We start from the raw sequence: 72,089 nt of genomic DNA on the forward strand, positions 1-72,089 counted from the left end.
CATAAAAATCTATTATAGGTAAAAAAATTATCAAGCTTTTTCTTGACAATATCTATCAATATCATTGATTGTCGAAGGATAATATATTAGATATGAAAACTCAATTTGTATCAAGATTTTGGAAAATTCTTTTTAAGATTCTAAAGATAGACATAAAGCTTTTTTTGGCCTTTCATCTTCAAAATGATAGATAGATAAAGTGTGTAAATCAAGTTTTGGAGTAATACTTAAGTTGTACTATTAATTATGAATAAGACGATTGGATAATCTTCTTGCCATTAGCAGAGTTTGCTTTTAATAATATGATGCATTCTTCTATGTAAAAAATACCTTTTGTTACCAATTATAGTTACCATCTATGACTTGATACTTTTGACTTTTCAAAAGTTGATAATCATGTGGGGAAGATTTAGCAAATTATTTATCTAAGCTACATGCAACAATGAAGGTGCAATTAAAGGAAGCTCAAGAACAACAAAAGTTCAACACGGATGCCTATCAAAAGAAATAAACACAATTCAATGTAAGTAACAAGGTATGGTTACTTTGTTATAATATCAAGACTACTTGTTCTTGTGATAAATTAGACTATTGCATGCTTGGACTTTTTCCTATTTGTGAACAAATCAATCTAATTACTTATCAATTATATCTATTGGATTCAATAAAAATCCATCCTATCTTCCACGTATCTCTTTTTGAACCATATAGGATTATGAATATACTAAAAAAAAGATAAGCTTTACTTCTTTTTATAGAAGTAGATAATAATGAAGAGTTTGAAGTAGAAGAAGTTCTAGACTCAAGGCAGTACGAAAATAAATTAGAATATCTTATCTATTGGTGCAGATATGATACTAATAAATGTACATAAAATCCAACAAAGAATCTTATAAATGTAGTAAAGATGGTGGAAGCTTTTCATCAATAACATCCATCAAAATCAAAATGAAGGATAACAAATCTTTTCTATAAATGAAACACAATTCAAAAAAATTTGCATTCTACCTTTTATCTTTGTTTGCAGTTTTGATATAATTGTGAAGTCAAGGAGATGAAGAACTAAAAACCAAAGGACTCAAATCAAGAGCCATTATTTGGTCACTTATTAGATGAGACATTGTAATTATCACAACCTATAAGATGACATAATAGAGATGAAGACCTTCAACAATAACATGTTCTTTTTCAAATGGATGGCGAGGTATAACACATTTGGTATCATGACCTAGAAAGAGATTTTCAATATTTGGTGATTTTATTGGAGGTAGGCATGATTCTTGATGGTATTGAAAATATTTTGTTTGAAAAAAATTACAAAGATTTTAATAATGATCAAATCACAAGATAGTCTTCTCACTCTAGAATGAGATATTATTGATGGCTGAGAGGACCTATCAATTACCTTTAAAGGTCACAAAGATTAGAATATATGATAAATATAATTTTTTGTATCTTAGACTTCTTCAATATATAATCACTACTCCTTGTAGAACTCATCTCTAGAAAGGGGAATAATGTCACAGATATATATCTATTGTAATTGTTATCTAAGTAGGTAGAATTAAATAAAAGTAGATTAATTTCATAATACTTTCTAGAAAAGCTTTGTAGAAGCTTCTTAGACATTGTTTTGACTTTACATATATTTGTAGTTGATTGATAGATTAAAAACTTAGTCAATAAGCTATCCATATATCACATGTGTTGGTAGCTTATGAAATAAGCTAATTATATAATAGCCATATAAATAACTTGCCTTGCAAGTCAAAATATGTGTCATGTAAAGTCAACATGTTTTTGAAGATTCTATAGAATATTGCCACATAGATCTTAAATAGATAGTATTTATAGATGCAAGAATGAAGCCTTCTATACTCTTATCAACTCTTTTTTTGCTTTTAATCTAGATTCAAGAGTCTTTAATTTTCTTATCTTTTGGCAATAGCTATTCTAATTTCTTTTTAATATATATACTATTTTATTTCTATTTTTTTACTTTTTTTTTATACATTTTTTCAAGTTTATGCATCTCTTCCTAATTCATCTCCTTCATAGATTGTTAATTAAAAGTTGCATCTTTTTCTTTTGATATAAGATAAAAACATCTAAAAAGGGTGTTTAACAAACCTTGTTGTTTTTTGGGCCAATAAATGATCTTAAAATCAAATCTTGATAAAAACATGCTTCAACAAGCATGGCAACAATTCAAAACACATGTCAACATGAAGTACTTAAGGTTCTTGTGATCTATATATATAGTGATTGGATTTTATATATCTTTTAGATAATGATGCTATTCTTGAAATAAATCCATGATTACAAGAAATTCTATGTTGTGGATTTCATAATTAATCTTGGCTACTAAAATATTTTTGGAATAGAAAGCTATCAAGTGAAACTTATTATTTGCTTCTATTTATAATAAAACAGAATCTATAGTAAAGTTTTATACATCTATTTTTATAAAGAATATCTTAAAATAGTTGATACAATATGAAATTGGTGTAAAAATAAATATTATCTTCAAGGCTTCAAAAGATGCTTTAACTTCATTATTCTATTCATATTTGTCTCTACATATTAGATGTATAAGAAGAGTTCCAACTTAAAAAAAGTTCTTAATAAAGAGCTTATAATAATTAGAATATCTCAAAAAAAATTACACATCTCTAATTATTTTTAAAATCTTTCAATCCATAATAGTTTGGATCTTCTTTGGATCCATCATAAGACTATTGTTTGAAATAATGTATCTTAAGAAGTCAACTTGAGTAGTGTAAAATACACACTTTTTCATCTTGATATATAATCATACATCTCTTAGTTTTTTAACACAGCAAACATGAATTTCATGCTCTTTTCTATTCTTCAAATAGATTAAAATTTTGTCTAAATAACAAACAATAAAATCATCAAGAAATTCATGAGGACATAATTTATTAGATATTGAAAAGTAATTAGTGCATTTTTGAATCTAAAAGGCATGATATTATATTCAAAATATCCATATCTGGTTCAAAATATAATTTTTCATTCATCTCTTTTTTTAATGCATATTAGATTTTATGCTCCTTGTAGATCTATTTTTATATAGATATTTATTTGATTTAGTTGATTAAAAGGTCTTAAAATTAAAAATAGAGGATATCTATTTATGATGGTAATTTTATTGAGTCTTTAATAGTCTATATATATTTGTAAAGTTCTACTTTTTTTTTATAAATAAGATAGTAGATTCAATTAGAAATTTAAAATAGCATATAAAGTTCTTAGCCAAATTTTCATCAATGTATTCATTGAGTGTAGCCAACTTATTATGTGATAGGCTGTAAATTGATCCAAATGGTGGTTGAGCTTCTTCTTGAAGATTAATAGAAAAATCACAAAGATGATGCTTTAGAAGAATATCTACATTTTTTTTTTTCAAAAACATCTTGATAATCTTGGTATTAGCTTAGAATGCCACTTAAAATCTTTTTTCCATCAATAATATGTGGCACATATAACAAAAGTTGACATTATATTTACAGCATAAATGAAAGCTCTTGCACCTACTAATAATGGTTTGGATATATTGGTCTTATGGATTTCTATTTGGTTAGTAGAATCTTCATCTAAACTATGGAAAAAATGAAGGTTATAAGAAATTTAGTCTATTTAAGGCTTATAATTTTATAGCCATAATAATCCTAAAATAATTGAATTAAAAAGAGATGTAATCACATTAAGTATTACTAAACTATTATGACCACTAGTTGCTATATCTAAAATAATAGTTTCATGTGTAACATCTCTAAAAGACAAGAAATGATCATCTATTATTTTTACATGCATAGGTTTGGTTTTCTTAACTAAAAATATTTCCTGATTTTTGACAAAGTCTTTGTCTATAAAATAAGGCAAGGTTCTAGAATTTAATAAGTTTGAGACTTTGTGATTTTTTGATCCTAAAAAAACTTCTATTATAAAATAAGGTGAAGAATTTGAGTAGAGAATAGGACCTTTCATTGGTGTTATATAAGATTTTCATTGCACAGTTCTATTGTAGCTAAAAAAAACTTATTTTCCAACACCTTGTCTTTTTTGGCAACCATGATCTTCATTTTGTGATTATGTTGCTTCTTTGGGAATGTTGAATAGTATGCTTGAGTTCTCTACAATATAGACACAAACCTTCTTCAAGACAAAAAGTCTTTTCTTGCTGAGTAAGAGGTTTAAAACATTTTTTGTCAATTTGCTTAGGCTTCGGCTTAAACAAGTAAGATTCCAAAATTTAAAAGGTATTGCTATGGCTTAATTTGTACTTCTTCAATAAAATCTTTTTTCTTATCATCTTTCCAAGAATTGATTGTTGAATGCAATGGCTTGTATAATAAATTACTCCAATAAATCATCTCTTGATATTGTCAACAATAAATCTTTGACATTATCTTTCAATCCATATTGAAATTGATTAATGAAGGTTTTGTCATTCCAATCCATATCATAAGTAAGATTTTGGAACTCAACAATATATGAGGTAGTTGAAGCTGATTTTTGTCATAGTAATATGAGCTTATTCTTTGCTATCTTTTTATAATCACTTTTTTTAAATATAACCATAAATACTTTTAAGAATGAATTCAAATCATAGAGTAGTTGTGAATCTTTTTTTATCAAAAGAACAACCAAGAAAGAGTATTAGATAGAATTGCACCTATGAATTCAACTTGAATAAATCCATTAGGATATTAAAAAGCTTGTAATCTTAAATAGAACTTAACTTATTACAAAAATCTTTGAAATTTTGAACTTTTTCCATCAAACTTTTTAGGTCTACTTTATCCAATTTAGATTTTTTTTATATGTATCTCACAAGCTACTCAGAGTATAGTACATATTTAACTTATTGAGCAAGTTTCTAATCTACCAATCAACTAAAAACACGTGTAAAGTCAAAATTATGTCTTTGAAGCTTTTAAAAAACTTCTTTAGAAGATATTATGAAATTAATCTATATTTGTCTACTCCTACTTAATCATATAGATAATTATTAGAATAAATATATATATGTCTATGATATATACTTCCAAAAATACTAATTTAAAAAAGTAATATAGGTTAAATATATAAGATCATATATTATATTACTTATGTGTGATGCATCTAAAGATGGTTAGAATTTAATAACTTAACAAGAAGAAATTGTTGCTAAAAGATCAACATCTAAATTAAATATAGAGGGCAGCCAACATTCAAGAGGTTTAGGAGCTTTTTCTTTTGATTGGTGAATTTAATTTTTTTTAAAATTTTGTAAGCTTGTTAATTACTTGTAGATTAAAATATGGATAAAATTTAAATTGAAAATAATAGTTTGGTTAGTATTTCTTTTGTAATTTCTTTTAGAACTCTTTTAGATTTGATTAAAGATGAATTAGCATTTTGAAGATTTAATTAAATTTTGTCTAGGATTCTATTAGAGTTGTTAAGACTTTCTTATTATAAATTCTATTTTATCTTGTACAACCAATTACCTAGTTCATTCTTAGTACACTTAATAGTATACAATACCACAATAGAACAAGAAAGACAAAGAAGAGACTAAGATCCACACTTATACAAGAGAGAGAATAAGAGGAATTAGGACCTACTCCAAGACAAGAAAAAAAAGGATTTGGATGAGCTAATCAAAAGCTTTAGAAATGTATATAGACATAATGGATGTATGTATAACAACTTGAATTGTACTTGTAGTCTAAGCCATATATATATATATATATATATCTATATTTATATATATATATATATATATATATATATATATATATCTATATTTATATATATATATTTATATATATATATATATATTTATTATACAATTATATATTCTTTTATATAATAATTTTTATTCTTATATATTTTTATTTATACAAATAAATATATTATATGTGAATTGAGTATATATAATAATATTTGTATCTTATTTTTAATTTGTTCTAATAATAAGTTGAAAAACAATTATTATTAAGAAACTTAATGAAAGACGTGCAAACATTATTTATGGATAAAATTTATGTATTTTTTTTGTATACTTTTATTTTTCAATGTAGAACATAAAATATTTATTTTTAAAACTTATAATCCAATATATAAAAAATCAAGTATAATTTTTTAATTAAAGAAGTTTCACATAATTTATAATAATAAATTCTATAAAATTTTAAAATTTTAAAAAGAAATTAAAATATTGTATCTAAACAAAATTCATAAAATTAATGGAATTTCTTTGTCTTATTACAAGTATAATCTTAATATTAATCAAAAAATATATGATGTTAAAAATATATATACTTATGAAAAAAAATCACTAGATTGATATTCTAAATTATAAATATATTTTAAAATAAGATTATTTTTTATTTTTTATTTTTTACACAAAATTATTTTGAGAGCTTATGTATAGTAATAGTATATTATATGTATAAAAAATATAAAATAGTGCTTATATTTTTTGAGACATTGATATTTTTTTACAAAGTTAATTAGATGTTTCAAGTAATAAATATTGAACATAATAATTTAGTAAACATTGGTTGTATGCAAATACATAAAAAATTAAAAATTAGAAATGTATCCAATATTACGATCATTTTAAAAAAAATTATATTTATTTTGTAAATTAAAAATTTGTGTGTATCTTGAAAAATCATTACAATATTTATTTATTTTTCAAACGAATTTGTTTAAATTTCCTTTAGGCTCTTTTTATGCAAGATAAGTATTTTTTTTTTTTTTTTTTTTTTTTTTTTGTGAAGTCATCAAATTATAGTTTTATAGTATTAAACTAAAATAGTCACTCATTTTCAGATTTGTCTCGTATTTTCTAAAAATCTATAATACAAAAATATCAAAAATATATTTCTTAAAAGCTATAAAAGTTTAGATCATTTAAAATTATTAAAAGACTAAAATTGCTTCAACAAAATAGATAGACTTGTATGTAAAGCAAGTTTATAACTATTAAATGCAATGAACTAGAATTCATACTAGAAGCTAGTTCTCGTAGAACAAATAATCAATTATTACCAAAGTTTACAAGTAATTAATTCTTAGAACAATTGATAGTGTTTCTTGACTCTTGAAGTCTTGTAAATAACATACTTTAAGAATAACTCATGATTCATATATATACATAAGTTGACCAATGATTAATAAAATTTGACTAAGTTCAATATGGTATCAAATTAGGATTAATATTCTATTAGTGATTATTACTCCTAAGATAGTTTCTTTTATTTTCATAGATATTAATAAATATCTTTTGTGAAGTTCTAATTTCAAAAAGAACCAGTAGTACTTCTATTTCTATATAAATTAGTCAATATGTCAAGTAAACAATTATCTTTGATAATTGTCAATGGGAGGAATAAATTAGAAGGATTGATGAATTACAATGTATAGAAACTAAAGATAAAGGTATTATTGAAGAGAGAGAATATCTAATAGAAAGAAAGATAGAGCCAATTTTATTTCTAATTATAGTAGAGATATCAATATTTACAACAAAAGAATTTAAAATCTATAAGCTTAAGACTCATGTCTTAATTGTGATGGCAATAAAAGATGAATTTATAAAAATAGTCTCTAAAACTAAATACCCTTTAGATACCTAGTAAATTGTATAGAATATATTTGAAGTTAATAACTCCTCTCAAATACTATTTTTATCAACTTATTTACATAATATATAAATGATAAAAGATAGTTTGATTGAAAAATATTTACAAATTACTAGAAATTTGAATAACAATCTAAAGATTATAAGTTATAAGATGGAAGGTGAAACATTGGTACAACTTACTTTGAATAGACTTTCTTTCAGCTATGAAAGAATAATTTGGAGTCTAACTGTCTTAGATAAATTGCCAACTTTTATAATTATAAGTTTGAAATTCTTAAATGAGTCACACCACCTTGAATTGTATAAAAATTGATTAGGAAACAAAGAATCTTTGGTAGTAAAATTTCAACACAATCAAAATTATTCACAATATTATAATCTTAATTATAAAAAAATACACACCAATTGACATGGAGACTATAGCTTACATAGTTGCGATAGTTATTTGACAAAAATATAGATTTATAAAAGCAATTATGGATTCTAAAGAGGGTTATTATATAATAGACAATACAAAGTCTTTTAGTGCATCATATGCAAATTATTAGACTCTCTTACTTGGCTACATGACAACAAATATATAATACACAGAAAAAAATAATGTCAATCTATTAACAAATAAAGATCATAAGATATCCAATATGGCTAAGGAAGTTTATATTGCATTTACAAAAATCTCATATGAAATTGATAAGAATCAACTATGATATCTTAATTTTGAAGCAACACAATATATAATAGAAAATAAGAAAATTTTAGATTCATATAAGTAAAAAAAAAAACAAGGCATTTTAACAATGACTTGAGAAAAAAAACATTCTATAGAAGCAATTGGTAGTACCAAAATTTTTACTAATGATAAAAAAATAAAACTTAGCAAGATTCTTTAAGGACCTAATTTTTTTTTTAAATGATATTAATAGGTTTCTTGGAAAAAATTCAAAAAATTAATTATATTTTCTAACCATCAATATTGAATCATGAATAAAAATAATAAATTGATATTAACAAGGAAATAAGATCAAAAGAATGAATTATACATAATCAATAATTTTTTTTCAACACAAGCTCACACTACTCTATAAACCACCAAAAGAAAAATTATCAACAATTCAAAGTAGGTTGAACTATGGTATTATAGACTTGAGCATTTTAACTATGATAGCTTTTGCCATTTCTTACCAAATGATAAAGTCAAAGGTATTTTCTAATTCAAATTCATGAAAAAAATATGCAAAAAATATTTAGCAAAAAATAATTTTTTAAATAATTTTCAATAAAATCAACTATTAACTCTGTTGTAATACGTGAAGTCTTGCTTAAGAATGCTCCGGACACCTGGCTGTGGAAGGAAGAATGGAAATTATAATAATAAAATCCTAATTCTAATAGAATACTAACAATGCTCTAATTAGATTAGAATAATGCTAAGTAAGCTTAATCAAATTCAAAAAAACCTCAAAGAAATTTCAAACAAATAATAAGAATTCTTAAAGAAATATTAAAAGGATCACAAATATCACTCAAATACATCTCAATTCAATCTTAATTTAATTCTAGTTAAAATCCTATTGAACTTCATTCAAACTTTAGGCAAAAACTAATTGAATCTTAAATCCTAATAAAATCCTAAATCCTAAATCAAACCCTAAACAAACCTTAAATCAAACTCCAACCAAATCTTAAACCAAATCTTAACCAAACTCTAAACCAAACTCTGAACCCTAAATCAAATCCTAACCAAACTTTGAATCCTAAATCAAACCCTAATCAAACCCTAATCAAAATCTTAAACCCTAAACCAAATCCTAATCCAAACCCTAAATCCTAAATCCAATCCTAATCAAACCCTAAACTCTAAATTAAACCTTAACCAAATCCTAAATCCTAAATAAAATCCTAACCAAATCCTAAACCAAATCCTAATCCAAATTCTAAACCCTAAACCAAACCCTAATCAAATCCTAAACTCTAAATCAAACCCTAATCCAAACCCTAAATCCCAAACCAAATCCTAATCAAACCCTAAACCAAATTCTAATAATTCTTATAATAAATTTAAACCTCAATAACTAATAAATAAACCGTTGATCTTAAATCAAATTTTGTATACTTCTAAAAAAATTAGTTAAAAACAAGCAAAAAAAATTGATAAGAATCGGAGTTACCAAATTGACGATAACTTCAAAAATATGCTTGGGTATTGGCCGGCCTCTTTCTCCAATCTTAATGCCAATCTTCCAGAGCTAATATCTCTCCTTTGCACTATTCGATTAATCTCAAAATTCTCATACACATAGAAAAATAAGTTCAATATCTTCTTATGCAAGTTTTACTCCAATCCAACTAATAGATTGCAAGAAATCTCAAAAATCCCCACTAGACCTAAAATTCTACTTTCTGAGACCTTGACCTACTTAAACCTCAATATCCCTCAATTCAACCGTTAGATCAAGCTCAAATTCACGACACATATCAAAAAAAACTACAACCATAAACCCACAAAATTTCATCCGTAGATTTATTACAAAACTCTTGAAATCACCCAAAACGTAAATCCTATTTTATTTCATAAAATCCAAGTCATCCGAAACAAACCTTGATTTTGCAAAGCTCTTACAAAGTCATATCAACTCTAAATCACTCAAAATCAATGCTCATAGAAAGCTTATTCAGTCTGCTATCAAATCTCACTCTCTGAACTCCAAAAGAACCCTAGAGTCGTCGTCGAGACTCAGTTTTGTGCCCTAGGGTTTGATTTCGATTCTAGTTCATAACCGGCCTTCTCTAGGTATTAATATCTAGTTTTTCTAAATAAATTTTTTCTAGAATTTACTCTTAACTTCCTTTTAAAGATGCCTATATCATTTATTTTTCCAATATACTTTGATTTGCCTTACTTATGGTGCTACAAAGTAAGTAGAAGTCACCTTTCTAGAAGGCAGCATTGGTACCTTTTAATTTTTCTACCCCTTTGACTATTAACTATATTTCTAAGATAATTTTTTCTAATACTTTGAACTAAGATCTCCTAAATTATAATAATCTCCATACTCTTTTACATATTAATCGTGTTACATCAGGACAATGCAATAAGAGTTTTATAATTATTGCATGCTGATTAAATTGGATCAATAAAAACTTCCCTACTTAATGGTTCATGATATTGTGCAATATTCACTAATGATTTTTTAAAGAGGTCATGGATGTTTTTATATATAAAAAATCAAAAAAACTATAAGTATTCAATTGTCTAAAATAACTTTTGGAGATTAAAATTAGACAAAAAATTGAAAGATTATAAATAAACCATGGTAGAGACTTCATATCATTTGAATTTTAAAATTATTATAAGAAAAATGGTATGAAGAGGCAACTAACTCAATTTCATATTCCAATACAAAATGACATGGTGAAAAGATGAAATAGAAGTGTTTTTAAGAGAGCATGATATATGCTTGCAAAATACAACCTTCTGAGCTACTTGTGGTACAAAGTAATCAACACTGCTAATTTTCTAATAAACAAAAGTTCTACTATAGTCAATTATGAAGTTATTCTATATAAAAAATACTACCAAATTAAATCCAATGTAAGTTTTCTAAAAGTTTTTGGATGTCTTTCATTTATTCATGTATTCATAATAAATAGTAAAAAAATTAAAAAAGTAAGTCAAAAAATTATTTATTCATAGACTTTCATGAACAAATAAAAGCATATTTATTATTTGATCTTTTAACTCATAAGGTCATACTATCAAAAAATATAGTATGCAACAAAACCAAAGTTGAATATCACTACATTCTAAAAACAAATGTGGAATTAAATGAAGCAACTTTGTTGCTAATAAGAAATATTGATCACATCAAAAACTAAGACCATTATCAATTTGATCACTATAACTTGTCAATATTTGAAGAAGAGTCACAATCCACCAAAACCTCATCCTACAAAGATAATAGAATAGAGCCCAATACATCACTAATTTATAAATTTGAACATTATTAATATCCTATTTAAGATCAAAGACCTAGTATAAGATTCAAGAATTATCCAACTTTTTTAGCAAAATACTTCAAAGCACAAATATTTGAATAGGTTTTTGAACACAAGAATTGGAAACAAACTATATAAGATTAATTAGATTCCATCAAAAAGAGTAGAACCTACAAATTTTTTGACTTTTAAATATCAAGGACATCAATCTTGAAGAAAAGAATCCTTAATACACTCTTGTGTCACTGAAGAGAACTAAAAAGTCACTCAAAGATTATATAATATTGAACTAGAATGGCTATTGCCAAAAACAAGAAGAATGGAAAGTCTTAAAATAAGACTAAAAACTAAAAAGGCATTGATAAGAATGAAGAAGGCTTTATTATTACCTCCACATATACTCTTAACTAGAATGATATCCTATAGGACCTCCAAAATGTGTTGACTTTAGAAGACATGTATCTTAATTTGTAAATCAAGTTTTTTATATGTGCACCACATAATTAGCTTATTTTGCAAGCTATCAAAATGTGGTCAATTTATTGACCAAGTTTCTAACCTATCAATCAACTACAAATACATATAAAGTCAAAATAGCATCTATGTAGCTTTTAAGAAGCTACTCTAGAAGATATTATGAAATTAATTTATTTTTATCTATTTTTACCTACTTCTATCTAATCATATAGATATTTATTAGAATACGTATATATATGAGTGACATTATTCTCTCTTCTAGGAACAAGTTCCATGATGAGTAGTCATCATATTTTAATGAAATCCAAGATCTGGCAAAATATATTTGTTACATACTTTGGTCTTTGTTCTCTTTGAAGATAGTTGATAGGTCATCTCAGCCATCAATAGTGTCTCATATCAGGGTAGAAAGACTATCATATTATTTGATTATCGTTGAGGCCTTCATAACTTCTTTTAAATAAAATATTTGATTTTATGTGAGGAATTGTTCCTATCTCTAATAAAATCACCAAATATCAAGAGTCTCTTCTAAGATCGTGATACCAAACATGTTATATCTTGCCATCTATTCAAAGAAGGACATGTCATTCTTGAGGATCTTTATTTTGATTACGTCGTCTTGAAAGTTGTGACAATTGTAATACCTCCTTTGATAAATTAATAAATAAAGGCTTTTGAATTAAATCTATAAGTTGTTGGTTTTCTATCTCCTTAGAGTTATAAATACACAAAGCTACAAAGAAAGATAGAAGGTAGAATATTATCTTCTTTCAATCTTATTTCTTTTATAGGAAAGATTTGCTATTCTTTATCTTAATTTTGATGGATGTTGTTGATGAAAAGCGTCAACTCTCTTTGTTGCATTTTCAAAATTCTTTGATAGCTCCCATGTGCATTCACTAATATCATATCCATGCCAATAAACAAGATATTATAATCTATTTTAGTGTCGCCTTGAATCTAAGACTTTTTCTACTTCAAACTCTTGATTATTTTCTACTTCTGTAGGAAGAAGTAGCATTTGTCTTCTTTCTAAGATATTCATTGTCTTATATGGCTTAAAATAAGATATGTGAAATATGGAGTAGATCTTCATAGACTTTAATAGATATAATTGATAAGCAATACAATTGACTTATTCACTAATAAGAAAAGGTTTAAGCCTACAATAGTCCAACTTATTACAATGACGAGTAGTCTTGATATTGCGATGAATTAATTATATCTTGTCACCTACATTGAATTATGGTTGTTTCTTATGATAGGTATCTATATTAATCTTCTATTGTACTTGAATTTCCTTGAACTATGCCTTCATTGTTGCATATAGCTTTGATAATCAATTTGTTAAATCTTATGTTGTTGAATTATTAACTTTTAAAAAGTCAAAAGTATCAAGTCATGGATAATAACCATAGTTGGCAAAGAAAGGTATTTGTTGAGTGGAAGAATGTATTAAATTATTATATGTAAACTCTGCCAATAATAAAAGAGTTATCAAATCATCTTGATGATAGTTGATGGTACACCTCAAGTACTGCTCCAAAACTTCATTTATCATTTTTTTTTGCTCATTAGTTTGAAGATGAAAAGCTAAAGTGAGCTTTATATCTACCTTTAAAATCTTAAAAAGAATTCTTTAAAATCTTGTATAAATTGAGTCTTCCTATTTGATATAATATCTTTAGATAATCCATGATAGCAATAGATGTTGTTAAGAAAAAGCTTAGAAATTTCTTGACCTATGATAGATTTTATATATGGCACAAAATATACTATATTGCTAAAATAAACTACTACTATGAATGTAGAATCATACAAATCTGAGATTAGAAGATCTATGATAAAATCCATAGAAACAAAAGTCCATGGTTGTTCTAAAATAGGTAATGGCTATAGAAGTCCATAAGATTGATAGCGAGGAGTTTTGGATCTTGAACAAACATCATATGATTGTACAAAGTCTTTAACTACCTTCTATATTTGAAGCCATGAAAAATCTATCAAAATTAGGTCCAAAGTCTTGTTGTATCCAAAATGTCTGGTTGCTAGAAAGTCATGATAAGTTTGAAGAATACGTAATTATACATCATCTTGTTAAATGTATAATTATCTCTTAAAATAGAATAGGTTATTTATAAATTTAAACTTGAAAGTATCATGAGACTTAGAAGAATTATTCTTAATATCATATATAAAAAGATTAGAAGACATACTTGATTGAATTTGCTTGAAAAAAGTTGAATCAATAATTAATGTTGATATTATTGCTTAAAGGTGAAAATGCTTTGGCTTCATGAAAAAAATTCTTTGTTGATCAAAAAATGTATCTCTTTCTTTTGTTACAAGATAAAAATATCTAAAAACGGCATTCAGTAAATCTTGTTCTTTTTTGGATCAATAAGTGATCTTAAAATCAATTGTTGATAAAGACATGTTTCAACGAATTTAGCAACAATTCAAAATACATGCTGACATGAAATAGCCGAGGTATTTATGATTTGTATACATGGTAATTAAACTCAAAGAATCTTCTAAATAATGACGCCATTCTTAAAATGAATCCTTAATTACAAAAAAATCTTTGTTGTAGATTTTATAATTAATCTCAGTTATTGAAAAAAAATTAGAATAAAAAGCTACTAGATAGAATTTGTCACCTACTCCCATTTGTGATAATACTGCACCCAAGGTAAAGTCTCATATATTTGTTTCCATAAAAAATACCTTAGAGAAGTCAACAAAATCCATCAGAAGACCTTTGTTAGAAATGATGTATTTTAGAAAGTCAACTTGAATAGTATGGAATACTTACTTTTTTAACTTGGTATATAATGCTCCATTTCTAAGTTTTAGTAACACATGACAAACATGAATTTCATATTCTTCTATGTTCTTAGAATAAATTAAAATGTTGTCCAAATAATAGATGATAAAATCATTAAAAAACTTACAAAAAATATCATTCATTAGATGTTAAAAAGTAGTTGATGTATTTATAAGACCAAAATGCATGACATTATATTCAAAATATCCATACTAGGTTCAAAATGTAGTTTCCATTCAGCTCCTTCTTTAATGCATACCAGATTATGTGCTCTTCATAGATTTATTTTTATATAGATCTTTGCTTGATTGAATTGGACAAGAAGTTCTAAAATCAAAGATAGAGGATACCTATTCTTGATGCTGAACTTGTTAAGTCCTTGATAGTCTATACATATCTGCAAAGATCCAACTTTTTTCTTCATAAATAAGATAAGAGCCTTAGTTGGAGATTTAAAATGGCGTATGAAATTTTTAGCAAAGTTCTCATCAATATGCTCCTTTAGTGCAACCAATTTGTTTTATAATAACCTATAGATTGATCCAAATGGTGGTTGAGCTCCTTCATGAAGATTGAAGGAACAATCATAAAGATGATGTTTTGGAAGAATATTTTTATTTTTCTTTTAAAAAACATCCTAAAAATCTTGATATTAACTAAGAATATTACTTGACGTCTTTTCACCATTAAAAATGGACATGGCATATATAACAAAATATAACTCTTTTTTTGCAATATGTATGAAAGATCTCGTACTTAGTAGTAAGGATTTGGATGTACTAGACTTATATTTTTCTACTTGACTAACAAGATTTTGGATTAAATTATTAAAAAAATTAAGATTATATGAAATATAATCTATTTAAGGATTATACTTTTTTAATTAAGATAATCTTAAAATAATTGGATTAGATGGAGATCTTATTATATTAAATATTACTATATTATTATGATCTTTAATTGCTACATTTAAAGAAATAGTCTCATGTGTAATATTTCTAAAAGATAGCAAATGATCATCTATGACTTCTACATATACAAATTTAGTTTTTTTTACTAATAATATCTTTTATATTTTAACAAAATATTTATCTATAAAATAAAATGAGGCTCTTTAATCTAACAAAGTTAATGCTCTGTGATTTTTTGGCTCTAAATAAACTTCTATTATAAAACAAGGTGAAAGGACTGAGGAGAGAAAATAAACTTTACTAGCAATTATACAAGATTTTATCCGCACGGTCCCTATTATAGTTGGAAAAACTCATTTTTTGACACATTGTCTTCTTTGGCAACCATGCTTTTCATATTGTGGTTGCATTGTTTCTTTGGATAATATTGAGTAGTATATTCAACTTCTCTACAATATAAGCATAAGCCTACTTGATGTTGTTGAATCTTTTTCTACTTCATGAGGAGTTTAAAACACACGATATCAATTTGTATTAGCTTTGGCTTTGATGAATAAGTTTTTGAAAACTTGAAAGCTGCCATTATTATTTAACTTATTTTTTTCTAGTCAAGTCTTTGTTCTTGATGTCTTTCAAATAATTAATTGCGGCATGTAATGGCTTGAGCATTAAATTGTTTCAAAGATTTTGCCTTTGGTATTGTTAATAACAAATCTTTGACATCATCCTTTAATTTATATCAAAATTGATTGATAAAGGCTTTGTCATTTCAATTCACATTGTGAGCAGGGTTTTGGAATTGAGCAACATATATGATGACTGACTGTGATCTTTGTTGTAAAGATAAGAACTTGATTTTTATTACTCTATTTTGATCACTTTTCCAAATAAAGCTGTAAACACTTTTAGGAAAGAATTCAAATTATAAAGGAGTTATGAATCTTTTTCTATTCAAAGTACAAACCAAGAAGAGCACTTTTTGAACAGCACAACAATAGAAGTGGGATAATCCACTTACTTCTATAACAAGATAGAAAAAATAAGTTAGCACTCTTGTCAAACTGTCAAGGATATGAATCTTGAAGAAAGAAATCCTTAATACACTCTTGTATCACTAAAGAAAACTAGAAAGTCACTTAAAGATGATATAATATTAAACTAGAATGGCTATTGCCTAAAACAAGAAGAATAGAAAGTCTTAAAATAAGACTAAGGACTAGAAAGATATTGACAAGAAAGGTATTGACAAGAGTGAAGAAGGCTTCACTCTTGCCTCCCTATATACTCTAAACTAGAAGCTATATGGCAATGTCCTATAGGACCTTCAATACGTGAAGACTTTGCAAGACATATATCTTAACTTGCAAGGCAATTTTTCTATATGTACACCACATAGTTAGTTTATTCTTCAAGCTACCAACATGTGGTTAACTTGTTGACCAAGTTTCTAATCTATCAACCAATTACAAACACATGTAAAGTCAAAGTGGCGTCTATAAAGCTTCTAAAAAGCTTCTCTATAAGATATTATGAAATTAATCTATTTTTATTTATTTTTACCTTCTTCTACCTCATCATATAGGTATTTATTAGAATATATACATATATCCATGATAACTAAAAAGAAAGAATGTTATTACTTCAAAATGGATTTTTAAGATCAAACTAAGAAAAAATGACAAGCTTAATAAATTGAAAGCAAAATTAGTTATAAAGAAATTCAAACAAATTCAAGGAGTGGATTGTTTTGACACTTATGCTCTAATTGTCAAATAGAGCACTATCAAACCAATCTTTATATTTGTAGCACAAAGAAACTAGAGCTTATAAAAATTAAACATAAAAATTGTATTTTTAAATAGAATGTTAGACAAAAAATGTATATTTGTACCAATCTCAATCTAGATTTGTACCAATCTCAATCTAGAATTGCATGTGGTAAGTAATCAACATTCTTCCTACACCAACCTCAATCTAGATTTAAGTTATTCTTTCAAATAATCCTCTCCATAGCCTCGATCTTTGAAGCTCTTGAATCTGGCTCCCTTGAATCCAATTGCAAGAGTCTTGCATTCATCCCATGATTCATAGATTCTTGGTCGAAACCCTATGCGGACCGTGTAAAAACTTTGAAATCTTACACAAACAGATACAGATCTAGACACGTCAAGAGTTCAATCTTTTATCAATTCAGAGGGAGCTTCCTCAACTTAATCTCTCACCGAAAATATATATAAATTCTCCAATAAACTCGCAGCAGAAGAGAAGATACCCACACAGGCTTGACTCATCGCCACTACAATCATCCATAAACCTAATAGAAACAACTCCCAATGCAGCAAATGTCAACAAAATTCAATCAATGTAAAACCAACAAACAAAGAATGATAGCAAAAGACTGCTTACCACATGCAATTCTTCAATTTCTTGCTACCAACAATCCATTGTTACCAAATACAATGAGTTCCAGTGTGAGAGGGAGTGTTGAATGAAGGGCACTAGAACTCACACTGGAAGCTAGTTATAGCAGAGTAAATAACCGTTTATCACCAAAGTTTGCGGGTGAGTAATTCTCAAACAAAGGATAGTGCCGCTTGACCCTTTGAGTCTAGTAAACGACATATCATAAGAATGACTCATGATTCTTACATGTACTTAATTTGACCAGTGATCAATGAAATTATCTCGACTTAGTTCAACAACAACTACTAAAAAACTTGTGATTTTGCAGTGGTGGGAAGACCCACTCCGGAGATATGTTAGGCGTAAATGTCACCACCACTGATACATATCTCCGCCGATGGCTAAAAACTCTTCCGCCATCTGGACGCTGCAATCTAAAGCAATTTTTCAAGTTTTTTGTGATGAGAGACCCACTGCAAGAACGTCTATCTACGAACAACGCTGGTCCAACTGAACCAGCGCCGATGAGCACTTCTGCTGGTAAGAGTGATAGTTCCGTTGTTCCGACTCTTGGCTTCACGACCAGACTGCCCTGATTTTGCGACCTCTCTCGCAGCATCTAAACCAAACCAGGTGTCAAGAACTTGAGTGCATTCAGAGATGAGCCACACCATCGAAGCTGGCATTGTCATCCGTGCAGAGAGACATACCCAACATCCTTTTTCTTAACTGAATGTAGTACAATCTCACTATGGATACCCTCAACAGAATCAACTGTAACAGTGACATCACGCATTTCCACGACTGCTTCAGAGGGACCACAGCCGCTAGCACCATTTGTCTCGTTGGACTCTCTCAATACACATCCAATTTTGACAGGCCTGCTGAAACTCTCTGTTACCCAGAGCCTCCTTCGCTAATCCAAAGCTACCACAAGGTGTAGACAAATATGTCTCCTCTAAGGATGCATTAGAAGCTGCTCCTGCAACAAATAGAGAATGGATGGAAGCCATTTGGTTCTCCAAGGAATAAACGGAACTCCACACTTCATTGTCTTCTTCTACGTGAATTCCTGTCATGCGCCGCTGCGGGTACATGCCTTGAACAAAGGCAAGCAAGTGAAGCCACGCTCTCGAGAGTTCAGATTTCCTTTCCGCTACATACTTTGCCGCCTCGAAATGATTCATCACATATCTTATGTCCTCTAGAATTCGATAGTACATGCGTTTGACCAACAGACCCTTACTTCCCTGAAATAAGATTAAATATAGCACAAAAACAATTTCAGGAATGACCATGCCTATTTGTCTACTCGAGTATCTCTAAACCATTTGTAACTACACTTCTCGATATTCGGACTAACGTTACGCAACCACTCCGATCCTGAAACAACTTCCAAGAAGCTCGATTTGAGAGATTACAAGGACCATGCCATATGATTATTAAAAATAATCAGTGAACATTTCCATGGGTAGCACCAGGGATCACATAGAAATCAAATATTCCCACTAGAGAAACTTCTTAGTGGATTAACAATCAATATTGTGACATCTCTCAGCAGATAGAGCTCCAAATGAATCTTCATTTCGTAAACTGAAGAAGGAAAAAGCTTACCAAAAGTCGACCATCCTCTCCCGCACAAGCAAGGAAGAACTCTTTCAAAGTGCCAAGCAGCATCTCTAGAAGTCTGGACTCAATGACCAGTTTCGGTGTAAGTGTTGGAATTGTAAAAATCTGTACAGAAAAGCTATTAAGAATGGCATGTTCGCTATACTTGTTCGCTGACGTGATTCCAATTGCTGCACTTTCTGCTGCAGCAGAATCCTCAAAAAATTTAGGATAGTGAGAAACGAAAACTTTCGCAAATGACAGTTTAAAATTGCTGTTTCCAAGAATCTTGTATAATAACTCGTGCAAAGATGCGCTAACAGGCTTCGGTAAGAAATGCTTTGTGTTCATCAAAGTGTCAAGTATCCCTGATGCATTTTTACCCATAAGATCTGCTATGAATGCCAGCATAGTTTCATCGTGACTACAAAACTCCATTAATAGCTCAATGCAGACCACCGAAAGTTGCGATGCCACTTTTTCCTCCACTTTCAGATTTTTCCATATTTTTTACTTTCCTTTCGTCACTGCATCTTTGGAAAGGCTTTTGTGGCTCGAAGCTAGTGCCTAGGTCGACGGGTTTTTTAGGTTTTGAGCATTGGCTCAGAGAAATAACTTCAGCCTTCACACATGGTCGGGTAGTGGTCAGTGGGTGCCCTTGGTTCTTTGCGTCGATGACCTCGATGCACTCGGCAACAACTTCACGCCAGCAGACTTGGTTGATTCGCCAACTACTAGTGCACTTCGCATTGAGGGACGACGCCGACGTCTAGAAGTAACTGGGAATGGAACACTTCTGAGCACCCTTCCGTCTGTTCACTCAATTGTGAAGTTTTCCCTGTATCATTCTTTGTGGACGAGGAATGGAACAGTGTAACCTTGATCTTCATGCAGGCATTAGTCATCTTCCGGAAATGCGGCCTTCTCCCCAAGAACACGTTTAGAATCTCGAGGCTTCTCTGACACGGATTGGGCTAGGGATGGAGAAATTCGCCGTTTCCCTGGCGGTGCATTTTTCAAGTCAGTTTAATTCCAATATCATGGAGATTCAACAGACATCCTTCTGTATGCACATTTTCCACGGAGTCTGAGTACGGCACTCTCATGAAATTCACAAAGCAGATCTCGTTTGGTGACGTGCTTCTCGAGCCCTGCTTGGTTAGCACATCACCCACCGTCCTCTTTGTGGATAGCCGAAGTGAACCCGATATTACGGTAGCGATGAACCTCGCATTTCAAAATTAAGATATTAGAGAAATCGAGATTGAAGACTGCCGCGATAGCCTGGATGCTCTTCTGATACCATTCTCACAACTTAAACTTGGCATACGTGATGTTTTAAATAATCAATCTTCATACCCGACATCGGGGTACACTTCATAGTTATTCTGATCACGAGTCTCAACCAACACGAGAATCTGTCCCCGCACTGGGCAGGCCTTGATGTTCCTCTAATCTGAGGGAATAAGGCAGTCTTGATTAGATGAGTTGTCACTTACGTAGATGGTTGAAATTTACTTCTGAATACTGATCTAGATCGGTATACATGATGCAGTAATTACACCACCCGCCTAACTCGGAAGTTAAGATCAGACAACTAGCAAATATGAACGAGCTGCTAGGGTTCCATCTGGCTGGGTCAACCCTGGCGAGGTTCGAAACCATCTGCTTTGGGTATATCTGTTATCTAATCCAGTGCATCCTTTACTCTGCACTATCAGTGTACGAGTAAATGCCTGCAGGGAATAGCCCATACGAGGATAAAACATTGGCTTCCCGAAGAAGCATTTCTTATCCCTGTTCGTGCGCTTATCTGCGAATCGCACAATAGAATGATTCCGGCGTACAGAATGCCCGTTGCCATGGAGCAAAAATCAATCATTAGGTCCCTTGTAGGGCAGCGCAGGATAGATTCTAGAAACACAACCTTCCGCGACTCGAGAAATCATTCCAATTCACAAAGGAGCGGTGCAGTCGCTTCGGCACAGTAACCAATGCGCTGTGTGCAGTTGAAACGTTCACCCAAAATGGAGTCGGAGAATGTAGCCGTGGCAAGGTGGCGAGCTGAACGCGTGCCGTCTGGCAGAAGTCGGGAGGAAGAGTGGCCCATTGGCGCACTCCGTGTTATGTTCCATCCGGCGCCAGAATGGCATTCATAAAAATATACAACAAAAACAGAAACATGTCCCAAACATTCAACTAGGGAGGAGGTGCCAGGAATTTGAGACACCCCAGATATAGCCAGCTCCAGAACCTCCGCAGCCTGAGGGTCTGCGATTCGGCGAGGAGATCAGCGAAGGGTTTGGGGGGGAGGAATTGCTGGGTCAGTGGACAAGAGGCTGCCCCGCAATTGCAGTAACAAGACAAGTTCAACAGCCAGCACCGTCACGAGTCATGGCGTCAACCCGGTGCCAGTCCCGCCGAACCAAACGTACCCCGGGAACTGGCAGCAGAACATGGAGCACCTTTCAAGCCCCAGTGCAAGGAACGATCATCCAGTAGCAGTGTAACACAAAGTTGGCGAGAACGTAGAGGTCGCAACTTCGAGGGTAGGCAGCGAGTGTAAGATGCTAGCAGCCAACACCACCACCATCACAACAACAAAAACCCAGCACAACAGGCGTTGATTTTCTTCCTGGCTTGGCATTGCCTTGCGTTCCATGCTGTGCCCGGGATTCCATACCGCCGCGTCCAAGATCGCTTGCGTCGATGCCATGACAACGCTTCCAAAATGAATTTCGCTATAGTAACGTCATTCACTGCGCACCCACTCGCGACCCCATCTCAAAGCTTCGCGATGGTGGCGGAGATCTAGAGCCCAAGGGCGGCTCTTGGCACTCCCTCAGCTTAGCTCAAATTATTTGCGCTTCTAGCGCACATTTTCACATACTTTTGTCATAAAAAACACCTCCATTGAAAAAAAAAAGTTAAAAGAAAAGAAAAAAAAAACACACACACACACACACACACACTATAATAAAATTTGTTTATAACAACTAAATTTATTAATAACAACTGTCTTGTTGATGGAAAAGAAGCTTCTGGGTAGTGCATTCCAGAAGCACTTTTGAACATGCTTCTCATGTCGAAGTTCCTTTTTGCAAAGTGGGGAATGATGGAAGCTTATCTTAGGTCTTGACTTATGTGACGTACACAAATGGTGTTCAAACTAAAATAAGCGAATAGATTAATGTATACGATGGAGGTGAGGTTCAATGATAGATAAGATTTTTTTGTTTATTTTTTTTCCTTGGCCTGGGAGGGATGTTGTTTTGTGTCAATAAACCAAGTATGGCATAAGCATATGAAAGCATGAGGTGGGGTTTCAGGTGAGAATGATAATTGTAAGACGGAATATTATTTTATTTACTATTTTAATGATTTCGTGTTGGCCATTGATTAGTTTTAGAATTATTTTCTGTACCGAAATGTGGCATCTCGTTTAAGGAATTAGTTTTAGTTTCTGAAAATATCACATTAAATCCAGCTTCAGCTTTATAAAATAAAGACCTGAAGTTTTTGCATTTGTATTCCTGAATCTCACAAGTACAACAAACATCCATAAATTATCTAATACCAAAATACAACAGATATGTAGTCTGTCAAATAGGAGTTGAACAGATATATATATATATATATATATGCACACATACAAATATTTTTTGCATTATTCAACATAAGATAAGAAGTATTAATTTGCAATACTAATGTACGTTTAGCTAGTTTTATATTTTCTTAAATGAAAATAATGTACAGCGTCTAGATTCATAACTTTTGAAACAATTTAAATATTGTTATTGTGGCTCTTTTTTCCATTCATAAATTGGTAAAGTACTGTTCTTGTCTTTGTTGAAAACTATAATATATTTGTATGAGATTTTAGCATTTTTTTTTTTTTAAAACAACATAGTAACACATAATTACATACACGCATTATTACAAGTACTCACATAATAACAACCACTCAAGAAGTCACAGATAGAGTAGCATGAGGAAGCCTATATTTAAATAGGATTTGGGAAGAAAGAGCAAGATTCTTTCTTTTTGAAATCTTTATTTAATATAATAATCAAGAATTTTGATGTATATCCGAAATATAAAAAGAAGCATATGTATATACTAGAAATTCTTTCCTTTGTATGGAAGCAAAAGAAAAGAAAAGAAATAAAAATAAAAATAAAAATGCACTAAATACTTAATTGAACAAGGAAAAAAAATGTACTATTATTTTTATGGCCATGTGATACTAATAATACCATCTTTATAGGAAGTTTATTTAATGCAATCCTCTCCTACCTATCTTGAACTCAATTATATTTTCAAATTATTAAAAATATATATATATAGATATATATATAGATATATATATATATAGATATATATATATATATATAGATATATATATTGATATTTTAAACTCTACTAATTTCTTCTATTTGGCTTGTGGTTTTGAATGCTGTCGAAAAGCAACAGAAGCTTGAAGTTGACAAGTTTATCTTCCACTCCTTATAAGAAAAAGAATAACAATAATATGTTTATATATATATATATATATATATAATTATTGTTCTTGATAGGCATGGGAGTCTAAAATATATATATATATATATATATATACATATGTATAGTTTTATTATTGTTATATGTACTAACATATATCAATTTTATTAATATTACTACTATATATATATGTTTATATATAAAATTAAAAAATTCCAAAAAAACAAAAAAACAAAACAAAAACCTTGTTTTGCTTTAGAAATTAAATATGACTTTTTAGTATGTGATTGTGATTAGGTAAGAAATTGTATAAAAAGGTTGTTACAAAAGGCAATAGAGACATGTTTCTACTTCGAAATATAATAATGTCATTGTCAACTACTCAGATTCTCTACACGTAAATATCTTTTTAGTAGGATTCATTTGATCTTGTAGTTATTAAGACTCATTAGAATAATTTTTTTTGCTAGAATTGTTTTTTATTGAAAAAAGATGGGTTAGATGTAGTGGATGTATACAAATTTTATTGTTTAGCGAGCAAACCCAAATCCATGTTTATTTGTTTTATTGTAAAACCAGAGTTTATGTAGAATAATATTAGAGTTATTATAGACTTAAATGCTTAAACTACAGCATGTTTTAAATTACCATGCAAGTGTTTTTTAAATTTCTAAAAAGTATCAGAAAGCTTCTAAATCTAAATACATCTCTATGTATTTGTTGCTTAACAGAAGGGAGTTATCATCTATAAATTTGATTAATCAAATCTTAAAGGTGCTAGACTGCAAGTAGTAGCTTAATAACTAATTTTACTCTATGAATTTGAAATCAATATAAATGTCTTTTAATTTTAATAGTTTATATAGTTCTTATAATAAATGACAATGAACTTCTTTATTCTATTGTTGTATTGCATTGCGGATATTTTCACTAAGATGTGGTCACAAATAAATAGATGTTTCACAGTCTATCAAAATAAGAAAATTCATTTAGTTAGAAAAGCATGTGCTTTGAAGTTCAATATATATATATATATATATATATATATATATATTTTTAATATATGTATATTAATTCAACACTTTTCAATGCTAAAAAAAAGAGCTTAAATTAAATTAGAAGACTAACTATCAACCGCACATGACTTTAATCTCATTATTGGGAATTGAAGAAATTTTTGTTTACTTCCGTCTCTGAATTGATAAAAGTTGATGACTCATTTTTGTAACAAATATTGCTGAAGAATCTTTAAGATTGATAGTTTTTACTTTATATTTCACTTTTATTTGGCTATGAGCATACTCATTGGCTAGTCTACAAGAAGTTGTACATATTTCTTTAATCTTTTGTGAAATTTTATTAATTCATTTTACGACTAAAATAAAAACATATATAAAAATTAAAGTATAATATATATATATATATATATATAGTATGCTTCTATTCATAACCAACCAAGAAAAGCACTGAAAAAAAAATTATTGGCTTTTTATGAAAAGATTTAATTTTTTATTTTTTATGACCAAAATTTTCCAAAGAAGGTGGCAAATAATTCGTTACTGTTTCTTTTATAAACCTATTTATTATATTTTTCCTGTTTTATGTGTTTCTATTATTTGAATAAAAAATATGCTTTATTTTATAATTTTAAAGGATAAACATGTAGCTGAATTGGAAATAGATATCAATCAACTGTAGTATGGTTTGGTCCTCTTTGCAAAGATTAAAACAGGGATTGTCTATGCATGAACAAATAACTTGTTAGATTGAGGTTTTAGAAAACATACATTTTTTTCAACCTTTTATATTTTCAATTTGTGAACTATATATATAAATAATCTTAAAGAGTTATATTACAAGAGGTCAATCTTGCCTTATTCTTTGTAAAATTGGACATGATTTAATGATGATATTGTTGATACAATCTTTTGTCTGTAAAAGAAGTTTATTTATTGCTATGAAGTTGGCAAGAAATCCCATAGAAGTGCATAGGGTTTTAAATGAAAAAGTACTTCAAGCAAAATTTAACAAAAGTTATATGGCAGATGGAGGATTATAACTCTAAATCATTTCTAAACTATATTGCTACAACCTTCTTGGTGACTTTTGGATCTCAAAAGCAAGTTGTATTTACTAAAAGAAATAAATATTGGAAATAAATCATAGGCTTAGGTTTGGTAGGAGGTGATTAGAGATCAAATAAATGCCTTTGATCATTCATAAGGTAACACTATTTTAGTCAAAGATATCTGAGTTTACATTGAATTTGTTGCAGTAATCAGAAACTCATGCACCATTTCTTATGCTTTTTCAAAAGAACTTAAGATAGAAACCTGTTTTTGATTAGTTGCATGATTTTGAAAACATTCAAAGAATATAGTTTCACTTGTGGTGATCATTTTACAACTTGATAATTTGTTTGTGTGTGATTAGTTTTGCTTCAGTTTCCTCTAAGGGTCTATGGGAAGTTTCAGGCATTATTCTTTATATATATATATATAGATGTAATTTTTCTCTTGAGTTGGTTTTGTTATCTTGCATTGTTGGATGCTTAAATTGCTGTTATGTGTTTGTTGTGTTCTTAAAACGACTTTAATGGTAGCCTTAAGCATTATATTTTTCAAATTAATCATGTGTTTGATATCAGGTATTTGATTAATGGAAATGTTAAAATTATTATTTTCTTGGTGCTAACATATACATTAGAATTACATTAAGTATGAAGACCTCCACTCTTGCATTGTGATTTCTATTCTAACTGCCACACAATTTTGAATTCTTGGATAAATAAAATGGTGAACCTTGATTCTAATGCAAAGACGAGTTTTTTGGAACTTGTGATATTTTCATTGTAATATAGTCTAAAAGGATTTGGAGTCCTAATGAGATGATTTAGCATAAGATGTTTTAAGTTTAGATCAATAATTTTATATTTTTACTTTTTGCGTAAAAATCTGATTTTAATTTCTCAAGACAAAGCATAACTTCAGAAAGATGGTTGGATACATAGACTATCTTTCTTTCTTTTCAAAAAAGTATTATGCTACTTCTTATTAAGAATAATTACAACATATTTTCCTTGTCCAAATTGATTGTACAATGAAGTTGTTGATTTTCAATAATTTAGGGATTAGAACTTTTATTGAACTACTTAATTGATAAAAATAAAAAAGTAAAAAAGTGTAAGCCAAACTGAGGTTTTTCTTCCTGTTGCTTGCAACCCACAACCTTTGTTCCTAAAAGTGATTTGCATCGAATAGATTGTAATATTCTTTACCATTGTGTGATGTTTTTGGCTCTTGTATTACTATTCTTCTGTATCATTATTGTCATTGTTTCTTCATCTTCAAATTTAAGCATCTCACATTTCAATGAGAAAATCTGAAAATTTCCTTATTACTTGCCTTTCAAAATTTTCAAAGATAGACATTTAAATTATAAGCAAACAAGAGTGGCCAATTTGGTGATATATATATATATATATATATATATATTATTGTTGGATGTTGTTGCATCTATGCTCTTGAAGAATAAAAATCTTCGATATTTACTGTTCACTCCTTTAAAATAAATTATATCTCCTATTTTTGTTTACTCAAAGTCAATTCTTTCTCTTTTATTAAATTAGACATCAGCTCAGATTTCCTCCCACTGAAACTTTTATGTACAAAAAATAATAATCTGTGTAATAAAAACAAAGAATTGTATTGGTTATTTAATTAATGATATTCACATATTGCATTCATTATTTGAAATCTTATATTGTATGGTATTCAGGACCTATTAAGGTAGTATTCTATCTTCGTTTTTCAATAATTATTTTGATTGAAAAATCAATTTATGTGACATCATTTTTACATTCATGTTTAATATTTGTCTAAATAATCTAAGAAATGTTTTTGGCTCCTCCTAAACTTATAGTTCGAGGACTAAATCTTTCGATCATATGTTTGATATCTAAAATGCTAACGTTGGATTTTGAATGGGATAGGAATCAAAATAATTTGTTCAGTCTTTTTCCTTAAATTTTACCGTTTAGGTAGCTTGCCTCCACATTTTGTTAAAGAAAGTGTTAATTTTTGCCTAATTTGTGAGGTGGATAAATGGCCTCTTTCAAAACATGCAACCACTATTCTCTTTTCTAACTACTCTATTTCTTACAATGGTTGCATCCAACACTACCCCAATACTTCAATCCTTAGAATGTTGTAGCAATTGATCAACTTTGTGGGGCTCTTGCCTTTTTTTCTTTTTCTTTTTTTGCATTTCCTCACTTGCTTCCTTTTTCAATTATTATTTGTCATTTATTATTTTGTATGGGCATGTTATTGTTTAACATTCTTTTGGGGCTCAGAGTGACATCTTTTTCTCCATATACCAAGTGCCTTGGAAGGAGACCCATTCTATTTATAGCAACAAAATGTGATCTCGGCCATGCCCCCAAGGGAATTGCTTACCATCATTCCCATTGATGCAGGAGAAAGCCCATGATCACTTTATTATATATACATATACACAAAACAAAACCATGTAAAAAAAAATTAAAAAAAAAAAGGAAGAAAGAAGTAAGAAGAATGCTCTTTTTACATGTTGTAGACATTTTTTTGTAAGAATATTGAACACTACAAAATAATATTTACTATATATACTATTGCTTATTACCAAATCTTTATACCATCCCAAGCTCCTATTTAAACAAAACCTTGAGCTAAGGGAGAAAAGGGGAGAGGGGTGTTGGATTCCATGTCATGTAGATCTTATAGAATGGATGTTGAAAGAATCACAATGCAAAAGAGGGATATCAAAAAATCAATAAAAAGGGACCGGAAGTTAGTATGGCTCTTTGGCAAAGCCCTCCATGACAAACCCCGAAGTCATTTTACAAGGAGAAATGTAAGGAATGAAAAGGATTCGTTTTATTTTGTATTGGGTCCCATCAATATCAAGCTCAGTAATATCGGAATCCCGAGAGACCCCACAAAATATACATGAGCGGATTTTTATTGTCAATGCCAAGTTAAAATGAAGTTGATGCTTTTTGCATCCTACAAGGATGACCATTCTTTTGAGGCATTCTATTAGTTATTTATATTTGTATATTTTATTTATTTTTAATGTACTAGTGATTGCTTTGCTTTGTGCAACTCTTTCCAAGTTCAAAAAGATGTGGTATTTGTCCATTATGTTGATGTGTAATTCTTTGATTGGTTGGACTTTGCTGGCATCTTTATTCATGTTTCATTCTGTGTTTTCTTTTTATTACTATTCTTGAACCAAGAGAATATGCAACATTATTTACAGATCTAAACTAAGCCTGCTTATGGTTGGTAGCAAATATATATATGCCCACAAAATATGTAACTAGAAGTGATCATAGATTGAGGAAGTGAAACTCCATTCCAATAATGCTCAGACGTGTTTTGTTTTGTTTTGTTTTTAAGTCAAATTCTCACTCATTGGTTAAATCATGCAAACTGTTCATTGTCATTACTATCATCGTCATCATTATATTTATTAAGCATTGCTATTAGTTTAATTTTGATAGTATTAGTTATTTCCACTTAGATAGAATAATTACAATCTCTTTTGACATGTTCTTCACTCTCTCTCAAACTCACACTTCTATATCTGTATCTATATATATATATATATATATACACACACACACACTCAATGCTTTCAATGCAGCTAAGAAATGATGCATGGGCCACAATGGGGTTAAATAAAAGGCAAAAATATGAAAAATGATGCATCCAATAAGCAATCTTTGAAACCTCCCTTGGCTTGGTTTGAGGATCATTTTTTGTCGTTTTGCGCTCATGGGACAATTTCAGGGAGGTGGTTGTAGGGTAGCTTTACGCACTCAATAAAGTTGAGCCTAATTTCAGACCAATGAATAAGGGAAAAAGAAGGAAAATAATAGAATACAAAATCATAAAATATCCCATCCTCGTTGTTGGTAGAGGAATTGGAACTGGGTCCAAGACCTTTGCACATGAGAGTTAATAAAGGCAAACGTTGAAAACTATAAATATAATTTCCTCGACGTAATAAAGCATTTGTCAAGAGAGTTTTTTTTATGCATCAAAGGCAAGTTTTGACTCGACCCAATGATTATGTATTATTATTCTTATAATTCCTTTAATAGTACACGTACCAGATTCTGAAGCGCAAGCCCCAGAAATGTTGAGCAAAGAGTGGCCCAATGATTAAACAATCATTGACAAACTCTACACACACTGGCATGTGTCACAGAACACCAAAAGATGGGGATGCAAAAGACAAATCAGTACTACAGAAAACAAAGGAAAATCTCCACATACACGCACACAGACAGACACACACACACACACAAAGACTGTAAAAACATCACAATTTTCTGAAGCCCGGAACTTACACAAGTGGACACCATGAGGAGGTGTGAAAATCACCCTCGCTACACCTATACACACAATGAACTGCAGACATGAACTGTTCACATAACTACACACTCTCAGTGAACTCGGTTGTGTTCTACGTAGACTACAGCTGCAGTGGGTTTAACTAAGTGTGGAGCTCAGGGTCTAACTAAGTGTGAGGTTTTCTCCTCTGAATGATGAGGCTTGTGCAATAGAACCTCGACAAATCAAACTCAAGCGGGTCGCGGGAAAATCCACGTCCAGAAAAAGGAAAGAGTGGCTGTGTGTGTGTGTTTTGTTGTTGGTATTTTGGGTTCTGGAATGTGTGTGGGGCCGCGGTGTTGATGGTTGAGCAGGGATGGGAGGGGGGGCTGTACGTGGGAGGGAGGGAGGACGCAGCTTGAAAGCGCCAATGGACGGATGTGGGGCTAAATTTGGGCTCCAGCCTGGGCTGCAATGCTTGTGTCGTCACACACTTTGACCGGCTCGCTCGCTGTCTCGATTGCTCGCGTCCCTTGGCAAGTTGAGATCCAGGCATGTCGCGGAGACGCTGGCCTCAGCCGTGGACGCTTCTGCAGACCACGTGGTGCCCTCACACCTCGGGGTGAACTGTAGAGGAACGTCCCTTTGTGGGAACCATCTACGTACCACTAGGAGGGGGCATTGGGTGGGGCACACACCCTTGCCTTGCTAGTGTGGAATTTTTAAATGCGCACTTGAGGACATCAGCAACAAGGCTACGGTGTGGTCAGCGTGGAGTGAAGCTTGTCCAACTCTTGCGCTGGGGTTCAACAACAGACCCTTCACCACTTTTTTTTTCTTCTATTATTCATCTCGCATCTAGAGGCTTTCATCGGATTTCATCGGATTTCATCGGATCTTCAAGTTTTATATGTGTTTACGACTGAGCAACTTTCAGACTTGCTTTTATTTTAACATTCTTTGTCTATTGCTGTGTTTTTAGAAAAAGCAGATATAGAAGAAGGTCGTCTTCATATGGAACTGATCTACAGACCCCACCAATCCTACTTGCTGCCCGGTACAATCCTGAGAGAGTAGCTTCCAGTCTGGTCACCGCTGACTGATCGAGAGAGTTAATATTAACAATCCATGACAGCATCCGGCTCGCCACGCGTGGGCGAACATGGTGGAGGGTTCGGGACCCTGCCCGAGTCCATCTAAGGGACACCCTTGTCCCCGACCTTCAGTGCTGGGGCATGGGCCGTCTCACCCGGCGGTGAACCCTTGGAAGCGAAGATTTTACCGGGCTCTACGAGAACTGGGGGTATAAACTTTGTGCATCGCCGTGCTGGGCCTTTCCCTTTCCATCCTCTGCTCCCCCCCCCCCCCCCCTTTGCGTTGCCATTCCGTGGCTCCCTCCGCTCAATTCGATCGTGCTTGCCAAACTTTTCTTTCCCGCTGCTTGCTTCCCACCGCTCGGGACCGATTGTTTTGTCTGTAAGTAGTTTTGTATCTATATTATTCTCTCTGCTCCAGAGTGCTGCTTTGTTGCACTTCTGCAAGCCGTTTAACGGGCTGTTGTCTCTCTCTTCAAGGTTACGATCGGGCTTGAATCTAAGTTAGCCCCATCGCTGACGCTAAGATTCATCTCACTGCACTAGATATCCCTATCGCAATTCGATCATTGCTCGCTGGAATCATCGGTTCGCGCTGCTTTGTGCACGTGCGCGCCTGTGTGTTTGTGTGTGTGGAGATAATCTACGAACTGGGTTATGTTACAAGGGTGACGGCACAATATATATTTTAAATCTGCAGCGGCATCTAGTTTCTAGATTCATTTCGGCACTAGTCTGGTGGATTCTTGGCCAGGTTTGGAGGAGCGCTGAGGTATTGCGGAAGTTGCAGAGTCAGTTGCAGAGAGTGCGGCTTTTGTGGACAGCTCAGTTGGGGTTTTTGCATTGCCGATTTAGGTGTTGGCGGTAGCGAGTGGGAGGGTTTGGCTTCGTCGCTGGTTCTTCCGTTGTTGAGGCCACCAAGACAGTCATCAATTAAAAACTTGAGTACTGCACGATGGAAATCTTATAGAGTGATCCCGTTTCATTTGACCTTCACCGCCGCGAATAACACCCCCGTGCAAGCACCCCCTAGGCCTGGTTGTACTTTTCAATTGAAAGTGTACAGGGTGTGCCGACTCCCGAACATTTTGGATAGTAGTGATCTTTGAGAGTGCGTGTACACCAGGCAGAAGCGTCCGGGATCATTTTGTGTTGGAATCTTCCGCCTGATCCGCCAAGATGTTTCAGATGAATTCGAAATACATGAGTCCGGGGATGTCGAGTCCGGGACCGTATCAGCAGCGGGCACAACCCTCTGTATACGTGCATGACAAACTGTCTCCATCCTATGGCAGTTCCCACGGCATGAATGGAGGTGATATGGTGCCTTTGAGTCCCGCAGATCCCAAGCCTCGTCTACGATGGACTCCAGAGCTTCACGAACGCTTTGTAGACGCCGTAACACAACTTGGCGGGGCTGACAGTAAGTCCACCTCTTCTTACCCTTCAATTCCAATTTTCACACTAATTGACCGACAGGAAACTGCATTGAGACAGGTTCTGAACCGAGCATGCCGATTACTGAATGGACCAGGAGAGTGCTCCAAGCTTTAGGTTCCAGACTTGAACTTGTTTTCTTTCGATTCTAAGACTGCAACTCTGCTGTTGCGGTCCGACCAAGTGTCTAGTGGTTGTCTCGTCTTTGGCCTAGTAGGTGTGTTAAAGAATACAGGTTTCCTTAATTCTGGTTCGTGTTCTTCCATCTACAGCAGTCCTTCGAATTAGTTTCGACTGTGGCAGTTGGCAGAAGGGAGCCTACACCTTCCATCTAGGGGTATACCCAAGGCTTCCGGCCACGCGTACATCGGCTTCATTATAAATCACATAATGTTCCAGTCTGGAAATGCCCCGATTCAATTTATTGAGCTTTGAGATAAAGCCAGGAGATAATGGCACAGGCTTGAGGATTTAGTACTGTGGCCAAGTTCTTACTTTAACATCAGATATTTGCTGTGTAAATTTCTAAGCAGTTCGAGTCTTGTAATTTGCGCAGAACTGTTGTTTGCATGGCCATCGAAAATGTATTTACTAGCACCGATATTCTCTACCTTCGTGTCTGTTCAGTATCCTTCTAGTTACAAGATTGCTGCTGCTTCTACGTCTTCAAATTTTCTTTCTTTAATATCATATGTCTTTGTGCAGAGGCTACTCCGAAATCCGTTATGCGCATTATGGGAGTGAAAGGGCTGACTCTGTACCATCTGAAAAGTCATCTGCAGGTATACTTTACTTATTTTCGTTGGATTGTTTTGGTATACGTCATGAACTAACGACTTGCATTGCATGGCGACTTATAACTGGACTGATTTCATCCCCATAGAGTATTTTTATGCGATTGCTATCCAAGTTGCGAAATGATTGAAGTTGACCACGCACTGTCCATAGGAAATTAGTCATATGAATGTCTTGGAGAGTGGCTGAACATGAGTGGATCTGCAGAAATATAGGCTTGGGAAGCAGCTCAACAGAGATCAACATCTTCAAAACAAGGATGGAAGTAAGTCATGCCTTCTCCATCCGTTTAACATTTTATTATTCTTACACCTGAATCCTCTTGTATCCGCTGCTTTTTTTGAATTTGAAATAGATGGAGCCCCGAAGAGGCATGAAAGTGAGAATCCTACCCGATTGTATGTCCGACAAAAAAAAAAAAAAAAAAAAAAAAAACACGAATATGAGAGCCTAGCGTTGATTTGATAAGAACTAATTGTAGCTGTCTCTGCAGGTTTACAGCGGTCGAATTCCTTCTCAGATGGTGTCCAGCCTTTGAAGTCTCAAAATCCTCAAGAGTAAGTACCAAGATAACATGGTATATGATCAGCCACCTGTCGATCCTTACCGCATAATCTGTGTACTTGAATTCTTTGTCTTGCTATGCAGAATGTTAATTTTTCGAAACTGTTTATGGTTTGCGTACGGCGAGATGTTTGAAGTGACCTGTGTTGTGATTCTATGGCAGTGGCTTGCAAATGACTGATCAGATTCAGTTACAATTGGAAGTTCAGCAACGTTTACAAGATCAGTTGGAGGTAATAATCCTTCTCTTCAATCTACACAACTCCATTGTTCCTCTGCGCGGTCAGTTGCAGAGGATCAGACCTCATTTAGGAAACCCAGCTAATTCTCGACTTCGGAACCTTGTTATGATCGCAGGTGCAAAGACATCTACAAATGCGCATTGAGGCACAAGGCAAATATCTGCAATCTATTCTGGAGAAAGCGAAAGAAACTCTCGCCAGTCACACAAATGAGTCTCCGAGCTTGGAAGCCGCACATGCGGAGCTCACCAAGCTGGCCACTAAAGTGACCACAGTGGGCAACATGATGCCTTCGGGTTTCTCCAACCTTGGCATGGCGGGAATGGCGCAGCCTGACTCTCTCATGAATCCTCATCCACTTCCTCGACAGCCATCTCGAAATTCGGACACTTCCTCACAAAAGAGCTTTCTCACGAATCTCACCCCGAACGCCGAGGACAGTGGGGGAATCACCGGGAGCGGCGAGCCTCAAGGCGCTACCGGTAGACTACTGACTCCTTCTTCGAGTCGCGTCTCGCAACACCATATCTCCTTGCTTCTTAGGGACTTGTTTTAAGGGAGGGTTAGATGTCGGAATAGGTCTTGTGGCATGGCGATGGGGTCAGGTCCTTGCATGAAGTCGCTAACACCTAGATCACTGATGCAGGCCACTACATGAGTAACTCGGAGTTTACCTTTTTCCACCAGCTTCCATCTGATGCATACAGACTAACCAATTGAAGCACTTTGTTTCAATCTTAGTCCTTCTATTGATCTGCAAATTTTGTTTCGAGGAGGGCGACATTGAACCGAATTAATCCATTGCTAGGGTTGATATTCCTTTTGGTCTGATCGGGGGTTGCAATTTATAAGCTTCCTTGGGCATTGCTCCTGAGATGAGGATCGTATCGCTGTGTAGGGTTTTTTTTTGGTATTTGAGATTAGAGGATAGAAGAAGGGGTTCAGCTTTGGGATTTCCGCTTGCACACATCTTGTGAGATCCTCGATCGGTTTTGGCAGCTAGCCGCCAACTGAAGTGGGTCTTCGTATGATTCTTGTTCAGAGGATGATGATGGTGTTGGGCAGGAGTCTTCCACACAATTTCAAGAAGAGATGAGTGCTAACCGCCTGCACGCGCAGGGATCCAGCAATGGTAGAGGCAAACCAGCTCGCCTTGTACATCCAGCAGCTGTTTCTACAACGTCACCTGCTTTAATGAGAGTCAACGTGTCATCCTCACCACACTGTAGTTCCGTCGCAAGTTTCTGGCCCACTAGCTCCTTCCAAAATATGCCGTCTTCATCGATGAACATCCGTGTTTTGTCCGAGTCCAACGACAGCAACGCAAACCAGCTTGCAAATGGTATGGTTATGGAGAGGCTGACCTCCCAGCAGCGTGTGGGGATTCCCCACCCGAGCGTGGACAGTGTGGCTGGTGACCACCTTGGTGGATTACTGCAAGGCGGGTTCGCGAGCTTGCACGATATGTATGGTCAAGAGTTTGAACGACCCAATGCAACCATGCACGGAGTAGCACATGACGTGAAGGAGGAGCATAGTTCCCTGGAGCAAAACTATCACGGAAACAGCTACTTGCAGTGTAGAGGTAGCGAGCTGGACTTGAACCACGGATGGGAGCGGTACATCTCCTCATGAATTGAGGCATGCTGGTCAAAGGGTTAGTTAGGAATTGTCCGGATTGCTTCAACTGAAGCAACAATGCTCTGATGTGCTTCAAATTGGTAACCTTGACAATGCCCATGTGGAGGGAGTGAAGGTAGAACAGGGTTGAAGAGTCTGTTATGTAAGCGTATGTGCAAGATTCCACTTACGGCAAGGGTTTCTTTGTTTCTGTAGTTGTCAATGGGGTCTCGAACGGGCACATGAGCGGTTCTGGGTTGATTGCTTACTCGTCCCAATCTCGACGAGGGAGTTCTTTGCCCTCTCGCCCGCCCGAAAGCCTACGTTAGAATCATAAACAGATCTATAATGTACTTAAATGGTCTTTGTACAGTAAAAAATCAGGCAGACGTGTCGGAAATGTTGATTATCATTCTTCGATTTTGGAAACGTCTTTGTGATGCTGGACAGCGCATTTTGAACGTAATTTGAATCACAGTCGTAGCTGTAGCTTGTGTTGTGAAAGACAAGCAGTTGTATACGGGTGATCTCTAGTTTTGTAGCCTTTGAGCCTCAATAGTTTTCACAGCTTATAGAAAAACTTGCTTACCACTTTTGAACTTACTGACATCTTGTAACTTCGTGGGTGCATTTGAAAATCAAACGAGCCGCCCACTACCTTGATAACATCTGTCTCGTGTCCTCATCGCTCACAACTAGCAGGCTACTGGAGGTGTCCACTTCCAAAACTGTACTCCATGAGATTTTGAGCTGGAATCAGTGTCATCTTGTTCCATGGTGCCAAGTCCGTGAACACCAGCTATTTGCTGTCTTTGAGCTTAGCGGGCTTGGGGTATGTTCCCATGGTGGCAAACGAAATCATCATCTGCCCAAAACACTTGCAGCTCACTCTCGGAGTCTGATTTCTTCCAGAGCTTTGATAGAAAAGGTTCATTTGCATCATAAATGGTACGTCAAACTTGCTTAGAGCCTCAAGTCTGGGGATTAAGTTTAAGGCTGAAGAATCGGCAAATTTGTTAACATCAAAAAGTTCCAAGCAGTTCAGAGAAGTAGGCTAAGTTAACAAAAACAAACCTTGCAGTCTTTACTGACGTTGACTTATTTGGTTATAATTCATTTTTTCAAATTGATCTTTATATCTTTGCCCTGTCAAAGTAGTTGGCTGAGGTTTTTGATGAAAATTAGTCTGGAATGCATAGTCCGACGCGGCAGTCATAGCTGGCCGACGGATGTCATCGCTTAATGGTTTGATAGTTTCTCTATTTTATGTCGAAGAGTTTTTGAAGCCTTGTTGATTATCTCAGTGGAACCCATGAGCTCCTGCCATGCCCAACCTCAACGTATGATACTAACTACTAGAACTCTATGTGCCGATGGGCTTTGAAAGGAAAACATCGAATCAATAGGGCTGTGATGAGGAGGCCAGTTATTTCTCACCCTCACGTGGTGACACTGAATCTCGCAACTCGCTGAGAAGAATTCTTTCACGTTTGGACTCTAGATTGCTAGGTCAGATCGGCTCCAATGGGATCATCCACAAGACGTCAACGCCCTAGAACATGAAACTGGGTAAACCATCACTACTTCATATGACCAAATTCACATGGTAGAAATGAACAAGACCGAGGCTGCACACGTCGACTTCACTGACCAGACCAGACCAGACTACGACAGTGCCGAGTGATGAAATCTCAACTGTAGAAAAATGATTCCTCGCCGAATGTTGGCACCACAACAAAGTTGTATAGAGTTTCTGTTTGTCGACTGCTGCTTGTGCTGATACCAGGCTTCGCAGCTTCTCCCAGACCAGGAATTCCAGGCACTGCCTGATTTCCACCGAGATCACAGGTGCACACAAGATCTGTGATTAGTCTCGGCCGCATGCTTGGCGTCTTTGAGGCCTCGTTTTGCTACCTGGGTAGGATTTTTTGCGAACGAAATGACAAGGAAATGAGCTGTGGCTTTACTCTCCAACTGAAGTTGGCAGATTTTTTAACTTACTCTGAGTATGTTTTGATAAATCAGCCACTGTCACCAAATTATATTGCCATTTCTTTCACTTCTTTCAAAAGAAAGTCACGTAAAGCTTTTGCGATGCCTGACAGTGATTGTTCCTGTTTTCCATCTTCATAAATTTCGTATGTAGCAAAATGTAGCTTGTCCAAATGCATTTAAGATTTTGTACACAATAAACAAAATTTTTTGTGATGTTGAATAGTGACTATTTTTGTGATGTTGAATAGTGACATTAATGTGTGGTCTTATGTGACTAATTTAGAAATTTTTCTTTTGTTATTTTTTTCATTTATAGAATTTGAAATTCATTTATAAAAACAAAACTCAAGTCGTTACTCGGGCTTATATTCAGTATTAGCAAAAAAATTATCGGTTTAACATGAAAAAGAAAAAAAAGAAAGAAAAAAATCCATTACGGATGTCTACTCGAAATGATTTGTCTCAGAAAAATATTGGAGTAAAATCATTTGTTTCCATGCAATTGTATGTGAAAGTTTATAAACTATGCAAGGTTTATAATAATGAAAAGAGTAATTTTTTTATATTTATGATTACTAGAAATATTCTACACAACATGATCTAAACTGATTGTAAAATATTTGATACCTTCTACTCAGAAACGTAGTATTAAAAACATTACTAAAATTCATTGCACCCAGGATTTTAAGCAAATTACAATCTACAAGTTCCCATCACCACCTTGATTCAAAACCTTTTACAAATAGATAATCTACTTCTTCAAAATATAATGATACCACAAATGACAGTTTCCAGAATATTTTCATTACACGTGCAATATGATAAAAAAATCTGTTTTTATTGTATTAGTGAACTATACCTCAGTGTTTCAAAAATGGAATTAACCCACATGCAATGAAGAGCTTTTCCCATCTTCAAGTGTTTGATGCATAACTCTTTTGATGCCATACTGCCATTTGCTTGGACTACCACCATGATAATTGTGGTATTATTGAAGATAATGATTTAATCAATTAAAGTAACGACACAAACGTACATAGAGTAAGAGACCACACACAATGATACCATTTTTTTGTTCTTTGATAGTAATAAAAACACATCTTTTATTCTCTATTTTGTATTTTTCCAATAAATTCTCTGTTCAAGTTTTTACCAACTGTATTAGAGCATATTAATGAAAACATGGTTGTAGTTGTTTAAAATGTGTTGTAAACACATGGGCATAAATGTGATTGGATAAATCAACCAAAGAATCTTCTTATCTTCTGATTCCAAATCCTATACTATGGCAATGGTAATTAGCTAAAATTTTCAATGTTAGTTTTTTAGTTTATATATATATATATATATATTCATTTGACATAATTTTAGATACCTTAAATTAATTCCTTTATGGCATCTTCATTATCCATAAAAATATAAATAAGTAAATACAATTTTGGAGAAAGTTAATAGTACAGTTAAGAATGCAATAGTTCAAAACTGAGATAATCAATTTTTTCCTCGTTTCGATTGTGCATCAAAATTGCCGACTCATGGACTAAAAAGCTGGCTGCATTGAAGTGCCTGAGGAGCTCTCGCGTCTATGAAGTGCCCACCTTGCAATGATCTCAGATCCATTGCAACGTAATACACTTTGTGGTTTAATTTGCTTTGCATATTAGTATATACCTAGTGATTTATCTTATGAACCTCGATAATTGTGATTCCAAGATTCAAAGTTTAATAAGATTGTTTACTTGAAATCAGGTTTAGCAAGATTTAGGATCTAAGCAAGATTATATGCAGACTAACTGTGAAAAAAAAATAGTCCATACTCCAATGGCCCCCATGCAATCTGTAGGTGACAAGGGACATATACAAGCTTTGAAAGATGAAGTGATTGAATTAGAGCTAATCAAAGCAGTCATAAGTATAGAAAATTACAATAAGATCTATTCCATCCATGCGGTATTAGGAGAAATTCTATCCAAAGAATTTGCTTGAAGCTGCATAGGACTTCTTCCATGCAACAATATACTTGAGGTTGAAGTAGACCTAACTATTGTCAAAAAGAATTCTAAGCATTTCTAAAGATAGGTAATTGTGGTATACTTTAGTAGAGATAAGCAACCTCCAATGGTCATTATCAATTAGGTAGTTTCTCTATAAGAAAAGGTTGGGAATTGGGTAGGAGTAGGTGACAACTTAGATTATGGTTTCTTTCAGTTTATTAGCCATCAATTTGTGATCACCCAAAAACTACTTACGCTTACCCCTTACAAATCTTGCTAGGAGACATGTATTCTACAAACTTGGACACTAAGCTTCAATGCCACTCACCTCTTAGGTTTTAAAGTTCTTATCAGAATCACCTTCAAAAATATTTTAAATAATTTTTTTGAAGAGGCTGCCTAAATTATTGGTGGTTTAGGTGAATTACTTGGCAGTGATAAACAAAATTCCACCTTAACAAATCATCAATTCTATGTCAAGCTTACCTTTGGATCAAGGTGGAAGACTTTTCTTTTAGTGATAAATATTGCAATAGAATAAAAAGCCACAATTCTTATTGGCTATTGCAATTTTTTCATAGACTACCACTTTTGTCTATTTATAAATCATCTTATTAAGGATTGAAAGGAATTTTGAAGAAGAAGAAAAAATGATGTAGTTTTAATTGATAAAACAATGGCTAATAGGTAGCCCATCAGCATTAATCAATGCAATCTTCTACCAATTCTTCTAGTGGATGAAAAGATTAATTCTAAAATCTTAGTTAGTAGCTTTAGTAGCTCTAGAATAAAAAAGATTATTAGTGGCTCTGATAACAAGGATCTCTAATCTAATAATCTTTGCAACAAGGCAAGGTGTGAAGATAAATAGTAAGTAATAATTAAAAAGTTAAATAAAAATATTTTACATTGAGAATAACTTGCTTATAGATCAAAGATTTGAGCCTCATCAATGCTCACTTGTAGTGTATATAGATTCCTAAGAGAGATGACGAGGCCTTAGTCTTATCCTCCTAACTACATTCAAGGTACTACAACCTATATTGAACTTATACATCTTTCTTTCCACAAGGACAATACTAGCTATTAGTCCTCCTATTTTTTACTATTAGAACCAATATTTTTTCATTTTTGACTTTACCATAGTATTCAAAAATATCCAATTAGCCTAAGAACTATGCTTGGCCTTTAAATCTTGCTCTATTTCTTCATAATGGTTTCCAAAGGGGTAAAATTTATTTTTATCAAAGTCTTAAAAATTGCTCTAAACTTTTTTAAAAAATTCTAAATAAATTCTAAAAATTCTTATAATATTTTTTAATTTTAAAATAAATTTAATGCTATATTTTCTTACCTTATTTATTTTTTATAGTAATAAAATTAATATAAATTAATTATAAATTCTATTATTTCTATTAATATTTAAAAAGATATAAAATTCTTTTTCATGCTTCTTTTAACTATTAACTAATATTTATAGTTTTTTTTATAAGTAATTCATATAGATATAAGGTTAATGTAGATAATGATCTTAATAATTAATCTTTAATAATCGACGATAGATAAAAATACTAAATTAACTCAGATAATTATCTCTAAGACTTAATAAGATTCTATTTCTACAACTAACATTCTAATTTTATATTTTTCTAAGGATTTATATAATACTCACCATATATTGTAATTTTAAGCATAAAGATTATATTTTTTTGTACTAAATATCCAAGTGAATAATTTTAATGACTCATATAAAGAACCAAGTCTCAAAATCCTCATGTAAGATTTAAAAATAGGAATAGAATAGGTAGAAAAAATTTCATTGAGATGAGAAGGTCCAGAGCCTCTTATAAGTTAAAATTTAATACCAAAAAAAAAAAAAAAAAAAAAAAAAACTTCTTGGTGGTGTGATCAAGCCATTTGAACAGAAAAAAAAAATTAGTCATAATTGAAGAAGACACTCGCTCTTTTATTCTACCTTTCTAATATTGGAGGCTATTTCCTACCTTTGGTATTTACTTCAGCCTAAGATTAAGTATTTCCGTATAGATTGTATCATGATCTTGAGCACCTAACAACCTCCATCTTGTCTTTGGACATTCTATTATAGGAAGTATGGAGTAATTAGGAGAAGAAAGGCCAAGCTATAAGAAAGAGATTCAGTTTTAGCCTCTAAACCACTTAGTTCTTGTCCAATTCTTGTGTTTACATCCAATACATGAAGTTTGTAAATTAGTTAACTCCAAAAGTATGCAAAACCAATGTTTTCAACTATTAACCAACAATGTATCTAAATCCTAGCTTACCGGCTTATTCCTTCTTGGTACACATCAAAAATTGGCCATATGTCTAAAAGTATAAATAAAATACTCATTAAATTGTTTAAACAACTATCAAGATGCTTGAGCTTAAATAACAATTGACTTTAATGGGATTGCTTCTTCCATTCTAGTCCATGGTATTTGATAGTGTTGGTGATGCTTTTATGATATTTAATAGTATGGATAATGCTTCTATTGTATATCTGCTCTAATTTTTAATATTAACTTAATAAAAAGACCTCTCATTGGCTATCTCAACTCTTTAATCTTTTTCAATGATATCATTGTTTCAAAGTATCTACACTTTTAGTTTATAAAGTAGCTCTAAGAAAGATGATTAGTATCTCCAAATAAAGGCTTTTTCAACCTCTAGACTAAAAAATTCATAGATTTTCTGCTCTAAGGATAATAAGACATTTTAAGATCTGCTTGTTTCGAATGATCAATGATCCTCTATACTTGACATAGCATGCTAAAGGCTTCTACAAGGCCTAAGATGATTTGAGGCTTCTTTCAATTTATAACTAATTCTTCTTGTCATATGTCATGAAATTAACAATTATTATACAAAACATTAAAGCCCTAAATTACCTCAAAAAAGTTATTATTGTTTGAAAATATTAATTTTGTATTTTATCATTTTTAAGATATTAATATTTAATAAGAGTCACTAAGATTTGGTAGTCTAATCCTTGCCTAAGCTTCACGGAAAAATTATATTGAACCATTAAATTTTACAAAGAATTTTGCTTACGTAAGATAAAAGATTGTTACTACTCCAAAGTTATCTTATATTCTATATTTTTTTGTTGTTGTAATCACTTTCTAAACAAACCTTTTTAATTTGACCTACTAGTCTCAATTAAATGATATTATAGGTTAATTACAATTCTACAAATAAAAGCAAGCAAAAAATCAAAAGATTTGTAGCAAGGTCAAATAGCAACTAGTTGTCACGGACATACATATAATTACCTATATGAATAGATAAAAGTATGTAAAAGTAGGTTAATTGTGTAATATCTTCTAGAGAAGCTTCTTAGAAGCTTCATAGACGCTGCTTTGACTTTATAGGAGTCTATAGTTGACTTTTAGGTTAGAAACTTGGTCAACAAGTTAGCCATGTGCCACACATGTTGGAAGCTTAAAGAACAAGCTAACTACGTGGTCCATCCATAGAAAACTTGCCTTGCAAGCAAAGGCATGTGGCCTAGAAAGTCAACATATATTGGAGGTCTTATAGAACATCGCCACGTGGCTTCTAGTTAGATAGTATATATAGAGGCAAGAGTGAAGCCCTCTTCACTCTTGTCAACTCCTTTCTTGCTTCTAGTCTAGTTTCAAGGGTCTCTAGTTTTCTTGTATTTTGGCAATAGCCATTCCAGTTTCTTTCTTAATATACATATTTCTATTTTGTCCTATTTCTTTTTGAGAAAAGTCTCACTGACTCTTTAGCTTTCATCGAGTTCTTGTCCTTGACAGATTGACAAGAGTACACTTACAATATCAGAGCTTTGTCTTTTCTTGATTAAGAGTGGATTACCCCTTTTTCTTGATAAGACATAAGCGCATTAGAAGTTGCGGATTACCCTCTTTTAAACTGATATTGTTCTTAGTATTTTCTTTGTTATCAATTCCTCTCTTCTATTTGTTTTGAGCGTTATTAGACATCTTCTCTTTTCTAAGTGCTACTATGGCAGAGCTTGTTGAAATGAAGAGTGCAATGGCACAGATGCAAGAGCAATTGAGGGAGTTAATGCTTGCGATGCATCAACTCAATTTACCACCACAAGGAGCAACAAGAATGGTAGGAAGTGAAGATATAGAGATGATTGGGGCTGCTTCAACATCTACACCAAACCATGTCCCTTCTCCCAGAATGGAACACCCTTCGAGTGTTAGAGAACCGAGAGTTGCCTTGCCCGAGAAGTTTGATGGTACCAGATCCAAGTTTCGAGGATTCATCAATCAGGTCCAACTAGTAATTGAACTTCAACCCCAGAGCTATCCAACTCCAGGGTCACAAGTTAGATTCATTGGTACACTTCTTTCAGGTTCAGCATTGTCATGGTTTTCATCTTTTCTTGAACGACGAGATCCAATATTGGATAATCTGGAGGCTTTTTTGGCGGAGTTTCGATCCATGTTTGGAGAACATGATGCAATTCGTGTTGCAACCAACAAGATCCGTATTTTGCGACAAGGCAATCGATCAGTAACATTATATGCTTCGCAATTTCGACAACTTGCAACTGATATCAAGTGGGATGATGCCGCACTTGTGAGTCAATTTCTCTACGGATTACAATATGAGGTAAAGAAATTGATGCTTAATTTACCTGATCCTCAAACATTGAGTCAAGCAATTGACTTTGCTGTGAAGTGCGACAATCGACTTTTTGAATTTCGATCCGAGAGTCGTACAAGTGGGCCTCAACGTTACTACAATTCAATGGCAACACCGACGTCTCCTCAACACATACCTTCGGAAGTAGAGGATATGCAAATTGATGCGGTACGTTTCAAACCTCTTACTGAGCAAGAAAAGTCTCGTCGTCGACAAGAAGGATTGTGCTTATATTGTGGAGAACCTAAGCACACTGCTCAACATTGTCCAAAGAAGCGACGTAACTACAAAATGAGGAGTACGACTGTGAAAGAAGACAGTATGTCGGAAAACGAGTACGTCCAGCTACAATAGGGACCGTGCGGCTGGAATCTTGTACAACTTCTAATGAAGGTCCTATCCTCTCCTCAGAACCATCTCCTTGTTTTATAATAGATGTGCGTTTAGGACCTAATAATTACAAAGCCTCTGCCTTGATAGATTCAGGAGCCTCAGCTTGTTTTTTAGATGAAGAATTTGCTAGATGTCATAGAATATCATTAATACAAAAAACTAAACCTGTACACGTAGAAGTTATAGATGGTCGTCCGTTGTCTTCTGGAGATGTAACTCACGAAACACTTCCTGTAGATGTAGTAATAAATGGTCATAGTAGTTGCGTAATTTTTAATATAATTAGATCTCCCTCTAATCCAGTAATTTTAGGCTTATCATGGTTAGAAAAGTATAATCCTCGAATAGATTGGATTTCTCGTAAACTTGATTTTCCTCGGAGCATTAGTAACAGTTCTATTAATCAAGTAAAAAACCATGAGTCTAGTATAGTAAAACCCGCACTTATAGGTGCAAAAGCATTTATACACGCAGCAAAAGAAGGATCAACTTTTGCTATTTATGCTGCACCTATTTCTGAAAGCGTAAAGACTTCAAGTGGCATTCCAAGTCAATATCAGGATTATCAAGACGTTTTTGAGAAAAAGAATGCAGATATTCTTCCTGAGCATCGCCCATACGATTGTTCAATCGATCTCAAGGAAGGAACTCAGCCACCATTTGGACCAATTTACAGTTTATCGCAAGATGAGTTGGCTGAACTCAAGACATATATTGACGAGAATTTAGCGAAGAATTTCATACGTCATTCAAAATCTCCAGCAGGAGCTCCAATTTTATTCGTAAAGAAAAAAGATGGATCTTTACGAATGTGTGTTGACTATCGAGGACTCAACAAGATCACAATCAAGAACAGGTATCCATTACCTTTGATATCAGGACTCCTTGACCAGTTAAATCAAGCTAAGATCTATACAAAAATAGATCTAAGAGGAGCATATAATCTAGTACGGATCAAAGAAGGAGATGAATGGAAGACTGCGTTTCGAACCAGGTACGGACACTTTGAATACAATGTCATGCCTTTTGGACTCACGAATGCACCAGCTGCTTTTCAACATCTCATGAATGATGTATTTCGTGAATTCTTAGACAATTTTGTCGTCTGCTATCTAGACGATATCCTGATCTATTCCAAGAACGTTGAAGAACATGAAATACATGTTCGTCAAGTATTACAAAAACTTAGAGATGCAGGATTGTACGCCAAGATGGAAAAGTGTGTATTTCACACTACTCAAGTTGACTTTTTAGGATACATCATTTCAAATGATGGTCTCATGATGGATTCTAAGAAAGTCCAAACAATCATGGATTGGAAGATTCCAAAGACTGTAAGAGATGTCCAATGTTTCTTGGGATTTGCCAATTACTATCGGATCTTCATCAAAGACTTCTCACGAGTTGCAGCTCCACTTACACGCTTGACTAGTAAAGATAAATTTCAATGGAATCAAGAAGCGGAAGCAGCATTTGAAGCCTTGAAGACATCGTTTGTCTCTGCACCAGTCTTATATCGTGTTGACTTTTCCAAGGTATTTTTTATGGAAACAGACGCATCGGATTTTGCCTTGGGTGCAGTTTTATCACAAATGGGAACAGATGACAAACTTCATCCGATAGCTTTTCATTCAAGAAAATTCTCAGCAGCCGAGATCAATTATGAGATCCACGATAAAGAACTTCTTGCGATCGTGGATTCCTTTCAAGAATGGCGTCATTATCTAGAAGGCGCTTCTAGTCCAGTCACTGTGTATACAGATCACAAGAACCTCGAGTATTTCATGTCAGCACGCGTGTTGAATCGTCGTCAAGCTCGTTGGAGTATGTCTTTGTCAAGATTCGACTTCATTATCACTTATCGGCCAGGAAAACAACAAGGTTTGTCCGATGCCCTGTCTAGACGTTCTTATTTTGCACCAAAAGAAGGAGATGCAGCTTTTGAGCAACAAAGAACGGTCCCCTTGAAACCGGAGCAATTTCATCTCCGAGCAGTGAAATCAACATTGACTGTTGATTCAACTTTTCTCAAGCAAATCCAGTCCAGTATGTCCTCAGACCCTCTTGTTCATGATATCGAGAATAATTCTTCCAAGTCTCATGATTCTTCTAAGTTCGAGTTCAAGAATAATCTATTATATTTTGAAGGACGCCTATATGTTCCAGAAGGAAAAGCACGTTTGCGTGTTCTTCAAGCACGTCATGACTTTCCAGCAGCAGGGCACTTTGGATATAATAAGACTCTGGAACTCATATCAAGAGATTTTTGGTGGCCACAAATGTGGAAGTCAGTCAAAGACTTTGTACAATCATGTGATATTTGTTCAAGATCAAAAATTCCTCGACATCGACCTTACGGACTTCTTCAGCCATTACCTATACCAGAACAACCATGGTCTTCTGTTTCTATGGATTTCATCACAGATCTTCCAAACTCAAGATCTTATGATTCTATATTTGTGATAGTAGATCGTTTCACCAAGATGGCACATTTTATGCCATGTACAAAATCTATCACAGGTGAAGAAACAGCTAAGCTTTTCATTGATAATATCTATCGCTATCATGGATTACCTAAAGATATCATATCGGATAGGGGAACTCAATTTGTGTCGAGATTCTGGAGGACTCTTTTCAAGATTTTAAAAGTGGACATAAAGCTATCTTCAGCTTTCCATCCTCAAACTGATGGACAAACAGAGCGCGTAAACCAAGTCTTGGAACAGTATTTAAGGTGTACCATCAACTACCAACAAGATGATTGGACAAACCTTCTGCCATTGGCAGAGTTTGCTTATAATAATACGGTACATTCCTCCACGCAACAAACACCTTTCTTTGCCAATTATGGCTATCATCCACGACTTGATACTTTTGATTTTTCAAAAGTTGATAATCCTGCAGCAGAAGATATGGCAAATCGGTTGTCAGAGTTACATGCAATAATGAAGGCGCAGTTGAAGAAAGCTCAAGAACGACAAAAGATAAATGCAGATGTATATCGTAAAGAGCAACCACAACTCAACGTGGGTGATAAGGTATGGCTACTTCGTCGCAATATCAAGACCACTCGACCTTGTGACAAATTGGACTATCGTAGGCTTGGCCCCTTTTCTGTTTCTGAACAGATCAACCCAGTTGCATATCGGTTACATCTACCGGAGTCAATGAAGATCCATCCTGTATTCCACGTGTCTCTTCTTGAACCATATAAGACAGTGGATATACAAGGAAGAAGACAAATGCCACCGCCTCCTATAGAAGTAGATAATAATGAAGAATTTGAGGTGGAAGAGATATTAGACTCAAGGCGGTGCCGAAATAAGCTAGAATATCTTGTTCATTGGCGCGGATATGATATTAGTGAGCGCACATGGGAGCCATCCAGGAATCTAGCAAATGCATCAGCTAAAGTCAAAGTTTTTCATCAACGACATCCATCAAAACCAAGATGAAAACCTCTCTTATAAAAGAGACAAGATTGAGGCAAGATAACATTCAAATTCCTATCCTTGTTTGTAACTTCTTTGCATTTGTGACGCTAATTAGATGGAGAGCCAACAACCAGCGGATTCAACTCAAGAACCTTCATTTGCTGACTTACCGGATGAGACATTACGATTGTCACAACCTTCAAGACGACGCAACCGAGATGAAGATCCTCAAGAACGACATGTTCTTCCTCGAATAGATGGTGAGATACAACGCGTTTGGTATCACGACCTTGGAAGAGATTCTCGATGTTTGGTGATATTATTGGAGATAGGAACGACTCCTGATGGTGTTTCAAATGTATTATTTGAAGGAAGTTATGAAGGCCTCAACAGTGATCAAATAACAGGGTGGTCTTCTCGCCCTGGAATGGGACACTATCGATGGCTAAGAGGACCCATCAACTATCTTCGAAGAGAACAAAGATCAGAGTATGTAGCAAATACAATTCGCCGCATATTAGATTTTCTCAATATATAATCACCGCTCCTCGTGGAACTCGTCCCTAGAAGGGGGGGTAATGTCACGGACATACATATAATTACCTATATGAATAGATAAAAGTATGTAAAAGTAGGTTAATTGTGTAATATCTTCTAGAGAAGCTTCTTAGAAGCTTCATAGACGCTGCTTTGACTTTATAGGAGTCTATAGTTGACTTTTAGGTTAGAAACTTGGTCAACAAGTTAGCCATGTGCCACACATGTTGGAAGCTTAAAGAACAAGCTAACTACGTGGTCCATCCATAGAAAACTTGCCTTGCAAGCAAAGGCATGTGGCCTAGAAAGTCAACATATATTGGAGGTCTTATAGAACATCGCCACGTGGCTTCTAGTTAGATAGTATATATAGAGGCAAGAGTGAAGCCCTCTTCACTCTTGTCAACTCCTTTCTTGCTTCTAGTCTAGTTTCAAGGGTCTCTAGTTTTCTTGTATTTTGGCAATAGCCATTCCAGTTTCTTTCTTAATATACATATTTCTATTTTGTCCTATTTCTTTTTGAGAAAAGTCTCACTGACTCTTTAGCTTTCATCGAGTTCTTGTCCTTGACACTAGTCAATGATTCCTACTCAAAGAAATTCTTTAAAGCTATCAAGGAGTATACTAAGGCATCTTACATCACCAAACTAATATATGAATATAATATTTTTTTATATAGATTAGATGAACTTAGAGCAAATCTACAACAATTATGACTTGTCTTTGTACAAGTATATGGCTTAATCAACAGATTAAGAAGATATAGCATCCCAAATCATAATTGGCCTCTCAAGCTATCTAATTAAATAACCAAAGAAATCCTTAGTACATTCATCTACATGAGCAAATTGGAAGTTACTCATAAAGGCATGTCAGTAGAATAAGCCTAAGATCTAATATGATGATAATTGAGTTTTATAAAATTTATTCAAATTTGATCAAAGAAGATTATATTTCTATGCTTATGGAAGCAAGTATGAAAAACCAATTGCCATTTGACATTACTTGGAGCCTCATCTTATTATTAAATAAAGGTGAAACATAATGTCATTTAAAAAACTAAAGGCCTATCGTGCTTCTTAATGTAGTATACAAGTTCTTTGCCAAAGATTTGTAATTTAATCCATAACTTATATTAGTGGAAATAATTAATTTTGATCAATTTCTATTTTTTCTAATATATTTTATTTTGGAAAATATACTCTAACATACAAAACCATTGATTGGACCACTCATATCAATCAAGCTATAATTTTTTTAAATTAAATTTTAGTAAGGCCTACAATATTATTGATTGAATATTCTTCTTTTAAGCAATGGCAGCTCTTGGCCTTTCTAATGGATTCATTTTTATGAACAAGCTGCTTTTTTAAGTTGCTATAACTAATATGAAGGTAAATGATGTCTTGTCTTTGACCTCCAATATTGGGCACAATATGTACTAGGAATCTTCTAGCACCATATCTCTTTCTCATCATTACAAAATCTTTTAATTCCATAATCAAAGAAGAAGTTGCAACTAGTTGGATTAAAAAAAATTAATTACTTATAAAAATAGATAATAAATGATTGTTCAATACATTGATAATACATCTTTCATTCTTATAAGAAAAGAGGCTTCAACCAAGGATAGCATATGCACATTAAATATATTTTTTTGTGAATTGATTTTCAATTGAAAAAAATCTAAAGGCTATTAAATAAGACAATAGTACAATTGGCCACCTCGTATAAATTAACCACCTTGAAGTGTCTGGGATTGATGAAGCCATAATTAATAAATTATTGAGTACACTATTTGAGCTTCTTTTCTTCATATACAATGCTGATGAGTTTTTAAAGGCTTGGATTAAAAAAACAATTATGGTACTTGTTTACAATTAGAATAAATTCTATGAGGTAAGAGATTATAATTAATAAGGTGCTTCTATTGTTGATTTTTTTCTTTGTCTCAATTAAAAGGGAGGATAGGAGGAGAGGAGGGAAGGAATATGAAGGCTAGAATTTCAAAAATGTAAGTCAGTATCTAGAATTATACATCATCATATTCACTACACCCCACTTAAAATAAGGTACTATGGCTCTAATGTTGTTAGCTAAAGAAGCGAGACTACCTCAATTTCATAAATTCAATGGATGTACTGACTACATTAATGGAAAAATGGATCTTTAAGGTATTTAAACTTACATCTTTAAACCTACATATATTGATTTAATTTTCTTTTTTGTACTTTTAATCCTATAAAAAGAATCAGTGGACTTTGAACCTCAAATATTTCATTCAATCCAACTTTCAAGCCAAATATGAGTACAAGATTTGGAATAGAATTGAATCTTTAGGCAGTTCTTTGTACAAGATCTGATTCCATGACAATCTAGCTCCCATGATGAACTTATGAGTGAGTCATTTTGGTGGTCAACTTTCACTTTTTAAATAAGTGCTAGCTTCTTCAAAACTATGGCAATGTAACTACACGAAGCAAAATTTTTGTACATCAAGGATGTCAAGTTAGATGATGAGTTCCTTACAATTGTAGAGATTGCATCGTGATTCAATATCTTGTCCTTAAAAAAAGAAGCATGAGAGGGGGCAATATAATGCCTCATAAGCTTTTGGGACTAACTACTGACTATAATTTAACTATCATTACTTGGCTAAGAATGAATGAAGTATTTTCAAAGGGCTACTAATGTCCTATCATGCTATGTCTTTTGATTTATTTGTAATCTCATAATTGCTATTATAGGCCTTTGATAGGAATAAATCATCATGGATAATACACCATTATTCATAATTTTGTCAACCTTGAAATGTTTAATTAGATCCGAACATCCCTCCTTTATATAAGATGATGGAAGCTTCTATTATTTCATACAAGGCACCTTGTACTACATGCATGTAATTTCTATAATGTGTGGTCCACATAAAATTCTAGTTTTCATGTTCTATAGTAGGATTGATAAACTAGATAGGAATCCTGGTTGGTTGCAATGGCTTGGAAAAAAAATGCTCTAATTCCATTCATGAATTTCTTGGCCAAATTAAGTAGAAACCTCCTTCAATAGAGATATGTCATCTCAAATGTGATTAAATGCATGTGGCAAGGTATTTTTTGTCTTGATTTTTGCTTATGTAAGACATCAATTTGGGCCAAAGATCACATGCTAAAGAAAGTATGCTTCTTTTAATTGGTGTGGCATAAGGCCGTTGCTATAAACATGTAGCAAGGAAAAGTAAGTACTGCAACCAACAATTGCTACCATATTTGCTCTAGACAATCCAAAGAATTTGTCTTACTCAGGTTTTGGAAATGCCTCGCAACCTAACGTTTTAGCAATGAAGCATCCACATCATGAATGTTCTCCTCACATTGCAACATGCTCAAAGCCCTTGGCAAATATTGACTTGGAAACATGGTATTTTCTTTGATCATATTCCATGGAAGTTCCAAAAGATTAGTCGGCTTTGGATGGCACTTTAAACAATCATCCTCAGGATCCTCTAGTTAGAATGTAATGACATGTCCTTTAAACAAGTCCATTGGCTGGTAGCAAAACTACTCTAGCCAATTTGATTAGGCCTTGTTGATTACAGTCAAGTTAGGACCCAAAGCCAATGGACACCAAATAAGAAATATAAACTAGTTTGATGTTTTTATAGTAGATGGTGCAGTAAGGAGGCAATTGCAACAATGGTGGAAGGCTGCCCCTGTTGGATCTTATTTGGGCACAATCAAGGCTTCCTTTTTCAACCAGCATAGCCACTCCATAAAACATCTGAGCTGAACCTCTGCTCCTTGCAGACTCCATCAAGCCCCATTACTGTACTAAACCATAGCTAGACATTACTAATTTTTCACTAACTCTAATTCTGTTGGTCCCCCCAGGCTGCTTACAACTGAGCAGTTGTATCACTTTTTCTCTGCAATGAATTTTTTTTTCATTTGTGTCAAATACAAATAAATAAACAATTGGGATAATCTGTTTTCATATACTTTGATTAGTTGAGTTGTTTTCTTTCCATAAAACCAACTCTATATCCATGAATGCAAAACAAGGTGTACTTTACTACTTTGACTTCAACTTTGACTTTATCCATGATTCTATCTTTGGCTCATTGCTTTGAGATTGATGAGATAGAGCAGCTAATTTTATTTGATTGTTAACCAAGTATTGGACCTCCAGAATGCATTGGGCATTGGAATTCCTTGCATAACACAACTCACATGATGATTATTTAAGCCCAAGGTCATCTCCGCTGTCCATGTATTGTCTAAATCCAATTCTGAGTGATTTATCTCTACATTAAGTCATTCTATAGTGCATGGATGAGAGAGAACATGATTTCACATGCAACATTTTAAGAATGTTTTATAAAACAACATGCAGAAAGTTCAATGCAGTTCAAAGGTGTGACCATGACACTTTGGTGTGGTTGCAAAATCAAGCCTAACCTAATTGAATATGCATGTAAGTATTATTAATTTATATTTTATTTAATCAGAGTTGAACCTTTAGTATCTTTTTTGAAACCATGATACAAAAAAAATTGATAGAATTGATAAAATAAAAAAATAAAAAAACCTTGCCCATCTTTCTTTATAGTATTCTATTTCCACCCAAAATAACACCAGTGTAATTCCAATAAGCATTTGGATTGCAATAGCTTCTTATGGCATTATAGCAGCCCAGCTAAAGGAGCACATTCCCATCCTTGGTCTTGCTTGCTAGTGGTCAGTTTTGCCACTAAATTTGGTGGCCCTACTTAATGTCTACTTTCATATTGACCTTTTGTTTGTTTGTTTGTTTTGGTTTCAGCTTCATTGTCAATCACCTTCATATTCTGTTTAAGCTCATGTCAAATAGTGAAATTTTTACATTCTCCAGTGTGGAGCTGTGGTGATAGTAAATGGTTCTCTCTCTCTATTGTTTGATATTTTCACCATGGCCAACACCCCATGCACTAAATAATTGTTGCCTTTGCCAACATTCTAGGCCAAGTCAACTTGACATAAGTTCAATAACTGTATTTTTGGCCACAAAGATGGACTTTGGTTCACATGTCATGTTGAGAAGTGATTTTAACAATTAAATATATGTCAATTTATCTTTTTCTAAAGCTTTAAAATCCTATAAAAATATTGATATTTTAAATGCTACCTTGGGTTTGATAAGTTGAACTGGTACTCTCAGTGTTTTCTGAAAATATTCTAAAAATATTTCCTTGATATTGTGTGCTTGCTTTACAAGGATTGATTTTCCTTGTGTATGAGTGTGTGTCTTATTTTTTGACCTTCATTCCAAGTGAAAATAATAGATATTAACACAGGTATGTTAGTATATCTTACTTTTTCATGCACAATTCATCTATAATCTTCATCACTAAATGTATGACATCATTAGAAAAGATTCTAAAAAATATTAAAAAATAATAGTAGTCATTTATGGATGTAACAAAATATCAAATAAAAAGAGACGAGTAAGAATATGTTTTCTTTGTATTTCAGTTTAAGTATTTCCAGTCCAAGAATATCTAGTTATATATATATATATATATATATTTATATGATGAAACTAAGATATTGCAACTTTACATATCATTTTCCATAAACTAGTGCGATTTGGTGAAACAATATATTTTTTTTCATGTTATTTTTTTTTTTTACCAAAAACAACAAATTACAAAATTATCAAAAAAGTTAGTGATTTTCAAATGCAATTGACAAATGCCTTGAAAAAAATTTCTACTCAAAAAGGTTGCAATCAACTGATTTTGAGTATTCAGTGAATTAATCAAAAATCTATTCAAAAGCATGGTTTTAAAAACAATGACTTTGACTGACTGACTGACTGACTGACTAGCTCAAAATTAAAGCATTCATTAGCATCCACCCTGCAAACTTAACAATAAGAAACAATAAACTGAGAACAAAAGTCTTGTGAGTGAAAATGGCTACTGGACAACCTCTATGGCTCCTAATTAGACCAAGCATTGGACTTCACAAAGGCCAGCTTGACATTTCATCTTCACCACTAAGTTGGGCACAAACATGGCATTGTTGTCAACACAACTATTAAAAGGATTCCACAATATTGAGCTCCGGTGGTCCATTTTCTGTAAATCCCATGTGGTAGTTTAAACAGTAAATCTATAACATATATATATATATATATATATATGTACACACACACGTAGATACATATATATATATATATATATTTATTTATATATTCAATAAGTATAACAACTTTGCATGCCAATGATTGAGTATACAGTTCTGTATTAAAATAGTATGTAGTGTAGATTGACTTTTTCATGAATAGCTGCTGGAGAAACTAAGAGTTGTAAGGACTACATTAGTTTGAAGATGCCTCTGTTGACAACTTCTCATATTAATGAATAAGTGATTTCTAGTTTGATTTTTTAGAATTAATTTATGTACTTCCAATTATTATATTTCATGTCTTTCTTCTACTTGCACTTTTATGTCCACCCAATTTTATGTATTTATCATTTTTGAGCTTTTTTGAGTTGCTACAAAAACACTACTTGAACAGTGTGCAACAGGATAATTTCAAACCCACAAGAAACAGTGCACAAAATTTAATGACAGCCCTCTAGCATTTCTATCAATAACCAAAATTTTAATATTATTTTTTTCTTTATATTTAAATTTATGCTATGTTTATTATTTTATATTAAATAATAAGTAAAATAACATTCAAAATACATCTTTATAAAAAAAGTTTCATAAATAAAACTAAGGCAAAGTAAAGACTATTTTTCCAAAGCAATATTCACAGGATTGCAAGTGGAACCAAAAAATATTTTAAGTAGATGTAGTAAATACTTCACTTTTATTTTAATATATTAGGTGAGAACTATAATAATAATAAAATAACTAAATAAATAACTAATTAAGGTTTTTAAGCCACGCATATATAGAAAGGATTGCAAATTGTGTATTTTTTTATTTTTCTTTTTTCTTTTAATTATTTTTTATGCTTTTTACTGTTTTAATTTTTCTGTGTTTGAAGTTGAGTCCTTAGCTACATATTTAGTACTATTAAAAAAAATATTTGTACTATTGCAGTACAATTTAAAGATTGAGGGTATCAATTTTATAATTTATAATCATTATTTTCTTCAGTTTTTTCTATTTTTCTTATTTGTGTTTTTATATCAAGTTTATATAGATATAATTTAATTTTTAAAAATTTAATAATTAAATAAAAATTATAATATATTTTATGAAGCAAAAATAAGAAGAAATTAACCTTTAGAATGAAAAACATTATATGTTCAACTAATAGTACACACCCTATTACACAAAAATTGTTCAACTATTAACACTCAGAAATTATTAATTAAAGAATTTCCTCTAAAATCTTAGTTTGTAGAAAAAAATACATTAACATTATTTATATACTAAAAATAAAAAATATTCTATGCTACAAGTAAATAATTTACATATTCAAGATCTATTAGTGATTGTTTGTCAAATTTCTTGTACTATTGTTTGAAAATTCTCTAAGAGACTATAAGGTGATTATCTTCAACATGGAAAAATGAACCTATAAATTTGAATAAATTATATCCTATATTTAGAGATACTATCAAAGATATGAATCTCAGAAAAAAAAAAAAAAAAAAAAAAAAAAAATCTCAATGCATTCTTGTGTCACTTGAAAAGAGTAAAAAATCACTTAAAGATAATAATATATTGAACTAGAATGGCTATTGTCAAAGACAAAAAGAATAAAAAATCTTGAAATAAGACTAAAGGCTAAAAAAGCATTGACAAGAGTGAAGAAGGCTTCACTCTTGCCTCCATATATACTCTCTAACTAAGAGCTATGTGGCGATATGCTATAGGACCTCCAACACATACTGACTTTGTTAGACATATATCTTGCAAGGCAAATAATCTATATGTGGGCTACATAATTAGCTTGTTCCACAAGCTTCTAATACGTGATATATATGCATAATTTGTTGACCAAGTTTTTAGTCTATTAATTAACTACAAATATATGTAAAATCAAAGCAACATTTATGAAGCTTCTAAGAAAGTTTTCTAAAAGATATTATGAAATTGATCTATTTTTACCTACTTCTACTTAATCATATAGATAATTATTGGAATAAATATATATATGTCTTTTATAACATCGTCCTTTCTAGAAATAATTTCTACAAAGAGTTATCATCATCTTTCATGGATTTTATTATTTTATATATTTTTTTTGATGGATGTTCATCAATGAAAAGCCTCAACCTTCTTTGTTATATTTGTAAGATTCTTTGCTGGCTTCCATATGCATTTACTAATATTACATCCACACCAATGAACAAGATATTTCAATCTATTTTGGCACAACCTTGAATCTAAGATTCTTTTTATCTCAAACTCTTAATTATTATCTATTTTTATAAGAAGAGGTGATATTAGTCTTTTTTTCGAGATATTCATTGTATTATATGGCTCAAGAAGAGATATGTGGAATAGGAGATGGATCTTTATAGACTCTAATAGATGTAATTGATAAGCAACAAGATTGACTTATTCACAAATAAAAAAAGATTCAAGCTTATGATAGTCCAACTTATTACAAGGACAAGTAGTCTTAATATTGCAACAAAATAATCATACCTTGTCATCTATATTAAATTATGGTTGTTTCATGTGATAGGCATCAACATTAATCTTTTGTTGTTCTTGAATTTTCTTTAATTGTATCTTATTTATTGCATATAGCTTTAACAAATGATTTACCAAATCTTCTATTTTAGGATTATCAATTTTTGAAAAGTCAAAAATATTAAGTAATGAATGATAATCATAATTTTAAAAATATATATTTATTAAATAGAAAAATTTACCAAATTATTATACACAAACTTTGCCAATGGCAAGAAAGTTGTTCAATCATTTTGATGATAATTGATGGTACATTTCAAATATTATTCTAGAATTTAATTCTTTTATTATGTTTGACTATTAGTTTTTAGATAAATAATCAAAGAGAGCTTTATATCTATTTTTAAAATTATAAAAATGTTCACTAAAATCTTGATATAAATTGAGTCTTAGTATTTGATATTATATCCTTGTATAATCCATGATAATAATAAATATTATCAAAAAAAACTTAGTCATTTCTTTACCTATGATAGATTTTTTATATAATATAAAATATATTATCTTGGTAAAATAATTTATTATCACAAATATAAAATCATACAAATCTAGGACTAAAAGACCAATAATAAAATCCATAGAAACAAAAGACCATGGTTGTTTCAAAATAGATAATGACTCAAAAATTTCATAAGATTGATGACAAGGAGTTTTGGATCTTGAAAAAATATCAAATAATTATATAAAGTCTCTAATCACCTTTTATATTTGAAGCTACTAAAAATCTCTAGGTATTAGTTTTAAAGTCTTATTGTATCCAAAATATCTAGCTATTAGAAAGTTATGAAAAGCTTAAAGAATACATAATTGTGCTTCTGATTTGAGAATGTATAATCATTTCTTGAAATAAGATAGATTATTCTTAAATTTAAACTTAAAAATATCATAAAACTTGAAAGAATTATTTTTAATATCATAAAAAAGAAGATCAAAGGACATATTTGATTACACTTATTTAAGAAAGGTTGAATCAACAATCAATATTGATTTTATTACTCAAAGGTGAAAATGCTCTAATTTAAAGTAAATTATTTTTTATTGATTAAAAGTTACATCTCATTTTTTTGGTATAAGATAAGAACATCTGGCAAGAACGTTTCACAAACCTTCTTATATTTTGGATCTATAAGTAATCTTGAAATCAAATCTTAATAAGAACATACTGTAATATGCTTAGTAGTGATTCTAAATATATATTAAAATAAAGTATTCAAGATTCTTGTAATTTGTATATATAATGATTGAACTCAAGGAAATTTTTAGATAATGATACCATTCTTGAAATGAATCCATGATTGCAAGAAGTTCTTTGTCATAGATCTTATAATTAATCTTGGCTACAAAAAAATTTTCAAAATAAAAAACTATCAGTTGGAATTTAACATTTGCTTTCAGTTTTGACTTATAATCTAATGTAAATGTCTATAAGCAGATGACACTTATAGCAAAGTCTAATGTATCTATTTCTATAAAAAATACCTTGAAAAAATCAATGCAATATAAAATTAATTTAAAAATAAATGTTATCTTTAAGGCTTCAAAAGATGCTTCAGTTTCATTGTTCTATTTATATTTGTTTTTACGTGTGAGAGATGTAAGAAGACCTCCAACTTGAGAAAAGTTTTTAAAGGAGATCTTGTAATAATTAGCAAATCTCAAAAAGCATGACATATCTCTTTCTGTTCTTAGAATCTTCCAATCTATAATAGTTTGGACCTTCTTCAAATCCATCATTATATCTTTATTAGAAATGATGTATTTTAAGAAGTTAATTTGAATAGTGTAGAATACTTACTTATCTATCTTAGCATATAATCTTACATTTTTAAGTTTTTATAATATACAACAAATATAAAGTTTATATTCTTTTGTATTTTTAAAATAAATTAAAATATCATCTAAATACTAAACAACAAAATTATCAAGAAATTTACAAAAAATATCATTCATAAGATGTTGATAAGTAGCTAGTACATTTATGAGTCCAAAATGCATGACATTATATTCAAAATATCTATATCTAGTTCAAAAAATAATCTTTTATTCATCTCTTTCTTTAATATTGATTAGATTATATGTGTAGATCTTTGCTTAATTGAGTTGGTCAAGAAGTCTTAAAATTATAGGTAGGAGATATCAATTCTTGATATTGATCTTTTTAAGTCCTTGATAACTTATGCACATTTACAAAGATCCATTTTTTTTCTTCACAAATAAGATAAGAGCTCCTATTGGAGATTTTGAATGGCATATGAAGTTCTTAGCTAAGTTGTCAACAATATAATCTTTTAATAAAGCCAACTCATTTTGCAATAAGCTATATATTGATTCAAATGGTGGTTGATCTTCTTCTTACAAATTAACTAAACAATCATAGGGTCAATGCTTTGAAAGAATATTTATATTTATTTTTTAAAGACATCTTAGAAATCTTAATATTGGCTAAGAATACTACTTGACATCTTTCCACCATAAAAAATAGGCATGGCATATATAGCAAAAGATGATCCTTCTTTTGCCACAATAATTAAAGCTTTTGTACCTATTAATAAGGATTTGAATGTACTAGACTTATATATTTATATTTGACTAATAAGATTTTGGATCAAACTACAAGAAAAATTAAGATTACAAGAAATCCAATCTATTTGAAGATCATATTTTTCTAACTACAATAATCCTAAAATAATCAAATTAGAAAGAGATATTATTACATTAAATATTATTAAATTAGGTGTTATGCAAGATTCGTGCTGCACGGTCCTTACTGTAGTTGAAAAAAATATTTTTTAATATATTGTCTTCTTTGGCAACCATACTCCTCATTTTATAATTAGGTTGCTTCTCTGAACAATGTTGAGTAGTATGCTTGGATTCTCCATAATATAGGTAGAAATCTTTTTGACAATAACGAGCCTTTCTTGTTGAATAAGAGATTTAAAACATATCATGTCAATTTGCATAGGCTTTGATTTGGACAAGTAAGCATCTAAAAACTTAGAAGGTATTGCTATGGCTTGACTTATACTCTTCCAACCAAATCTTTGTTCTTAGTATCTTTCAAAGAGTCAATTGTCACATGAAATGATTTGAATAATAAATTACTTTAATAAATTTATTCTTAGCATTTTCAAAAATAAATCTTTGATATTATCTTTTAATCTTTATCAAAACTAATTGATAAGATTTTTATCATTTTAATCTACTTCATAACCAAGATTTTGGAATTTAGTAGCATATGTGGTAGTTGAAAGTAATCTTTGTAGTAGTGATATTATCAAGGACATGAATTATAAGAAGATGTATAAACTTGAAAAATTTGTGTTAAAAGAAAAATCATAAAATAGTAATAAAGTAGTATGTATATTAAAAAAAAAGTGAAATAGCTATTGCCAAAAGACAAGGAAACTAAAAACTCTTAAATCTAAACTAGAAGCAAGAAAAGAGTTGACAAGAATGAAAAGAGCTTCATTCTTGCCTCTATATATACTATCTAACTAGGAGTTATGTGGCAATATTCTATAGGATGTCTAATATAAGTTGACTTTGTAAGATACATAGTTTAGCTTACAAGGCAAGTTTTCTACGTGTGGACCACATAGTTAACTTATTTTTCAAGCTATCAACATGTGTGGCTTATGGCCAACTTGTTGACTATGTTTCTAAGCTAAAAAGTCAATTATAGATATATATGAAGTCAAAGCAGCATCTATAAAGCTTTTCAAAAGCTTCTATAGAAGATATTATGGAATTAACCTACTTTTATCTAAATAATATAGATAATTATTGATTTACATGTGTATGTTCATGACAGTTATGAACTTGGTTTCTATTACTTTTTTTGATCATTTTTTTCAAATATAGCCATAAATACCTCCAAAAATGAATTCAAGTTATAGAGTAGTCATGAATTTTTTTTCCATCAAAAGTACAAACCAAGAGAGAGCACTTTCCAATAGAAGTGTCTCTATGAATCCAACTTGAGTAAATCTATTCAAATATAGGAAAAAATACAACCTCAAATAGATCTTAACTTGTTATAAAAATCTTCAAAATTTTGGTCTTATTCCATCAAACTTCTTGGGCATATTAATCCTTGTCCCGTTTGTGCTTCTAGAAGTAAGATTTTTTAGATTTGATTGTGAAGTTGATCTACTAGCTTCCTTTGATTGCAAAACTTCTTCATGTAGATTTTAGATTTTTTCTATTTATAAGAATAGTATCTCTATGATTCACATTAGAAATATGTGAGATTTCTACTCTTAAAAATTTAATAAGGTCACGAAGATTTACAATAGTTATAAATTTATTCTCTTTTTTACTAAAAATAATATCTATAATCTTTTCTTCTATAGACAATTCAAATAAATTCAAAAGATTAAATAAGAAGAGAATAATTTTAACCTCTAATATGAAATAAAAATTTTTGTAAAGAAAGGTAATCCACTCTCTTTAAGAAAAAAATCATTATTAGAATGCTACATTGTTTGTTTAAAGATAGGTAGTCTGTAACCTTCAAAATACAATAATAGAAGTGAGGTAATCTACTCACTTTTAAAAAAAGACAAGAACAATAAATTAACATTCTTATCAAATTTTTTAGGACATAAAACTCAAAAAAAAAAATCTCAATATACTCTTATGTGACTTGAAAAGACTAAAAAATTATTCAAAGATAATATTATATTAAATTAAAATGACTATTGGCAAAGAAAAAAAGACTCGAAAGTCTTAAAATAAGACTAAGGACTAAAAATGTATTGACAAGTGTGAAGAAGGCTTTACTCTTGTTTCTATATATATTCTCTAATTAAGAGTTGTGTAACAATATGCTATATGATCTCTAACATGTATTGACTTTGTTAGATATATGACTTAACTTACAAAGTAAGTAATCTATAAATGAGCCACTTAATTAGTTTGTTTTATAAGCTATTTATACATGTGATATGTAAATAACTTGTTGACCAAGTTTCTAGCCTATCAATTAACTACAAACACTTGTAAAATCAAAGCATTGTTTGTAAAGCTTTTAGAAAGCTTTTCTAGAAGATATTATAAAATTAATCTATTTTTATCTACTTCTATCAAATCATATAGATAATTATTGGAATAAATACATAAATTTGTGACAAATATTTTTTTAAGCTACCTATCTTGATACATATTTAAAGTTAAAAGAATTTTTGCATCTTCAATTGCCACCCCAATTTTGGACATAACAAGTTATGAAGTTGAAGCTATTAAATTCATGTGGCTTGAAATTATTGGCTATAATAATGAAAGCATAGATGAAAGATAGGCCTTGGACATACTACCTTCAAATTAAAAATTAGAGTTAAGAAATTGAATATAAAGTGCCACTACTATTTTTTTCCCACAACTATTGCAATTTCTTTTAAATCTTAATGTTTTAAATAATCCAGGGGCATGTTGGTACTCAATGTTTTGACCACCAATAAATTAGGCAAGTATTGTCAATTGTCTCCTCTTTCTACTTGTCTAAGATTGAAAATTGTATTGTAACCACCAAATGACTCTAATTCATATAGAAGATTATTGCTACAACAAATTCCACTTCTTTTGAAAGAAATAACACCTTTCAATAGAAAATTAAGAGTATTCATGGAAGAAGCACAAGGCAAGAGATAGTAGTTATAAAGAGTGTGGAATGTTAGTTCAGAACATGAGTGGTAAACCGTACATATTTAAGTTTCATTTTGGCTATGATTATCTTATAATTGATTACTAGTAGTTTTCCTTCAAGGAACTTTGGCACCACATCTCTTCATTTGTGCTTTGCAGATATACTACTATCTTCCAGCATATCCTGAAGTTCTATGATGAATTGCAGCAACCTTAGCCTAGCTAAAAATTTACAATAAAGGAAATTTTGGCAACAATTCTTTTGAAAAATCATACTATATATATGATTAAGATGATCAAAGATAAGATGATTAAGACTTGTATCTTGTTAAGGAAGACAAAGAGAGGATCAAGAACTATACTAAGAAAAGAAGAGAGGATATTCACTCTAAGGCAAAGAAAGAAAAAGAGGTTGATACTCATATTGAGGCAAGAAAGAAAAAGAAGAGGACTAGGACCTACATTAGAATAAAAAAAATAAAATCTAGATGAATCAATCAAAAGCCTTGGATGTATGTATAGATATGATGGGCATGCATATAATAATTTGGAATGTGCTTGTAGCTTAAGCCTATGTATATAAGAAGAGAAAAATAGAGATTTTAATTAAATAAATATGAAATATTTATGAAAACTATTTTTGATAATTATTTTTGATAAGATGCTTTAGTATGTCTTGTAAAATTTATATGTGAATTAATAGTTATATCAAATTAAAAAAATGAAATATGATATATATTTATATATATTTATATATATATTTATTATTTATAAAATAAAAAAGTCTAATCTTTTAGAAGTTTATTAAAAAAATTAATTTAAAAGGTTTATTTCTGCATGAAAAAATAGTTTATTGAGCTTTTATATGAATTTTTAGTACACATTAATATATGTATATATATATATATATATATATATATATATATAGTATGTAAAAAGATTCTAAATAAATTAATATTTTTATGTAAAAATTACAAGTTTAAAAAATAATATTTTAACTATTATTTAATGTAATTTTTTATATCAAATATTATCTATTAGTAGTATTTTAAATACATTTAAAAATCTTTAGTATTTTAAAAAAATGGATATTCCTAGAATTAAAATTTTTTATTTAGCTTCAAATTCATTCTAAGTAGTTTTTGCTCAAACTATTAATTTTGATAATATAATTTTTTACACAATTTTTAAACTAAATATGTAAATGTCTACTAATATTTTTTTAGTTTTATTAATGAATCTCTTTATTGAATTTAATCCAAAAACACTTCAATATTTCTTTCATTGAATTTAACATAAATCAGTTTTTTTACATTTATTCAACAATCTTCTTTATCATTTACTAATACACAAAATATAAAAAATATTTTTGATAATGCTCAAATACATATTACTAAGATTATATCATCTATAACTTTTAACTCTATACTTGATAAGTATTTATATTTTTTGAGTATTTGAGTGATATATATATATATATATATATATATTCACATACACACTCACACATGTATGTATAACATACATACACGCCAATACAAAAAAATATCTAGTTTCATATCACACAAGATCTCCTTTTGTATTTGGTTGTTTGAAATAAAATTTAATGAAGAGATAGTTCATTTGCTTCCTGCAGCTTCCTACTTGTTGACATAATATTCATGCACAACTGTTCCAATCTAAACCCACAAAGTTCAACTAAATTTTAATACACTGAACCTCAAGTATCTGCTGAACATGGACACTAATGCACCATGCAATATTCTCTTTAGGCATGCCATGAATGTGCAGTACATGAACAAGAAAAAACTTGAAGTTATCATCAGATAGTACATTGTACAACATGGGGAGAATTCTTGTGTGTAAGACAACAATTGATAGTTTTAGATTTACTGGACACAAACGTGACATACAGATACATAATAATAAAACTGGTCATTGACTGCATGCTCACTCCCACATCACTTGGATAAATGGACGAGGCTCCAACCCACAGAATTGCACAATTCTACAAATGCAAGCGTGCAGTTCAAAGCAAGAAAGAAGTTATTATTAGCCTCTCGTGCTGCAATGTAGAAGATGGTTTTGGGGCTTGGATGCCCGTTCAATAGCAGTAAAAGTTAAATATGAGGCACAGTCCTGAAATGAACATAAATGAAGCAGGTAAGAGCATCTCATTGTAGACATCACAGCTTCAAAAATTGGATACAATTCATTCCGACGTGCAGCTGTTTCATAATGGTTCAACGAAATTAGCTAAGAGCTTAGCTGATTTCAAAGGCGCTTACAAAGACGATTAGAAAGACGGTAGTTTAGAACAATCATCTGCTTTCATGCAAGAGATCATGAGCTGCTACAAAACAAGCAAATTGAAGAAAGCTGCAGACAGATTGAAGTTCTTCAACACTAAGATTCTTAAAAAATTAGACAAAAAGTTTAGATGGTCCTTAAACAATGTGGGCGGCGCTAATGGCTGCCACTGTCGACAATCTAAACCACAACATCAAGTTCTGATATGAGCATCATACAAAAGTTGGTTGTGAAGAATATTCAGAACAGGTGTTGTACTGTATTGCACATGTAGTTGCCACCCTTTTAATGTACATAACTAGTAGCCTTGTCCAGTGAAAAGAGAGAAACCTCATCTATTTCCATTTCTTTCCAAACTTTCCAAATCCCTTTCCAATCTTTCCAAACTTCCCAATCTTCCCGAACTTCCCAATCTTCCCGAACTTCCCAATCTTCCCAAACTTCCCGACTTTTCCAAATCCGATCTTTCCAGGCTTGAAGCCGATCTTCCCAGGCATAATTCTCTTGCCGATTTTGCCACCCTTAAATTTCCGGTCACTGTAGTCGACTACACCATGTGCAGCTGAACCTGCCTTGTAAACACCATATGCACCTGCCAATGCTGCAGCTCCAGCCGCCATACCACCTGCAGATAACAACTAGAGTTAGATCCAGGCCTTTGGACACAATGGTTGAGGAGAATTCAACCAAATTCGAAAAAATAAAAAATAAATAAAAAAATAAAGAGAAACTTTCAAAACATCCAGTTGGCTGAAAATTCAAAGACAAACTGACTACCAAAGATAAGCAGATAAACTACCAGAACATAACAAGTAACAAATTCAAGCCCTGATTTCTTAGAAACCTAAACAAGCAAACAAATTCTGGAATGTATAAATGTGAATTCAAACACGTTCCTTCCTTCAGGAATGTATAACCCTAGATAGGAACATCTACTGATTACCAGATGTCGCATTACAGCCATGCCTATTCCTATTGCTGCTAGGAGGACATTAGTTTAGAAAGTGACCTGGGATACATATCGACTGTAATCAAATATCGTAAAATACAATGCCACCATAACGACAATCTCTTTTCTAAGAATGAACATCTACACTGCTTAGAAACGACAGAGGTAAATACTGGGAAGGGCTAAATTACAGTGGGACGCGAGTTCAGGTTCAATTAAACCCTAATATCATGACTACCATTTACGAAATACTTTTTATTGCAGTACGTATTAACTTTAAAACCATAATAAACATAATTAACAATGTGCAAGCACTCTTATACACATTATTGCGTGCTACTCATTCATCAAACTTAGCGACGGAAACATTGAATGGAGATCAGTGAAGTGTGGGTAAGTACCAACTGCATGAGAAGATGATCCATGGGAATCATGTGCACGAGGATAGCCTGAAGGCGGATAGCCTGAAGGCGGATAGCCTGAAGGCGGATAGCCTGAAGGCGGATAGCCTGCAGGAGGATATCCTGCAGGTGGGTACCCAGCAGGAGCACCAGGGGGGTAGGCATGGCCACCCTGCGGAGGGTACCCTTGCGGTGGGTACCCCTGTTGAGGCGGATAGCCTCCATGGTGTCCATGTCCATATTGCTGAGACGAGCCGTAATTACCTTTATCTTGGTTCTGTAGATTGAAATGCAAAACGTCAGTACAAAGAATCTTCAACAAGGGTCGAGGGATCATATACGAACAGTAGGAAGAAGCCTAAAAACTACAGATGACCCGGTCGATTTCTCCTTGCCCGTGATCACACAAAGAGAGTAGCAAGTGGGTCTGGACAGATACGAGTTAGCAAAACAGGAAAAAGCAAAAGGAAGAATTACAGGAAAGTTAAATAAATAAATAAATCAGACACATGGATAACCATTGACTCAATCGGAAGCAGAAATCAATACCTAAAACATTAACCTCAGAAACAGCAAACTGCGGCACTGCATGCTTTAGATGATGCCAAACACTTAGACACAACTGACCTTAAAACACTGTGGATTACGAAATATTCATACATAGGAAGTTGCTAAGCAAAACAGAACTGAAAACTCCCATTATGCGACAGCAGAATAACCAAATCGAGGGCATTACAGAAGTATAAACCCGACGAACCTTATCTCCGCTGGGATTATGAGGGGGGTGAGATTCGCCAGGATTGTGAGCAGGGTAAGGCTCGCCAAGATTGTGAGCAGGGTAAGGCTCACCAGGATTGTGAGGGGAATAAGGATTGTTGCCAGGTTGATGAGGGTAGGGGTAATTGTAGGGGTTGTTAGGATCCATATTCTTCGATCAGCAACACCGCAAGGCAACCAAACGCACAACAGGATCTTCACACCCAAAACTCGACGCTTTAGCCCGCAACCCCCTTACACACAATTTCAAGGAGGACTGGAAACAGAATAACCTTCGGCACAACTGTCGAGCACAAGAACCGCGAATCTCCACAAGTACTGAAGCATGAAGCTCGCATATGTAAACGACACAATCACGCGTTAGGTGACGGCAGGGAGCGGACCCAGCAGTTGACACGAGCAGAGTGACTTGACCTGCCTGGTCACTGTGATGCCTCCACCCTACCACCAGGCTAGAGTATTGGCCAAACCTGGAATCACCTACTCTATTCCTTTCAGTGTCCAGGCGAATGAGAGAAAAGAAATTAATAGAAAAAATAATTAAAAAGGAAGGGGGGAGGGGCACCGGCAGAGTTGCCGGCATACCAACGCGTTGCCGGAACCCAGCAAACGGCGGCCCAGGTTTCGTGATTTGCACGTGAACCCTTTCTGGGCTAGACGTTATACCCATATACAACCTACGAAAGTGAAAATGAAATGCACATTTTTTGATGATGAAACGTCCACTCTCAGATTTCATTACACGCCAACCTTCAACAAGTGCTGAAAAACTGGTTAAAAATTGAAAGCTTCCCACTGAAGTTCCACAGTGTGTGAGGAGTCAGTTCTCGAAGTCACAAAAGATAAATAGAAAAACTGTACAAGAATTTTCATGGTTACAGTATTTGCCAAAAAAAACAAAAAACAAAAAACAACCCTCTCTGGCCAACAGTTCTGAAAATGCTGGTGGGATAAAAATGAGATTGGTAGAAAAGAATCAATTCCGAATATCAACCGCTCAACCCACCCTTGGTCGAGGATCGATGAGCTTGGATTACACGAGGCTTGTGGTGACCGATGCGTTCAGAGCGGCAATTAGTTGTAAACCCATCCTCCATCAAGGCGCGAAGCAATGCTGAGCACGCGCATAAATTGTTCCGCCTGAAACTTCTATCGATTCATCCCCAGAAGTATGACAAGCTTCTGACAAACAGATCAGGTTCCGAGAGGCGAGAATACCCCCCGGATTATGTAAACACCATCCTTGTACCAATAAGTCAGATAGAAACTCCTTGATTCCAGGCCACATAATGCCACAAACTCAAAGCCAACGACCTCATCTTCGCCAAGAATCAACCAATTTTACCTGTTTCTAGTAGCAACATTTCAGCAACACAATCGTCGCCTAAATGTTTGATCAAATTGAAAATAAATGAACAAAACAACAGTTTCATGAAATCCCAGCTGACGTTACTACTAGCTCCTCTGTGAGGAACAGAAGAACATTATGACAAAACTCCCATTTCTAGAAAGTCTCAAACGTAGCATCAACCTCGTGGACACTAGAAAATACTTGCTACAGTCGAAATGTAGCTGCTTCGATTGGTGGGAAACAACAACAGCAGCAAGTAATGGAATGATGTTTGTTCCAGCATGTGATGGTGGGGGATGGAATCAACTTCTAGCAGCTCCAACAACTTGCAGCAACGGAGCCCAAACGGGAGTGTGGAAAAGACAACAAAGCAATCAGCGAATACCGAAAGGAGATGATGAGGATGAGCATCTGATCTCCTCACTCCGGACCCTCCCACTTCCCATGCACAAAATGACGTCCTTCTTTCATGCATTTATTGCTCATTCTGAATAAATATTAATGCACAATTGCATCTTTTCTTCACGTGTTCCTGCCCATTCTGATAATTCTACTCTTGATGCAGCAGCTCAATAACTTTTGTCTTCCCATTTAGCAACTGAGCGTGCTGTGGAATGTGGTTTTGTGATTGTTTCAACCGCTTCATGAATGGATATGGACTCCGCTTTCATACCTGCCACTGTTTTCCTTACTCGTCTTTGGTTTATAAATGAGTGGGTTGGATCCACCATGCGGTGTGATCGTCACCACTGAGTTTTTCCATGCTATTGATTTTAATCTTCTATTCTGTTTAAATGAGGTCATTCTTACTCTTAGTTACAAGATTTAAAAACTTGCTAAAATTGCAAATACCACTGAAGTTTTAGAAAATTTTGGATTGTTGGGAATTGTTAAAACTTTACCCTGCTGAGAGTTTGAAACTTGATAAAAATTTAAAATATAGTTAGAATTTTATAATAAATACTGGTTTTTAATTTTTTATAATTTTTTGTCTCTCTCTCTCTCTCTCTCTCTCTCTCTCTCTATATATATATATATATATATATATATATATATGTGATCTTATTTTAAAATTTTAATAGGATATTAAAAATGTATTATCATAATTAATAATGATAATTATATATATATAATAAATAAATAGATATATTTCTTTTACTCATTTTAGATATATTAATTTTTATACATATTTTCATCTGTTTTAATTTTAAAATTAAGTAAATTTCAAACTGTTTTAGTACAAATAAATTTTCAATCAAGATCTTTTATAATTTCAGAAAACTATCTCTAAAATAGATTGGCATCTTTGTTGAATAAGAAAAGACTTGTCCAAGTAGGTAGTTACAGTAGACTAATCTCTATTTGCCTCTCCCACTTCATTTTAAGTAGGTGTGTATTCAACACCAATGGGAGAAGAAGAGGATGAAAAAGATAAAAGAAAAAAATAATTTTATCTTTAAAAATCCTAATATAGTGACCAAATAATATAAGATTTATTTTATTTAAATTTAAGGACACGATTCTTTTTTATTTCTATAAATTTATTTATGTTTTTGTTTTTGTATTTCTATTGTTATATTGTTTTATCTCTATGTTATTCTTTCTAGCCTTAGCTTTTTTTATATTTTTAATTATGTTTGTTTCATTACATATGATCTTTGCATTAATTGCACTAATTTTTTTATCTATTGGTCACGACTGCTCTAAATTTCTAAACATTGGCAATACTAATCTTAAACTTAATAGAAGATTATTATCACTCTTTTTTTATTTAATAAATGATAGTATTTCTACTTTTCTCTTTATTATTAATTTTATTTTAAATCAAGTGATTTTTTTTCTTCTTTTCTTCATTATTTTTTGGTACTAGTTTCCATTCTTATTTTTTGGCTTTGAAATTTTATTGTTTTTTATTCTTATAGTTTATACTAAATTTAAATTAATTTTTACGAATAATATTTTATTAATTATTTTAGAAATTTTAATTATTTTTAATTATTCCGATTTAAATCTAGCTTATTTATTTACATATATTATATTAGTCATTAATTAATGAATATTAATTATTACATTTATCTATATTTTTAAAAATATTTAATAGTATTAAAATAAATACAAAAAAATTAATTTATTACTTTATTAGAAAAACAGTAATTATTTATTTTAATTTTTTTTACAAATTTTAATTTTTTTTAATATTATTGTTGTCAGTTATAATTTGTTATATAATAAAGAATCCCATGAACTTATTGATATTAATGTTATCATAACATATTTATATAGTATTATGAATTCAATTTTATTGTGGCAAAGATAAACTTTAAATTTATGATATGATGAATAATATAGCTTTAATTTCTTAAGAAAATGAGAATTATTTTTTATAATTCATTTGATTTTTTTATAATTTAAAAA

The 72,089-nt window shown here is 32.2% G+C and overlaps 3 protein-coding genes and 1 long non-coding RNA gene across 4 annotated transcripts; 2 read left to right on the forward strand and 2 right to left on the reverse strand.

The window, feature by feature from the left end:
* Positions 1–18,398: 18,398 nt before the first annotated feature.
* Positions 18,399–21,342, reverse strand: LOC112274740 (E3 ubiquitin-protein ligase PRT6). The gene is made up of 2 exons (XM_024504454.3): positions 19,895–21,342; positions 18,399–19,530 (listed from the first exon to the last, which is right to left on the reverse strand). The coding sequence occupies exons 1-2, from the start codon at positions 20,324–20,326 to the stop codon at positions 19,108–19,110; spliced, it is 855 nt and encodes a 284-aa protein (XP_024360222.1). The 5' UTR covers positions 20,327–21,342; the 3' UTR covers positions 18,399–19,107.
* A 10,789-nt stretch (positions 21,343–32,131) lies between these two features.
* LOC112275109 (uncharacterized) lies at positions 32,132–36,932 on the forward strand. Its single transcript, XM_024505140.3, has 7 exons — positions 32,132–33,285; positions 34,005–34,081; positions 34,302–34,359; positions 34,588–34,651; positions 34,822–34,891; positions 35,016–35,382; positions 35,943–36,932. The coding sequence occupies exons 1-7, from the start codon at positions 33,042–33,044 to the stop codon at positions 36,533–36,535; spliced, it is 1,473 nt and encodes a 490-aa protein (XP_024360908.1). The 5' UTR covers positions 32,132–33,041; the 3' UTR covers positions 36,536–36,932.
* A 9,788-nt stretch (positions 36,933–46,720) lies between these two features.
* Positions 46,721–50,048, forward strand: LOC149986619 (uncharacterized). The gene is made up of 2 exons (XR_016500133.1): positions 46,721–48,605; positions 49,117–50,048. It is a non-coding gene; the product is annotated as an uncharacterized LOC149986619 (long non-coding RNA).
* Positions 50,049–66,435: 16,387 nt separating this feature from the next.
* LOC112274632 (uncharacterized) lies at positions 66,436–68,624 on the reverse strand. The gene is made up of 3 exons (XM_024504273.3): positions 68,304–68,624; positions 67,547–67,823; positions 66,436–66,821 (listed from the first exon to the last, which is right to left on the reverse strand). The coding sequence occupies exons 1-3, from the start codon at positions 68,469–68,471 to the stop codon at positions 66,532–66,534; spliced, it is 735 nt and encodes a 244-aa protein (XP_024360041.1). The 5' UTR covers positions 68,472–68,624; the 3' UTR covers positions 66,436–66,531.
* Between the last annotated feature and the right edge of the window lie 3,465 nt (positions 68,625–72,089).

The sequence above is a fragment of the Physcomitrium patens genome, chromosome 22 (assembly GCF_059467195.1).
Source record: "Physcomitrium patens ecotype Gransden chromosome 22, ASM5946719v1, whole genome shotgun sequence".
In the NCBI taxonomy this organism is placed as follows: Eukaryota; Viridiplantae; Streptophyta; class Bryopsida; order Funariales; family Funariaceae; genus Physcomitrium; species Physcomitrium patens.

Bases quoted from the DNA above. Each gene is read 5' to 3' on its own strand.
- LOC112274740 (XM_024504454.3), bottom strand. From the start codon at position 20,326: ATGGAGTTTTGTAGTCACGATGAAACTATGCTGGCATTCATAGCAGAT. The intron at 19,531-19,894 runs GTAAGCTTTTTC...ATCTTATTTCAG, and splicing joins GAGAGGATGGTCGACTTTTG to GGAAGTAAGGGTCTGTTGGT.
- LOC112275109 (XM_024505140.3), top strand. From the start codon at position 33,042: ATGTTTCAGATGAATTCGAAATACATGAGTCCGGGGATGTCGAGTCCG. The intron at 33,286-34,004 runs GTAAGTCCACCT...GTCTTTGTGCAG, and splicing joins ACAACTTGGCGGGGCTGACA to AGGCTACTCCGAAATCCGTT. The intron at 34,892-35,015 runs GTAATAATCCTT...TTATGATCGCAG, and splicing joins GTTTACAAGATCAGTTGGAG to GTGCAAAGACATCTACAAAT.
- LOC112274632 (XM_024504273.3), bottom strand. From the start codon at position 68,471: ATGGATCCTAACAACCCCTACAATTACCCCTACCCTCATCAACCTGGC. The intron at 67,824-68,303 runs GTTCGTCGGGTT...TTCAATCTACAG, and splicing joins ATAATCCCAGCGGAGATAAG to AACCAAGATAAAGGTAATTA. The intron at 66,822-67,546 runs GTACTTACCCAC...TGTTATCTGCAG, and splicing joins ATCATCTTCTCATGCAGTTG to GTGGTATGGCGGCTGGAGCT.